General features: G+C 35.0%; 5 protein-coding genes and 3 pseudogenes across 8 annotated transcripts in view; 6 read left to right on the top strand and 2 right to left on the bottom strand.

Moving 5' to 3' along the window:
• Nucleotides 1-3,528, bottom strand: part of LOC143627622 (alpha-1,4 glucan phosphorylase L-2 isozyme, chloroplastic/amyloplastic-like) — an 8,488-nt pseudogene extending 4,960 nt beyond the window's left edge. Inside the window, exons 1-6 of the transcript XR_013152624.1 lie at nt 3,287-3,528; nt 2,232-2,476; nt 2,043-2,144; nt 1,189-1,365; nt 714-988; nt 1-43 (exon numbers count right to left, since the gene is read on the bottom strand). The exon at nt 1-43 is cut by the window's left edge and continues 229 nt beyond it. The product of XR_013152624.1 is annotated as an alpha-1,4 glucan phosphorylase L-2 isozyme, chloroplastic/amyloplastic-like (transcript). The remainder of the gene's footprint in view (nt 44-713; nt 989-1,188; nt 1,366-2,042; nt 2,145-2,231; nt 2,477-3,286) is intronic.
• A 5,503-nt stretch (nt 3,529-9,031) lies between these two features.
• On the top strand, nt 9,032-12,456 carry LOC143627551 (putative SNAP25 homologous protein SNAP30). Its single transcript, XM_077097340.1, has 5 exons — nt 9,032-10,042; nt 10,760-10,850; nt 11,056-11,183; nt 11,283-11,380; nt 12,357-12,456. Exons 1-5 carry the CDS (start codon nt 9,638-9,640, stop codon nt 12,454-12,456), a joined length of 822 nt encoding a protein of 273 aa, XP_076953455.1. The 5' UTR covers nt 9,032-9,637.
• A 3,512-nt stretch (nt 12,457-15,968) lies between these two features.
• LOC143627552 (pentatricopeptide repeat-containing protein At5g66520 pseudogene) lies at nt 15,969-17,586 on the top strand (annotated as a pseudogene).
• A 2,093-nt stretch (nt 17,587-19,679) lies between these two features.
• Nucleotides 19,680-23,539, top strand: LOC143627553 (clp protease adapter protein ClpF, chloroplastic-like). 3 transcript variants are annotated; one of them, XM_077097342.1, is made up of 8 exons: nt 19,680-19,839; nt 20,997-21,377; nt 21,519-21,578; nt 22,058-22,152; nt 22,238-22,410; nt 22,997-23,155; nt 23,264-23,304; nt 23,384-23,539. In XM_077097342.1, exons 2-8 carry the CDS (start codon nt 21,057-21,059, stop codon nt 23,537-23,539), a joined length of 1,005 nt encoding a protein of 334 aa, XP_076953457.1. In that variant the 5' UTR covers nt 19,680-19,839; nt 20,997-21,056. The 3 variants fall into 3 exon arrangements, with proteins under 3 accessions (XP_076953457.1, XP_076953458.1, XP_076953459.1); XM_077097343.1 differs by having other exon boundaries at nt 19,691-19,839; nt 20,981-21,377; XM_077097344.1 differs by having other exon boundaries at nt 19,691-19,839; nt 21,056-21,377.
• Nucleotides 23,540-27,139: 3,600 nt separating this feature from the next.
• On the top strand, nt 27,140-44,205 carry LOC143627485 (receptor-like protein kinase ANXUR2). Its single transcript, XM_077097289.1, has 3 exons — nt 27,140-27,847; nt 43,584-43,688; nt 44,074-44,205. Exons 1-3 carry the CDS (start codon nt 27,140-27,142, stop codon nt 44,203-44,205), a joined length of 945 nt encoding a protein of 314 aa, XP_076953404.1.
• A 4,687-nt stretch (nt 44,206-48,892) lies between these two features.
• On the bottom strand, nt 48,893-49,570 carry LOC143627486 (putative serine/threonine-protein kinase At1g01540 pseudogene; annotated as a pseudogene).
• A 13,097-nt stretch (nt 49,571-62,667) lies between these two features.
• LOC143627554 (receptor-like protein kinase FERONIA) lies at nt 62,668-64,932 on the top strand. The gene is made up of 4 exons (XM_077097345.1): nt 62,668-63,768; nt 63,958-64,141; nt 64,226-64,543; nt 64,707-64,932. Exons 1-4 carry the CDS (start codon nt 63,145-63,147, stop codon nt 64,835-64,837), a joined length of 1,257 nt encoding a protein of 418 aa, XP_076953460.1. The 5' UTR covers nt 62,668-63,144; the 3' UTR covers nt 64,838-64,932.
• A 6,396-nt stretch (nt 64,933-71,328) lies between these two features.
• LOC143627555 (disease resistance protein RPV1-like) overlaps nt 71,329-72,089 on the top strand; it is a 1,103-nt gene continuing 342 nt past the window's right edge. The window contains exons 1-2 of the mRNA XM_077097346.1: nt 71,329-71,525; nt 71,687-72,089. The exon at nt 71,687-72,089 is cut by the window's right edge and continues 37 nt beyond it. Of these exons, the coding sequence (XP_076953461.1) occupies nt 71,403-71,525; nt 71,687-72,089 (526 nt within the window). The 5' untranslated portion in view covers nt 71,329-71,402. The remainder of the gene's footprint in view (nt 71,526-71,686) is intronic.

Raw genomic sequence — 72,089 nt, forward strand, 5'->3', positions numbered from 1 at the left:
TTCCCTCATGTGATTCATCTCCAGGGTATAAAATGTAGCAAATCTGGTCAAAACAGACATCTCAGTGACAGCGTTTTAGATGAGGGAAAATTACTCAAATATCATCCGACTTTGACAAAGTTGCCATTGACTTTTTTATTTACTCAAAGATTGTTTGACAATTCCACTATGTAGCGCCAAATGATACATGTCACACCCTTGTTGATTGGTAATTTTAAAAAGTCTAAGGCTATTTTGTTAATTATCTTAATTAAAATGGCAATTTTGGTGATTTCCCTTTAGATTATAAAATAGAGTTAATAACATAAAACCAATATATTCTCTTATTTTTCATGAAAAAGTCCCATTAACTTGTGAAAATACATGAATAATTCACTAAATTAAATTTTATATATTAATGTTCACAAACTAGCCTAAAACGCAAGTACTTTTGAAACTTGTATTTAAATAATGATACAGAACTCTTAAATCGATCAAAATAAGACGATATAACTTTTTTACAGAAATGTTGAACGTCACTTTATCAAACATTGACCAATTTGTAAGTTAACAAGTCATTATTTAGACACAATTCACAAGTACGTGCATTTAGACAAGTTAATGAGGTTTAATATATCAATAACAACCTGAGTGACTTAAGAAAGTATATTAGTTTTATTATGGTATTAGCCCTGTAAAATTTGAAGTGAACAATCAGTAAAAACAAAACAAACCTTCTCTGCTCTTTTTAAAGCTTCATATGCTTTGGCATGATCACCAGAATTAAAAGCTTTTAAATCAAAAAGTTCTGGTCCAACCATTGTTGACCATAGTCTTAGATTGATAGTTGTTTTGGTCTTGTATCCAGGTATAGGAACATCATAGGCAACCGCCAATATATCTTCTCCACCAACCCATTTCTTACCTCCATCCGCACCCGTAAAACTTCACCATAAAACTTTATAGGGTAAGAAACATCCTTTCTTGGTAATTCCCATGGATTACCCATCTGCAAATATATTGAAATTTTTATCTGTTAAATATAGTTATTTACTAGTCATCATAAGGGTTTAGTTGTTTTTAGCCTACATACACATTATATTGTAATAGCAGGCATTAGCAGCTTTCAGATATATTATTATTATTCCAGTCTCTTTTACATTATCTATTAAATGAAATGAAGATGAATATATATAAAAGTTAAAAAACCTCTAGCCAACTTTCTGCAACTTCTTCTTGACCATCCTTTGTGATGAGTTGTTTAAAAAGGCCATACTTGTAACGAAGACCATAACCCCATGCAGGGTAGTTTAGTGTTGCTAACGAGTCCAAAAAGCAAGAGGCGAGTCGGCCCAAACCGCCATTCCCAAGTGCTGCATCTGGCTCCTGTTAACTAATATGTTATTAAAATACTAGTAAATAAAATCAAGTAATTTCGATGCATTTCAAATTTCCAATTAACCCAAGTTAATTCCAGGAGCTGACAGACTCATATTTGGACAGATAGACATCATGTACTTTGCAAACAGGCTAGAAACGGGCCCAACTTAAAACCGGCATAACTTGGGCTACGTCTGGAGTTTAAGGGCCCATAATATTATATTTAGTTTGTGATTACAAAGACCCTATTGCATTCAACAATTACAATTTAGGTCCCTGTATTTTTAATGACCGTAACACAAGTAATGTTTGGAAACGTCTCAACAGGCTGGATCATGTGGTAAACAGCCATAAACGGTTTGTCCCAACTGTTGGACCCAAATTCCACATCTAGAGCTGGTTTTTTCCAATTTTAATTTATTTCTTTTTTTATGTAAAAATGCGTGAAATACTTTATTTGAGTAACTTATAAGTTTATTTAGTAAGTCACTCGGTAGTCAATTTAATTTTCCAAAACTTGGCTTGACATGCAATATTTAGATTTAACTTATAATAGATGGTTTAATGTAATGATTTGAGCATTCAATAATATTTCAATGTTCTCTGTTATTCGTGCTTAAATTGACTTATTTAATTTCCTATAAAAGATTATGCAAATTGAGCATAAACTCTAATGAGCTTACCTGTCTAGCAACATCTTCCAGATCATGTCCTAGCTTCTTTAAAGCCTCAGCATAAGCCCCTGATAACTCTAAATTACCAATGGCATTTAGCAAAGCTCTACCCTATAACAATCAGCAGAAAATAACATTAACACAACATACTTACCAACTATGAAGTTGAATAATAACACAGTAGAAGAGAACAAAAACCTGAAGAAACTCCATAGACAAGTAATACGCCTGTTTCACATTCATCTTTTCATGATAATTATAAGTGGTGTTCCAATTAGTGATGAGCGTATCACGAACACTTTCAGCAGTTGCGTAAAATGCCTTTGGAAGCTCAAACTTTTCTGGAGAGAATAATGGTGTGAACTCTGCATGGTATTTGATGCTTGATATAACTGACTCAGAATCAGGTACAAGGATGCCATTTTCTAAACTATCTGCTGATTCTGCATGAAAAAAAATTAAAGAAGCCTAAGAGTCTGCATTTGAACCTGAAAACTCTGCGCTTACCACTGCGCCACCCCTTGAAGGTTACGCTAAAACTTATGTCGAGTTTCAACAATCCAAAATTAAATTGGCGCATCGTTTAATGAGTTTTTATTCAAATGCCCAAAATTGCAAGGAGTGAAAGTTACAATGTCATTGGTCACATTATCAGTATAGATTATTGTCAGCCAATATGTCATACTTCGTATTAACAATATCCAATATGCCAAAAAAACAAATAAACCAGTTTTCAACACTGCAAGTGCTACTTGATAGGTTTATCCTGTCGAAGCCGAAAACTGAACCATATTTAGGAAACTAGTTCAAAACTGAACCGAAAATTGAATTTGACTTTGCTTCAGTTTATGTCAAAATAACCTGAATATTTAATAAAAAAAAATTAACCATTATTTGTTATTGGATTTAGTTAAGCTTAATAAGATTGAGCTATAATTGTAATTGGATCAGGCTTTAGTTATATAACCATAATTTTGACATTTGGTTACTGCATTCGAACCAAATTAAGATATGTTAATTATTTAATTATTCTATTTCTATATTTTAATAATTATTCACATATATATTATTCAACCATTTGTATCACATGTTTATATACATTCATAGCTATTATATAAATATACTAAGCAAAACAAAATTATATAAAATGTGAATCTCCTGAGCTCGAGCTCGAGCTCGTTTATTAAATGAGCCTTTATAAAAGCTGTTAACTAACATATAATCAACAAAACAATTACTAATTATATGTATACCTTCTTCAACCTCTGCCAGTTTCTGTATCTGTTGACTCCTGCTAGCAACATTAGCGACTAACAGATTCCTTCTTCTAGACTGCAACTTCCTGCTCAATTTGACCTTCAACAGCAACAGATTCTTCGAACGTTCATTGCCGAAATTGAAATCGGAACCGCTCGATTTCGAAATGTAATTACCGACGGATAATGACGAAGCCGCCATTGATATTATTATTCTCTCTCTAAAACTACTACTGATAATATTATTAATGAAGAGCAATCGTGATCACTGAAGAGTGAAAGATATGAAATGAATGGTTAGTTACATTGTCGTCTTTCTGTTAAATCGCCGTTACTTAACGGTAACGGAGGATATTATTGATATTTTGTTTTTTGCATTTTGGTCCTCAATCATTGTGTTTTTTACTACTTTTTAGTTGAATAATGAAAATATATTTTAAAATTATTAATTACATAAATATATAGGGGTGAAAATGAGGCAAGCTAATCGAGATCGGCTCATGAAAAAGTTCGATTGAGCTGAGTTTAAATGAGCCCAAGCTTGAGCTTAGTAGTAAGCTCATTTAATAAACGAGCTCGAGCCAACTCCGAGCCTAAACGAGCATGTCATTTGTATAATTTTAATAATATATGTATGTATATAATAATTAATGTAGATAGTGTTATGGAAAAATAAGTAAATAATATATATTATGTTGTATATAAAACTATAATTAAAAAAATATCTGAAAATAGTTATAAATATATAAATTAATCAATAAATAGCAAACGAGCCGGACTAGAGCTTGAAAAATTACTCACGAGCCGAGCTCGGGCTTTAGAAATAAATATCAAAACGAGTTGAGCTCGAGCTTTATGTAAATTAAACAAGCCGAGCTCGAGCTTGGCTTAGCTCGTTTGCACCTTAGCTATATGGTTTTCTTGGTCGATATGAAAAAAGTAGCCAAGCTAATGTTTGAGTGAACCAGATCTTTAACGGTTAGATGGTTGAGAACAATGATAAGTTGTATTAGCAGTTATGGTTTATTTTAAAAACTCGAGGTTGTTATTTTAGGCTCGTTTTTAGATTGGTTATGCAAATTTAGTGACTCGTTCTTAGTCAAGGCTGACCTTAAGAGTGTGCATGATGGGCGACCACACATTGACTAATTTTCCCTATAATACGTTATAAAGGTAATAATATAGAAATTCAACATTTTACAAGGGGCCCAATATTATTCTTTTCTCTATTATTCAGGGGCCCCAAAATTATATATATTTTTCTCTATTACGCACAAGGCTTTCGAAATCTATGGACATACCATGTTCGTAATCAACTCTGACTATTATATGAAAGAAACTTTATGAAACCGTAAGCGCGATACTAAAATCTAAATAAGTTCTCTCTAGTGTAGTTGTGAACATAGTTTAACAACATAAATTAAGCCTTATTCTAATCTATGTTATATCACTGATTTTAACACTATGGTGTGTGTGTGCAAATCCCATTATTTGAATGTCTTAGTACTTAAAAGGTGACATGAGCAAATTAAATTATTTAGACCGAAGTATATTGGCCGTCGTGCAATGGGATAAAGGCAAAAGTAGGTTTATTTCCTATCGGGATTGGGAGACCGAAGTTAGGGGTAAAACTCCTTGGAGGTGCGGTTAGCCGAGACGCGGGGTTTATCAGTAGTTTGGCCAGTACCAGAGCTTCAAGAGCTGTGGAACTAATAAGATGTCTTACTCGCCCGCGTGACCCTCAATGTGAGCTTCTCTTGCTTCGCTCATGTATGGGGGTGGCTAAGTTGTTGTTCGGACTCTGAACATGCCAGCCTATGTTTGTTAAGGAAGTTGTCTCTGTTTTTGACAAAGAGCTCCGAGCGGCGATTGAGGATATTGTGGTATGTGGGGTCCGTTTTTTGGAGATTTTCAATGGAGACTGGCCTCTCTCCCCATCCATTTCGGTGGTTTAGGGTTATATTCAGCTGAGGATGTTTCCACCTATGCTTTCGTAGCCTCGAGAACACAATCTTGGAAGTTACAGGACCGCATTTTGCGTGATTGTGGTGTTGATGGGTTAGATTCCGATTTTGGGTGTGCAATGGATTATTTGGATAACTCTATTCCCGATCTTGATCTTGGCGGGTTCGCTAATAAGGACACCGCCCCCCCTAAAGCCCAAAATGCTTTTGGCGAGTGCCCTTTATAGTAAAACCGTCCAAAGTTTGGGAGAAAAGTTTGGCATATTCTCTCGTCAGAGAGCGGTATTAGAATGTCTTCAGGATCCTCATGCTCAAGACTTTTTGACTGTCACCCCCATCGAAGGGTTAGGCCAGCACATGTCAGCAGTGGAGTACCGAGCCATTCTTAAATATTGGTTAATGATCCCCATGTTCCCAGTTGATGAGCCCTGCCCGGTTTGTCGTAAGGCGTGTTCAGACAGTTTTGGTGAACATGCGGTTCATTGCAAAAAACTCCCGGGATTTAAATATAGACATGATTTGGTCAAGGATGTCCTTTTTGACGTGTTAAAACGAACGGGAATCTCGGCAAAAAAAAGAGGCTCCTGTGAATTTCTTGTCGGATTCGCGTGAAGGAAGGTCTACTCTCCGACCAGCGGACATTCTTGTGTTTGGATGGGCCGGGGGGAAGCATGCTTGTGTGGACCTTACTGGGGTGTCCCCTCTTGTCGGGCTTAGGGACACCGGGTTTGTTGCTAGGCAGGCCGTGTTAAAGGCAGAAGCAGGAAAAATTGCTAAGCACGAGAAGGCGTGTGTGGAGAATCAACACGCCTTCATTCCTTTTGCTTTTGATACATTTGGGTATCTTGCTCCCGATGCTGCTACGTTTCTAAAAAGAGTTTAGCGGGTCGTGCACGGTAACTCAACGACGCCAAAGAACGATAATTTTATTTTCATTAGGATCGGTTTTGTCATTCAAAAGGGGGTGACGGCGCAGCTTGTTACCCGCTTACGTGCCTCTTTATTATAATTGGATCCTTTTATTTGAAATGAAAGATTAGTTTTAATCAACAAAGATATATCTTGACATTTATATTACTTTTTTAGAAAGGGTATTGGCCTATTTAGGGAGACCATGGAGGCTACAAGAGTGGGGTAGAACCAAAGAAGATATTTACATATGAAGAAAACCTTGCCATTCGTTAATATTCGCATGTTGGAAACATGTACCCCACCCCCAACTACCCAACCCAACTTCACTTGGTGGAATTCGCACCATGTCCAACTTTCACCAAAAAGAATATACCTGATACCCGCAAACCTGATGGATAATTAGCAAGTACCCGACGTGTATGGAAGATTGTATAAGACACGGTTTTATAATAACGCAGGAGACCAGAAATACCAAACCCATTCCCAGATTGTCATGAGAATTCGAGGGAGGGGCCTGAGCGAGTAGACAAATGAACTCCTATAAATATAAATTCAATAACTCATATACAATTAAATTGGCTCTTAATATATAGACCCAATATATATCTTTGTGTTTTCTAAATTAGTTTAGATTTTAAGACATTTTTGGGTTAAATGAGAAATGGTTTTATTTGTTTATATGGCCTAAACTAAATACTAAATAGGATAACCAGCGGGGCTTGCCCCAATGGCGAGGAACATGATGGATGACCCGGATGTCCCGGGTTCGAATCCTGATTCCGACCGGATTTTACCAGAGCATTAAAACCTGTCGTGCCTTCGGGCGAGGTGAGCCAATTGGGTTTTATCGGGAACGTCAAGCCAAACTCGGATGCCAGCGTGGATCCCGATCATGTCAACATAGTTGGCCTGAGTGGGGTGGTGGGGCGTGACGTGTCCGCGCAGTGAGATAACTTAACTGTGAAAGTCACCGTTCGAAAAAAAAAAATACTAAATAGGATAAGTTAATGAGTTTAAAAACATATTGAATTTCACATGTGTGGAATCTAGTCTCACATGGTGTGTCGTAACATATAATTCATGTATGTTTTGCTAGCTTTTGAATGACTGGTTGTGTGATTCATATTATAGCCTTAGGCCATTGTGTTTGCCGTGTTCAAATGTTTGATTTGGTTGTTTAAACTAGGATGAAATTTTAGTGTGACCCGCTTGTCGCTTTTATTTTTTGAATGTAATTGTTTGGAGGACATGCTTGTCATTTTGTTTTTAATTTGAAAATGTAATTGTTCTAGAGTGTGTTTTGTTGAACTTTTAGCGGGTGAATCAATAAAACGAACACGAGAGTTGATCAACACACGATCGACTCTTTTATTAAAAAAACGACTAACGAGAAAAACTTAATAATTAACTAACACATTGAAGTATTGAACCAATGGTATATATAAACCCACGGTTCCTAATCCTATACAAACTCAAATACAGAATTTGAATCCAAAACAAATAGGATTAATAAATAAAATAAGACTAACTAATCCGATAATAATAAACTAATTATTATATTAATTATTCTTCAATATTCTAGGAGTCTTCAATCAGATTTGGTGTTGGATACGTTTAACATGTTTGAATTTGATAGATCAAATTAATAGAGAAAATGAACTTAAGAAAGGATGGAGTGAAGATCGTTAATTGAAAAGCTTGACATCTAGATATTGGAACATATTTGTTACATCATCTCTATGTATTCGGACATATAGGGAGGTCAGGTTGAAATATAACTTATTAATTAATAGTTATTTTGAAATTGCAAGAGGAAAAAAGTTACCTATATGAGTATGAACGGTAAATGCCTTGACTTGGCTTTATAAGTTCTCATTGAAGGATGTGAACACAACGCTAGTAAAATATAGTGTGGGAGTAAGAACATCTGATTATGTTGAACTTATATGCATATTATTTCCATGTATTTAAATGAATAGCAAGAGTACAATTCCTAATGACACCCGATATTCGAAACTTAGAATGTGTTTATTTTTCACGTATTCAGTTGTTCAAATATTTGTCATTTATGCATGAGTTTATTTTCTATGACTTCGATGCTAAGAAACCTTTATGCTTTTAAGGGAGAAAATCCCTAGATCATAGGGGTTCGAAGGGGCCATCACCTCTCTGACGGGGTCTAGGGCAACCCCTGACGGGCTCAAGGGGCCGACTGCTTATGCGGTCTATCAAGGGGCAACACCCTTGATAGGGTCATCGGTTTTTCATTAAAGGTATTTCATTGGAAAATCACTAGACCGCGGAAAGTTGCATGTAAGAAAATCTTTAAAAAGCTAGTTGGAAGTTAGTAGCAAAGTTGCTACTTGATGAGTTAAAGATTTTAAATTTTTTTACCCCAATTGGCTATAAAAAGTAAAAAAGTTGGAAAGTAATATAATTTTCCATGCAAAATGAAGACCAACGATAGAGGCATAGAGCTTCTAAAAATGGTGGAAGAAAGAAATTAGATGAAGCTTGCATGAATTCTCGCAATGCCTCTCAATTAAATTAAATTGAAACCCCCAAATTTAAAATCTAATCTCCCACACATTTTTCTGATCATTTACTCATTGGAGAGAAGACTCTTTCATTGTTTTCTCTCCCTCGGAAAATAAATCGATTTAACTGGAGGATTATCGTTACTTGATTCTGTTAATTGCTCGGAATTTCAGATTCAGGTGATTTTGATTATTATTTTATTTATTAAATTAGAGTTTTAATTTAATAGAAAGGATTAACTTGAATTTTTTAAAAAAATTCAAACTAAATAAACACGTGAGAGCGAGAAGCGCATAATGCACGCATCACATGATGTGGTGATGGACCACATCGCGTGATGTGATTGATTCCATGATGTGACGTCTTATGTAGTTGACCATTATTTGAATAATTTGGACTGTCGATTTCAATGGGTTTGAGTTTTTCAAAATCTTATTGAACAAATCTAACCATCGCTTGAGCAACGAGTTTTGAGTATATTGGAATAAATTAAACTATTGATTAAACAAAGCTAGCTAGAGATGATAAAAATATCTTATATTCTAGTGTTTAAAAGTTAACATGTTAAAATTTTTATCTATAAATAACTTTTTAGAATCTTTTTAATAACGAACGCCTCACATACTCGGTGAGCTTGCTTCATGCATCAACTTTTATAATCAAAACGCATCGGATCACCATGTGGTTTTTAAATCAAGGTTTAGACATTTTCGTGAATATCTTGTGGGCCCTGTAACTCCAACTAGAGCGAAAGTTATGCCTGTTTTTACTTGAGCCTTTTTCTATCCCACATGCTTTTATCTGATTGGTCCAAATACGAGTCTGCTAACTCTAGTATCAGCTCTGTATCATTATACATTTGCTTTGCAAATTTTCAGGTAACACTCCTGAAGAATCTAGTCTTAGGATATAGTTATATAACTAACTAGCAAACATGTTCGGGTTTAGAAGAGCCGCTACACCCGCTCCTCCAACAGAAGCCGAGACAGAAAAGAAAAAAGCGCCCGGAAGAAGGACTGCTTCCGAACCACCTGTCATGGTAGACTCAAAAGACCATTTTGATGACGACGACGATGACGATGACTTTTTTGGAAAAGCAAAAAATTCACAACTTAAGAAAAAAAGTAAAGCTGAGTTGGATAACATGTCTAACCAGGAATTAGAGAACTATGCGGTGGATCAGGCTGAAGAAACGACAAAAAGTGTAAAAAATTGTTTGAAAATAGCAGAGGATATTAGAGAGGATGCTAATAAGACTCTAGATACTTTGCATGCTCAAGGTGATCAGATTCATAGGACACATGAGAAGACTGCGGAAATGGAAAAAGAGTTGAGCAGGGTGAGTTTTTGTGTTTTTATTATTGTGATGTTTTATAAATTTGTAATGCGGAATCTTAATCTGCCTACAAGCAATGTTTTTAGAATCGGACCGGATAGTTAAGCGGTCATCTTACTGATTCACTAGTTAGACCTGATTTAAGAACTGGATGACGTCATAAATAATATAAAAATTAAACTCTGTGTGTGTATAATATATAATACGAAATAAAATATGAAAATATTCTATGTTTTGGTGTGAACTCGCGATTTTATTAATATATTAAGACTTAAGAAAATAAAGTATGGAGCATTGAGTGATAAATGATTCATGAAATGAGATTTTGAATGAAAAAAAACTTGTATGACTGCTCAACCGGTTCATCGGTCTGGTATGCTTAACCAGCACGATTAAGTATCATGCAAAATCTTCAAGGAGTGACGCAGTGGATAGCACATGATTCCCCTCTAGTAGAGGTCTCATGTTCAAATCCAGCTTCCACTTCCACTGGCTTCTTGTCTTTACGCCTTGAAGGAAACATGTCTTACATGGTCCTACTAATTAGCAGGATATTGGTGGGGCCCGTGAGTTTTCCCTAGCGGATTTTCATAGCTAAAAAAAAATGTGCATATGGATTTTGTTACTTTTGTATAACTTAATCATATCATTAATTAAAAAAAAACATTTTAGGCATGTGAAGTAAGTTTTGGAAAATAATTGAGTAATGTGTTTTAACAGGGTGAAAAGATATTAGGGAGCCTTGGAGGCATGTTCTCTATGACTTGGAAGCCAACAAAGGGCAAGGAAATCACCGGGCCAGAAGCAAGAGGTTTGCATTCCGTTTCTTTTTCCCTTACAAGCGTACCCAGTAAAATCTCACTCATAACAAAGCTATTGGTAGTGAAATAATATGATTTTCTAAGTCGTACTTGACACGCTAATTAAGTAGTTAACAAAATCAAAAAATTTATTTGGAGAAAACATGTTACATGTTACTATTGTTAACGTGTTACGTGACCCGACTATATTACCAGATGGTGGGAAAGGAGGGAAAGATAGTAAGGAGGATAGAAAGAAGTTGGGTTTGGATGAAAAGAAGGGGAAAAAGGCCAATAAAGCAGCAGCTCATGGTGAACCAAAGAATGCCATGGAGAAAGTTGAGGTATGCATTTTTTTAAAACCATGATCTTGTACTTTTTAATATACGCGATGAACTTATAAATTTTTTTAAAACTTTTTTTTGTGGTTTTAATAATATCAGTTGGAGAAGCAAAAGCAAGACGATGCACTCGATGACTTAAGCGATGTTTTGGGTGATCTTAAAGGAATGGCTAACGACATGGGATCTGAACTCGACAGGTTAGTTTTACTTTTAATCGTTAAGGTAGAGATGAACAGTTTGATGATCATTGATCAGTTTACTTTCAAATGGGCTGATTTGGGTTATGTTTCATTTTAAATGTTGTAAATGGGTCAAATCAAAATGTAGGTTAGAGATGTAAATGGGCCAAACCGCTTGTGATCTATTTGAGATCAATTCGCTAAAAGTTCGAAATTACCCAAGCTTAAACGAGCTTGAGCTTGAGCTTAAAAATAAGCTTGTTTAATAAACGATCCTGAGCCCGAGCTTCACTTGTCGAGCTTGAGCTGGCTCGAGAACCTAAACGAGCCTATTATTTTTACAAAATAATTTAAAATGGATATAAATTAGTTAATAAATAATAAATGAGCTGAGCCTGAGCTATTGTAAGTTAAACGAGCCAAGGTCGATTAATCATAAGTTAATCGAGTCAAACTTGAGCTTTGGAAATAAAGCTCGAAACGACTCGAGCTCAAGCTTCTCATAACTTAAACGATCCGAGCTCGAGCCATCGTAAGTTAAAAGAGCCGAGCTCGAGCCATCATAAGTTAAACGATCCGAGTTCGATAAAGCTTGAAATGACTCGAGCTCTGAGATGTTAAACGAGCCAAGCCCGAGCTATATAAATATATCTCGAAACAACTCAAGCTCGAGCTTTCGTTAGTTAAACAGGCCGAACTCGTTCTTAGGCGAGCCCAGGCTTGGCTCGGCTCATTTACACTAATATACTAGTGAAATTGGTTCAACACGTATAACGTTGCCAAAAAAGTATATGATCTGATACATAAAACTAGATTGTTACAGAAATTATATATAACTTCTGCAATCATATCAAACACTTAAATATTATCTGTATAAAGTTATTTCTCTGGAAACAAAAATGTTTTGAGTCAACACAATATTTGACACACTGATTATGTATACCAAAAGTTACTAAACCATATCTAATTGAGTGCATGTTTTGATGAAAACCAGGCAAAACAAAGCTCTTGATAATCTTTCAGAGGACGTTGACGAGCTAAATTCACGAGTCAAAGGCGCTAATAACCGTGCACGCAAATTGGTCGCAAAATAAAAGATGTGCATACAACTTCATCCCATCCCATCTTGTTGTATTTTATACATATATTTTTTTAATTTTTTTTTTGTATATGAATAATTTGCATTATATATATATGCAAAACATTAAAGGCCCAGCCAAAGTTGCATCTTGCAACTTCAGGTTAGGCTTATACATATCTAATTTTTAACATTTACTGATTGATTTTTCTACGTTTAATTTGACAAAACTGGCATTTTGATGAGATGAGATTGCAAAAAAAATAAATAAATGATTATGAAATTTGCAACTTAAGTTAGACAAGAACAAGCCCTAACAAAACTGGAATCGGCAACGAAAGCCATGATGAACAAACTAATGTTACAACACGAACAAAACTGGAAATAATCCGGTTCAAAAAATCAATCGTTATCATCGATTCTAAGGTGAGTACATACATCCCACAACGCAAATGAGGTTTTTCGAATCGCACTATTTTTCTCGATTTACAAAAGTTGAGTGTGACACCAAAAGAGTTCAAAGAAATGTTTCAAGGATTTAGCAATGAAATGAATACTAGCATGGGCGACGATTCGAAGAACAATGAAAATAACGAATTTGTTGTTTTATTATCATAACTTCACACTTACAAATGATCTTATTGTATTATAGATTTATATCTACTTTAATCACAAAGATTGAAATATACTCTAGTATAAAACATGATTTCTTATAACAATTACACGAATACAAAAGACTAAACATCGTATTTTTGTGTAAGATGAAATCAGAAACTTTAGCTTTTCAATTATCATCCAAAAGAATGTTTGAGCTTTTAACAGCGCGATATATAATCATACGTTAAGATCCAACATTAGTATAAAACATAATTCTTCATAACAAACACACGAATACAAAAGACTAAACATCAGATTTTTGTGTGAGATACAGAAACTTTAGCTTTCCAGTTCTCATCCAAAAGAATGTTTGAGCTTTTAACATCGCGGTATACAATCCTACGTCGAGATCCAACATCATCATGAAGGTACCTTAACCCACGAGCAACATGTAGACAGATCTAGAGTCCTTGGATCCAGGTTAAATCTTTTCTTATTAAATGTTTGTCAAGACTTCCGGTGTCACAAAGATTATCATATTTACCATCTTCGTCACAAAATCAAAGAAGAGAGACTATGTTTTCATGGTCTCCTTGCCCATGCCCACGATCCAACCGCTTTAACGCGATGCGAGCGTGTCTTCCGGATACGTTTTCATACACCTTCCCAAATCCACACTTTGCTATGAGATTCTTGTCTTCTTGAAGAGGAATCAGCAAGTGATTGACTTCTTTAATGGATGGCATGATATTGGTTTGAATATGAAGTAGATCTGGAACATGAATATAAGGTTTGAAGGAGATGAGATTGGATCTGCAGAGAAAGAAGATAAGTTTTTTTATTATAAGAGGTGTGACGTAAAAGAGATGAAGATGTTTGGTGCATATCAAGGATTATATAATTGTTGTTTTAGAAAAGATAAACTAATAAAAGACAATAGATAATCTTTGTTTAATAAGCAGACGGGCAAGTGTGCAATTTTATAATTATAGTTGCAGCATCTTTTCGAAAAAAGAAAAAAATATCACTAGCAAGTAACAACTTTCAAGGTAGGTAATTTATATATAAATGTGTGGATTACAAAGTGGCTGAGAGCATCTGTCTTCGTCTGTTAACTTTTTGACAGACAAACGGATGGTTCACGAATATTCTATCGAACGAAAGTTCATGTTCGTATTCGTTCATTAAGAAATTGAATTTGTTCGTGTATGTCCGTTGATATTTTAAACGGACAAACATAAACGAACTTTTTGCCGAACGGTGGACGCCCGGTTCGCTTACAGTATTGTTTATTAGTAAAATTTTTATTGACTTTTAAAAGTGGTATGAGTGCATGGGAGATAAAAGATAATAATAAATGTATGAAAAGTATTATATAATTAGAAAATAATAAGAAAATACGCGGAAAGTTTATGTGCATTTTAATTTTAACATGTGATTGAGGAAATAATACCAATTCTTAAAAAAATGAGAACGTAAGAAACAATACCAACTACAATATCAATATACATAAACAATGATTTGCAATAACAAAGAAAATAACCTAAAAATTACAATAAAAGAATCAAAATCAAGAACGAAATAATAACAGCAAATACCAACAAATACTTATAGCAACAAAATAAAAAATATAATAATAACAACAAAATATAAATTAACAAATGCTTATAACGTCTCATAATCGATAATTAGCAAATACGAACAAAAAAATAACAGCAAACACATATAAAAGTAAACCCAATAATAACAACAAATTAGTTCTTACTGTTTTCATGTTAAGAATAAAATATTTTTAATCCTGTTTCAAGAAAATATATTGATTTTTAGTATATTTATATTCAAGCCACATGGTTATAAATGGACAAAATCAAAGTGCATGCCCATTTAACCTTGTAAGCGTCTAATTTGCCCGGCTAGCTTAGCCTACTAATTTACGTATTTGTGTTGGTTCATGAGAGATAGTGACATGCTAATTTAGACGAGACCCACTGTACTTTTTATGACTTACCGGTGACCAAAAGTGTTAACTAAGCCTCAGCCGACTTGGCTTATGTGGCATAATTCAATTATGTTGTGTATTATTTAACAAATTCGGTCAAACTTGACTCTTTTAATAACTTCCCCAAAATCAAGGTATTTTTATATCTAAAGGTAACTAGGTAACAAAACCCGTTGTGTCGCGGTAGCGTAATAACGCGAATTTGGTTAGTATCGGTTATGTTCATTAGGATAACGATAATAAATCCAAAAAGTAAGCGTTTAAAATACTATTGACACTCGTATAATTTACGATAAATAACATTTTTTAAAATGACGTGTCATCGGTTAGTAAACTAGCATACGACTGCAAATCGACGTGAACTCAGTCGGTATTGGGTTACAACACCTACACTAAACCAAAAAAAATATTTTCACCGATGCTCAAATAAAAACAAATTGACACACTTAACACTAAAATGAAAAAAAAAATCGTGTCTTACGGTGCTAATCGACACGAATTTGGTTGTTATCTGCATACAGCCCAGAACTAAAAATAAATAAATTCAACACTGCAAAAAAAATTACGTTAATTAACATAATTAAGATTGAAAAAACATGTGGTAAATCTACGCGAATTCGACCAAACTATCGACGGTAACAAAAAAAAAAGACAACACCCACGTGTTGCGGCTAGAAGTGCACAAACCGGGTATCGTCAACAAAAGTAAAAAACTAGGTTGGGTAGGAACCGGGTCTAGTCGGGGATTTGACCAGGTTTTCTTGGTAGGGTCGGGTTTTGATCAGGTATTTCTGATTTCGGGTCCGGGTCGGTTCCGGTTTTGAATACGCTCCGAGGAGAAATCCTATACCAGATCGTACCTGCACGTAGAGTAGGGGTAGGAACCGACCTGGAACCGGATATTTTATGCACCCACGGGCTAAGAATGACGCAAATTCGCTCGGTATCAACAATACATACTAATCTTGTTAATGAAGGTCAAGAACACTAATGTCACCAACTAGCAGATGCCTATGGCTACTGGAACAATGCAAGAACATAAACCAACTCAAACAAGCTCACGCTAACTCAATCACCTGCGGCTTAGGAACCAATCACTACACATTAAGCCGATTACTAGCCTTCTGTTCAAACCCTAATCACCACAACACATTACAACACGGCTTACAAATCTTACACCACACCCACCAACCCACCAATCTGCTATACAACACCATGATCAAAGCATGTCTTGTTAAACACCAATTAACAATGTGTATTCACTTATACAAACAAATGGTTTGTAATAACATGTACCCGGATAATTACACGCTTCCGTATGTATTGAAAGCTTGTGGGTATGATGAAAGGTTTGATCTTGGAGTGATGGTTCATGGGCATTGTGTGAAGTTAGGGTTTGGGAGTGATGGGTTTGTGGGTAATACGTTGGTGTTGATGTATTGTTTGTTTGGGGAAATGGGGGATGCACGCCAGGTGTTCGATGAAATGCCGAGGCGGTGTGTCGTGTCGTGGACGGTTTTGGTGTCCGGGTATTGTAGAATTGGGGAGGTGGAGGTGGCGCGGGTGGTGTTTGATGAAGCGCCGGTTAAGGATAGGGGGGTTTGGGGTGCGATGATTTCCGGGTACATGCAGAATAATTGTTTTAAAGAGGGGTTGCATTTGTTTCGGGTTATGCAGTCGACGGATATCCGGCCTGACGAGGCTATGTTTGTAAGTGTACTCGGTGCGTGTGCTCATCTTGGCGCGCTCGAGATTGGGGTTTGGGTTCATAAACAAGTTAATGAATTGAAAATGAAATGTAGTGTGAGGTTAGGTACCGCGTTGATGGATATGTATTGTAAATGTGGGAAATTGGATGTCGCTCGTAAGGTATTTGACGAAATGCCTGAAAGAGATACGGTTTGTTTTAATGTTATGATATCGGGACTCTCGATTCACGGGGAAGGCGTAAGCGCTATTAGATTGTTTTTGCAAATGGAGACGCTTGGTTTTCAGCCGGATGACGTTACTTTCATTGCTGTGTTTACTGCTTGTAGTTATTCGGGTATGGAACATGAAGGTTTAAAACTGTTCTACAAAATGCGTGACGAATACAAAATAAACCCGAAAACCGAACACTACGTTTGCATAATCGATCTTCTTGGAAGAGCGGGTTTGTTTACCGAAGCGAAGGATATTATTCAAAGAATGCCAAAATCTTGTAACCCGAAAGAAGTTGCGGTGGCGTGGAGATCTTTGTTAAGCGCGTGTCAGAGTTATAAACAGACAGAACTTGCGCAAATGGCAGCTGAGAGAATAATGGAGCTGGAAAATGATAGTGGGGTGTATGTATTAATGTCGAATTTGTACTCGAGTAATGATGATTTTGGTAGCCTGCAACGGACTAGAAAGTTGATGAAAACCCGAGGGGTGGAGAAGGTACCCGGGTGCAGTTGTATTGAGATTGGTGGTGGTGTTTATGAGTTTGTGGCTGGTGAGAAAATGAATCATAGGATTGATGAGGTTCATAAGGTGTTGGAGAGTTTAAACAGGCATTTGGATTGATTCTTGCGGGTACGGTAGTCTTCCGCCTGGTGATGGCAACAGGCGGAAGACTTGCGCCTGGTGATGGCACCAGGCGGAAGACTACCCTACCCGCATGAAACTTGCATATTGTTAGATTCTTTAGAAGTTGGATTTAGTTAGAAGATTTCACCACAAATGTACAACCTTTATAAACATTTCATATGTTTTGTTTACAAAGTAGATGAATTTATTGATGCATTGATTTAGTCATTTGTCCCGTTTTAGGCTCGAATTCGTTTAATCCAGGGCTTAGTTCAAGCTTTTAACATCTTCAGTAGATCACAAAAGTGCTAAATCATGTCAAGAACAAAATATGTATATCATTGACCTTAGCCAAGGCTATTCATTTGGTATGAACTTAGCATGTATTTTATTTAACAAATATCCTTGGCTTGTTTTGGTAGATTTGAAATCTGAAAATTGTTGAATAACAACTTCACAACCATGCTAAATTTTGTGTCCTTGATTTTTCAATAATTTGAAAGCATAATATTTTAGTATTACAAAAATAGAACCATTAGTTTTAATAATATTAATAACAACAATAATTCATTTTTACAATAATCTATGATAAAATGTAAATTAGGTTTGCTATACCGGAATATTCAGATTGATTCGAGCGACTATGAATTCTAGGAAATGGCAGATTGTCTTTTTACGCCTTACCAATTCGTCAACCAAGATGAGGTTGCATAAGCTCTTGGTGTCATATTCCCCCTATATTTGTTTTTCGGTGCGTGATCTCCTGGAAGTTCACAAAACAACCCCGTTATGTAAGAAGGAAAGGAAAGCTCTACACAATATTATATTAACAGCTTGTTGGTGTAGCTGGAAGGCGAGAAGCGAGGATATTTTTAAAGACAAAGTCAATTCGGAATGCAAAATTGTTGAATATATTATGTCATTGAATTTCTTTAAATCAAAGATATTGTTATTATGTTTTAACCTTAACTTCTTGCTAGTTTACCATCCTTAAAGAAAGTTGTGGTTAGTAAAAAAAAGGCAATGAAAAAAAAACCAATGAGCTAGTGGTGGAGTGGTAAAGAAGAAACTTGGTGTTCCATATGACCTAGGTACGAAACCTGCCCACATCATTTAGTTTCAAAGACACTTAGGTGATGGTGGGAGAATAGACGAGTGTTGCTACAACAATTATAAGACCAATGATAGTGAATGAACTGGTTAGGCTAGTAGGCTTCAAGGGTTCCGGTTAACCTAAAGCAGGTCGTGGTGTCCCTCTACGTTTGCAAAACGTAGAGAGAGGTTCACTAGTTTGTTGTTATTTGTTATAGTTCACCGGAGATCCAAGACCGTGATGTTTAGAACCGGTTTTTGGATGAAGACCTTGTGAAGTTATGATGTTCTTGAAGTAAGAAAGAAACAAGCAAAGTGCAGGTTTCTCAAGGAAGAAGAGAAGATTAGAGAGTATATGTTAACTCTCTAATATGGTGTTCTCTTGTTTATGGCCGGGTCATCTTTTTATAGAGAGAGAGATGCAAGCCTTTTATCCAGTGTGTAAACTAGCTAACCTCCAGTTTGCTAGAGGGTTGACCTTTTATAGGCGAGAAGCTTTTAACCGTTGGGTAACGATTATAATAATAATACTTTTTCTGAGCATGTCCCTTGTTCAGAGGGAACAGTGATTTGACGTTGTACTGTTGCACGTGGTTACTGTTCACGTACTTGTTTCCCTAAATTTGGGCTGGAAACGAAGCTTTTAACCTTCTAACCCTTTTACCGTTAATATGTGAAAGCCATTTTATTAATTCCTTGGGGTACCCCCGTCATCAACGAGTAAGTTTCTTTCATTAGTTGGATTCTTGAACTGAACAAGTTTTACCTCACTGCATTGTCATGCATTCGGGCGAGTGTTGACGGGCGTTGACCTCAGGTCAAAGTTTTCCCTGAATCGAAAAGACGAATGTATCCCGATACAATGAATATAGCCAGTAACCCATTTGCATGATTCATTGCAAAACAAGAAAAGTTTAAAAAAAAAACAAAGAAATAAAATTAAACTATAAACTTTAAATTTAATATATTATTTTAGAATTTAACCAATGATAAAAATATATTACTATTTTATTTATCGTCACGCCGAAAATGAAATCCCCAAATTCATTGATATTCAACACACATACACCAGTCGAATTCTGAGGCTCAAAACACACCAAATTAGGGTTCCAACAACTTCAAATCGTGCTTTCTGAGTTATTCACATCAATTTCCAGTTTCCTCGTAAGTAATCTCATTCCTCACTTATCAAATTGTCGTAATTCAATATCCATCGGTTATAGTTCCTTTTACATTTATTTTAAACTTGGTACCGATACCGAACCTGTACCGTTAAGATAGATTCAGTATTTTCAGTACCCGTAGATTAGCATTTTGTAACCAGTATCGATACCATACCAAACAGTATTTATTTACGGCATCGGTGCCGATGTGCACAACTAATTATTGATTAAGGAAAATAGTGTTGGTTGAGCTATTGTCGATTGCTGAACTCTAAAGCTGTGAATTCAATAACTTTATGGTAAATTCATGGCCATTAACACAACATTATAGGCTTATAGCACATCTAGATTATTTAGCTTCAATTGTACTGTAGTCGGTTCGGTTTTCGGCTAAAACCGAACCAAAAACCGAAATGTTTGTTTTTGAGGTTTTGAAAACCGTTTGGTTTCGGTTTTTTTGGTTTTTCCTTTTAGGCTTGAAAATTTTGGGCCAGATATAGGGGTGCAAACGAGCCGAGCTGATCGTGAGCTACTCGAGATTGGCTCGTGAGAAAGCTCGATCGAGCCGAGCTTAAACAAGCCCGAGCCCGAGTTACACTTATTGAGCTCGAGCCGGATCGCGAGACTAACGAGCCTGTCATTAACATAGTTTTTATAATATATATATTAATATGTAATATTATGAAAAAATAAATAAATTTTATATATTATCTTATGTATACAATTATAACTAAAAAAATAAAATAATTATAGATATCCAAAAAAAAAATTAAGAAACAGTAAACGAGCCGAACTCGAGCTTGAAAAAGGACTCACGATCTGAGCTCGAGCTCGGGTTCCGTTCTGCTCGTTTGCACCCCTAGCCAGAAATAAAAACTTGGCCAAAAATAGTGATTTTGGGTCTAAGTTTATTTGTTAGTTAATAATTAGTTGATTATTAACATTTTGGCTAACGTATTTGGGTTAAACTATATATTAAACTATTGTAAAATACTTAATATTTGAAATACAAAATAAAAATCTATAAGTTCGGTTTGGTTTTTCGGATTTTACAGAAACATAAAACCAAACTGTCGTTTTTGTCAGGGTTTTTTTTTTTTTTTTTGGTTTCATGCAAACATGTATTACTTACATTATAACAGTTTATTTTGGTACCAGGTTTGTATTCCGTATACATACAACAGTAGCGTTCTAGCTTCTAATCTATCATACAACAGAATGTCAGTAACCACCATTACATCATCCACAAACAGTAGTGTGTGTGGATCTGCAAATGCTTCAAGAAGGCATTTGAGACAGAGGAGAAGCCACGACCACCTATTATTCGGGACTGAAAAAAGATTCATTTCACACCAGTGTGTACAAAACCACTCGTATTCAATATCTGGACAACGAAATACACGGGCTGAAGCCGGTTGGTTCTTTAGAGGAGGAAGTGAAGGTGATCAGCGTTCTGATGCGAGTTCAGAGCGTAGCGAGAGCGCGAATGAAGATATTCTCATATTCTTTTACCAGTTGGATTTGGCAACAAGAGTACAGGTTTTCAGTTTTTACATACCTTTATTCTTCTTATTATTGTTTTTTTTTTTGAAAAAGATTAGGCGTTCGTTAAGCAGATTGATCTGCTTAAAAATGGATACTTTTATCAAGTACTAATACCATATTATCTTTTCTTTGCAGTATGCATTGAATTTGGAGGAGTATGAGATTGCAACACAGTTGAGAAACAAGCTCAATGAGGTTTGATTACTTAATTGAGTTCTTGTTACTGTTTCTTCTTCCTGTAGGTTGGAATTTATTATATATATATCTCCACACATAGTTTAGCGAGTTGCTTAATACTGCACGCTCGGTTTGTGGTTAACACAAACCACGTCTCTTTCTTGTTTATTGATATGATAATCAAAGAAACTCGCAGCTCACAAACAGATACTCGACCTTCAACAAACTTAACATGACTCAAATATCTTTTAAACAAATAAACCCAAAACTAAATATCTCTAAATAACATATCAATATACTAAAATAACCAAGACTTAAAACTCTTAACAAACCTTATCTCAACTTCATGCATATTGACCACCGCGGCCCGTGAACTCAGAATTAACTCCAACAGTTTGACCATGTCTGTTATGAAAAATATGCATTGGTAATGACATAAATCAATCTTATGAATTTGTTTGTATAAGTATAAGCTTAGTTTGAAATGCTTGTATAAGGTTGAAGTTGAAGTTACTAAGCAGCTAGAGACCAAAAGGGGATTAGCTTCAAAAAGTGAAGCTCAAGATAAGGGTATAAGCTTGTTGCGTTTACGGTGAGTTTTCCACACAATATTATATTTTTTAGCTCAGGTTCGGTTTCTCTGATTTAATATTATAAATATATGATATATTCTGCAGAGCAGACCTGCAGAGTGCAATAGAGAATGAAAACTATTCACTGGCAGCTGAGATCCGTGATCAAATTTCTAAACTGGAGGCTGATTCATTGGCTGCGTCAATAAAGGCGCAAGCCTTTGAAAAGGCCCAGTTTGAGTTTCGTTTGGGCCAGAAAGTGAGGCATAAAAAATTTGGTATATGTCTTTCATCTCTTGCTAATTTCTAATTCAAATGTTGCATGTATGTTATGGCATATTGAATATTGTTTCTAGTCTTGTAAAAGAACCGAACGAACATGAATGGATCAACTTTAACTGAACAAACGATCAAAACGAACCTGGTTTTCATGTTCGTTTTTGTTCAGAAGATGTACACATTCATGTTCATTATGTTTGTTCGTTAACAGTATGAACAAACAGTTCACAAACTTAAACGACCGAGCATTGATGAACAAACATAACTGACCTAAAATTAGTTGAAAATAGTGTGAAGAATGTGTTGAGCTTGAAAAGTTATTAAAACTAGACTAAGTTGTAATGAGCCAAAAAGTTCTAAATGAATATATTAATGGACGTAAACTATAGAACTTCGTAAATGTAATAAACAACATAAATGAAAGTAAACGTACAAACATAAATGGTTTTAAATGAATGAACGTTGATGAACATAAACGTACTTCCCGCCGAACCGGTTCACGAACAGTTCACTGGACGTTCAGTTTGTATACAGGTCAACGTGTTGCTCTTTATTTTTCTGAAATTTAGTCTTGTGTGGTCATAGGATATAGAGCAGTTATTTGTGGAATGGATCCAGTGTGCTGTGAAACAAGCACGTGGATGGAAAACGCACATGTTGATCAGTTGACTCGTGGTCCTGATCAACCTTATTATCAGGTTTTGGTTGATGTACTTGAAGACCCGAATCTATTGGTAGCATATGGTAAGTTTTGGTGGGGCCCATGAGTTATTTTGTCAAACTTTTTTATAAAATAATATTATTGTTTGCTAAATAACCCTTGCTTATTGGCATATGTCTCTTGCATCTTAGTTCCAGAGGAAAATTTACAGGCTCCAGAAGAACCAGATAAGGTAAGTGTAGTTTATAGGCAGATACGACGAAATTGCTCCCTCGGGTTTTAACTTTTGCAGTTTGATTATCATGACGCAGGCTAGGTTTGATCATCCATATGCTTCCTTCTTATTCTTTGGTGTGGATTCAGCTGGAGACTTTATTCCAGTAAAGCAGCTGCGTGAGAAGTACAATAGACCTCGACACGAGGTGCCATATGATCCACAAGATGAGAACTCTAGCGATGATGCTTGAACACTTGTAATCCAGGTCATTGCTACAAAACCTTATGGCTTGTATAAATAGAATGTATATATATCTCTACTCCAGTTGAGGATGGTTCCTTATTGTTTTTGAAGATCAACAAGTTGAATGTTGGAACTTTTGAATTTAATCCATCATTTTGGCAAAGTTAACCAAAAAGATGTGAAGTTCTACTTTCAATATGACACAGCAAACTGATTTCAGTTGAACCATAAAACTATATTATTGTGTGTGTAACATGGTTACATAATACATTACATGTGAGTTTTTACATAAATAACTAGCATAATAAATGAAAATTTGAATTTCAACTTTTGGTGTGCCGTCCTTATCATAAAGAAGAAACAAAAAATAAAAATAAAAATAAAAATAAATAAACAAAACAAAACAAAGAAGTGATTTTAGAATTATGAATTATTTGTATTTACATGGCACGTATAGTGACATGATTTGATGGGAAATATATTGAATCCCAACTCTTTAAACCGGACGATATTCTTTTTATGGAAGCACTATTTAAGAATTAAGAGAAAGAAATATAAGTATGTAACATGTAATGGGATTATTTATTCAAAACATTTCTAATACTTTTTGCAAGCAAAATAAGTGATGGTTAGTTGGTTACTACATGCATGGATCATGTCCAAACTTGTAAGTTGTATGGTGATTATGAGGAAACTACTCATCATCTCCTAACTTCCTGTTACTTCGTCACGTTGATTTGACAATTTGTTAGTAATTGATGTAAAATTCCACCCATCTATGTGTACTCAGTTCAAGACTTAAAATTAATGAAACTAGCACCCTTGGTCAAAGCGTTACACGGGGTCATTCCTACGGCGTGTTGGTGTATTTAGAAAACAAGGAATGTAGTTATTTTTTTCTAGATAAATAGGCTAGTTTTCCCAAAAACCGTGAAAGACATAAAATCCTTGGGATACCTATGGATCAAAAACCGTTCTTCTAGGAAAAAGTCTTTTATGAAAAGTTTGGTGTTATTTCTCTTGGAATTCTTGTTGGTCCAATATTTGTTTTTCTATCTAGTGCTTTGTTAGTTGTTGCGTTAATGAAATTTGCCATGAAGAAAATAAAAATAAAATACATGCACGGATTATTTAATCAACTCAAATGATGTTAAAAATTTGAATATGTAACAGAAATGCTAATTAGAAATTGTCATAAGTTTATAATATATCATCTCCTCTCGTTGTTATCTCATAAGGTCACAAAATATTAATAATTAAATCGTCACAATAAGATTACAAAACACGAACTTGATTTCTTGTTTGTATTATTGATTGGGATAATGAACTTATTACAAATAACTCTTATTTATAGCCCACTAATCCTTAACCTATACAAATCCTTATTAACCCAAACTAGGTGAAAAACTAATTTGAAAAACTCTAGGTTTGTAAGTACGACAACTAATTTCCTGTACTTATAGCCTAACACTTACAACCGATTCCACATATTGTCCGTCAAATGCACATTTTCCATTAGAAAAAATTGGTGAACAGAATTCTATTGTCAATACTAAAATCAAGAAAATTTTGAATTGAGGCCATGACTTTTGCTAGATAGCCAAATGAAAAATTCAACTTTCAATATCAGATATTAATCAATCTAAATGTGTTCATTTATAGACTTCTTATGTCTCTAAGAATGTGTTAACATCTCAATTGTCCAATAAAATAGCAAATGTTTACAAAACGATTTATACAAAAATTTATTATATAAATATTAGTGATGCATAAATAAACAACCTACTGATGGGGCATTTAAAAAGTTGTATACGTTATTTTAGTTTGATGTCCCAACATCCCATTAACAGTTTGTTTCCTAGACTGATGATCTTTACACAATTGATTTGATTGAACACACTTTAAACACGTCGAACAACCATGTTTGTTTAGGGCTGTAACACTTCAAACAACATACAAATTAAATACATGTAACCTTGCCAGTTACAAAGTGTACGTATTGACACTCTAGACACTATACTTAGATTGGCAAACAAACAAAAAATAAAAAAAAATGGTTTGATTATTTACACAAATGACCCTTGTACTTTATAATGAAACTATGAAAGTGATTAACACTACAAAGTTAACATAAGATACATTAGTTAACATCAACTTGAACTATCATTACGTGATCATTACATGATTATTACGTGATGATATCTTTTCCTTTTACTCTTTAATTCAATGTTAAGTAGTAGTATATTACAAGTTTTCTTACGTAAAAAAATATATTAAAATGATGCAAAAGTCTAAAATAACACAATCCGTTTTGTTTTACTTAAATGTGGATATGTTATTAAAATCCCTTAAATTATAGATGAAACTTATTTTCATTTGTAAAATAACAATAATTAACCAACCAAACCGCGTTTTGCTTCTAAGTGTAGACATTTCGAATAATTTCTTTTAGGAGAGAAATCCTTGATAGTCTAGAATGCAAAACACGATTACTAAACCAAGTTTTTTTTTACCGGACGGCGAACAACACTCTTAGGGGGTTTGATGAGGTGAGGGCTAATTCTCCCAGCGGTTTTTCACCCAATATGGCACAAGAGTGAGATACGAACCCGCAACGTCAGACAGAAGAAACCCTTAGATAAACGTAAGGTAAAACTTCTAGCCACCTCACCGAAGTGGAGATGGCTTGCAAAGTAAATATAGTTCTTATAAAATGTATTTTTTTTATGGAACAAGACAAATATATAAAAAATTTTCAATTAAGTTATAAGATTGTGTAAAATATTAATTATTATTTCCTTTAAAAAAATTGCTATTCAACAAGTCTCCCGAGTTCTTTTCAAGTTATATAATACAGTAATATTTATTAATACAACATCAAACCATTTAAAATACTAACACAACTTTTATTGAAAAACTTGCCTAGATTCTTTTTAAGCAATTCTTAGTCTACCATTTTAAAGAAATATTAATGAAGAAAGTATTGATAAGAAAATCTGAGATAAATTAATTTAGTTAACATCCCGTTTAATGATATGTTCGTTATTTTACCTTTAAATTTGTTGACGATGAGTATACAGGTTTTCTCACAATGACTTTTATTTATTATAAACGATGATTAAGTAAAAATAACACAATCCGTTTTGTTTTCCTGTTCCTTAAGTGTGGACATGATTAAGGTAGACATTATATTCCTAGAAGTTTCTTTGTGGATATGCTAACAAGATATTATCCATAAGAGTAAAGAATGCGAAAGTACAAAACACGGGCCTCAACCACCATATCAGCTCCCTTATTATATAAAAAGACTTACGGGTTCAATATCTCATGTATCCAAAACCATATCAGCTCCAGCTACTCCGTAGTAATTAAGCTTACTTCCAGATAATTTCATCATGTGCAACTCAATGATCACGCCTTCCATTGAAGATGCGAAGCACTTGCAGATTCCTCTCTATGACATATCATTGGCAACTAATGGATTTTCTTCCTTGCAAAAGGTGGGTTCGTGAAGGTCTATAAAGGCGTGTCTGAACAATATGGTGAAATCGCTGTAAAGCGATTGGATCGTGGACGAGTTAATGGGCAAGGAGACCACGAATTCAAGATGGAGATTGCTTTGCTTCCAAAATATAATCACAAAAATATTGTCTCTCTTCTCAGCTTCTGCGATGAAGATGACGAGAAGATACTTGTTACTAAGTATGAGAGCAACGGGAGTCTGGACACACACTTACACAAGGAATATCTTACCTGGGAACGACGAATTCAAATTTGCCTAGATGCTGCGTATGAGTTAAACCACGTTCACCATAACGATGGGTCTCAACCTGGAATTTTCCACCGCGACGTCAAAAGCGCAAACATCCTTTTGGATGAAAACTGGAATGCTAAGATTTCCGATTTGGGGTTGTCAAAAGTAGGCCCAGCCAATACGGATGATAGCTTTGTTTTCTCCAATGCTTGTGGCACACCTGGATATATTGCTCCAGAGTACTATATGAACAATCATCTCACAAGAAAATCTGACTTCTATTCTTTTGGGGTGGTAATGTGGGAAATTCTGTGTGGAAGACCCGCAGTTGTAACATCGTACAAAGACGACGATCGTCGATCATTAACTATTTTGGCCCAAAAACATTACACAAAGGGAACATTATATGATATCATTCCTTCCCATTTACGTAAACAGATCAAACCAGCTGCGTTAAACGCATACGCAAAGATTGCTTATAATTGTTTGAAGAATGAAGAAGAACGTCCAACAATGCTGGAAGTCGTAAAGGAGTTACGTGGTGCTCTTTCTTATCAACAGGTAAGTTGTTGAAACTAATTTGCATGAGGCGGGTTAATTAAACTTTATTGATTTTGGCAATTAATGCTTAGACATAAGTTTTTCTTTCTTTTACTAATATTTTCTCGTTTGTGTGTGGGATGGGGTTTCTTTTTGTAGGTTTTAAACTTCAATGCTTTTGTTAAAACTAACCATTGGATCAAATGAAAACCAATTTTTTTTTCTTAATTTCTGTTTGAAGGTCAACGTTAAGTGGCTAAACCAATATAAGATCACCGCTGAAAGATCAAACTTAAATTCCCAAAAAACAACAACAATAATAATAATAGTTTAATGAATTATACACCCTCCGTCTCGGTCAAAATGTCTTAGTTTGAAAAATACAAAGTTTAAGGTATATTAAATTTTTGTTTTATTTGCTTACCAAATGACAATAATGCCCTTGAAAATTAGGTCCATCAATATTGTTTATTAATGTTAGTTGTGTAAAATTAAATATATAAGCAATCGAGTCACAGGTATCTAACATATTCATACCTAAGGCTTTTCCAGAAAGTGGTGACGAAACGTATAACTTGTACAAATCTTTCCATTTTCCAACTCGATCCAATCCATTCGTTCGTAGAGCTATTTACTCGATCGCAGACATTTCTGGAACACCTCTAACAGAGGGACAAATAGTCAATTTTGAAAGAACTTATTGTCAACCTCTTTCAGATATGAATCTATCTGATTCAGAAGGGAAGAACTTGTATCAGTATCTCAATTTCAATTCAAACATGGGTTTGATTCACACTCCATGTTCTGAGAAATCTTTAGTTAATTCCTTCCAATAAAATAATTCTGCGATGATGCGCGTAATCGATCTCTTATTAGGTTATTACTTTTTCTAGAGGAATGGGTCAAGGAAGACTAAGAGAAGAGAACCTGAAATGAAAGGTCAGATAGTGAAAGATGAACAAGAAGCCAATCACGAAGGCCAGAGGGGAGGAGAATGCCAAATCGAAAGCAACCCGTAAAGTCGGTTCCCGTGGACTGAGTCTAGTGCTTCATACGTTACATGACAAGGAAGGAAAGGAAGATAAGTACGGGAAATTAGAACCTGATATGGTTGACTACCCAGGGCGTGGCCGCTTCTCCCTTTGCCTACCTCTCTTTGTCCAACTCGTGTATCAACGTATAAGAAGATTCCGTGAGAAGAGAGATGCGGTAGCCGACCCGGCAATATAACATAAGAAAAAAAGTTCCAGCGGTCGGTCTGTAAAGCAAGATGGCAGGGCCGGTAGCGTTCTCTACTTAACTAAGAAGAAGTGGAGTATACGAAGCGAAAGGGGAAGGTGGGAGGGGGTAAGGTAAAGTTGAGATAGGATCGTAAGAAAGGTATAGGCTCTCCTATATCTATCTATAATATATATAAACGAAAACATAAAAATCCTACGTGTCGCGATGTGGTTGCTCCCCCTTTTTATGGAGTCACCAAATTTGCTTGATTTTTAAATGGAGGCTTCTCATGCATTTGACCAGAATTCATGGTTATGGGTCTTACCAAACCCAGATATTCCTTAAACGGGTTATAACATCTCATTAAATTAAAAATTATTCTCACCAAATTATTGATATAAAAATCCTATAAAATAGGATATACTAAAAATTAATATCTTATTTATTTTAAAAAAGATATATATTATTTAAATTAAAAAACCAATTTTATAGTAAAAAAAATAAACGGGTCTTGGGTCTCATCAAACCATAAGTATATTATTAACTATCATAAATATTATTAATAATTAAAAAAAACAATTTTATAGTAAAAAACATAAACGGGTCTTGGGTCTTATCAAAACCATATAGGTTTTAAATCGGTTATAACATCTCATTTATTTGTGAAACAATTTATCATCAAACCATAAGTATATTATTAACTTTCATACAATAAAAAAAATAAATTTAAAAACAAAAAAATATATTTAGACAAACAATATAAAACAACCTTCGTAATACGGGGGACAAAAACTAGTATATTTATATATGACAATTATAATCATTTATATTATAATAGATCAAAATATTAACTTTACCTTATTATATATTAGTTTGGTAATTGTTGATGTGTCATATTACCTATAATTAACTAATAAAGGGTTTCCCCTTGGGTGTATATAAAGAGAGATAAATATTAACATCATAACCTAATCACACACACATGATAATTTTGTGTGCCTCCTTTCTCCCAAACCGGGTTTCCTCTTAAGAACCCTAACACCATCCTTAACTATACATCCTAAAGGGGAACTCGATCAAGATGACAAACATGTCGACTACATCATACACTGTTGCGGTTACTACTCTCTATGCTGTAACAGGTTCATAGGTTTAATATTTATTATGTTTTCTATTACTTACATGAATAACTGATCAACATCTGGTATCAGAGCGATGTTGATTAATCAGTTCTTTATGTTTTTCCTAAATATGGAATTGAATCAAAAGACATGAACTAAAACTTGATAAAACCTAATTTTTCTAGTTTTTTTTTCATATTCTATTACGAAAACAATATATGAAACTGTTTAAAATCGTTAAAATTCATATTTAATAACCCTAATATTTTCGAAATCTGTTAAAATCATGCTTAAAGATTTCGATTCCAGTTTTTTGTATATGTTTAATAATTTAAATTTTCGACGATGTTCTTCGTGTTCATCATAATTTTTGAAAATTATTACATATTTTGGTTCAAATCTAGATTAAAATCTGTTAAAGTTAATTTAGGGATATAATTTTTCAAATATTGAATAAATTAAAAGTTTTGGTATTTTCTTAAAAGATTTGAATCCCGTTAAAATAGGAAATAGATATAATTGTTAATCCTTAAAAGATTTGAACCAAATCTTATTATTATCCTTTTAGATTTCGAAATCAGTTTAGCGATCAACTAGTTTACGGAATTAATTGTATGGGTTTTATTAATGTTTTTTTGTGTTTTCAGTTTAATTAGAATAGTATTAATTTTTGGTTTTTAGAGTTCTCAGATTTTAAACTTTATGGCCTTATACGGGGGTTTTTTTTTGGAATAGTTTTCCAATCTTTTTCCCTCAAGCACACTAATTTTCCAAAAACTCATTACTTTACCCAAAAACCCATAATACTCGAAAACCTATTAACCAAAAACACATATCATCCGAAAACTATAATTTACCCGAAAACGTTATTTCTCGAAATCCTTGATTTTACCCAGAAAGTTTTTGCTATTAACTCATTAAAATGTTTTGTAAATACTTAAATATTATAATATTTTTCAAAACATAAAGGCTTAACTTGAATGAACTTTTGATGTATCACTTCTGCCCAAAAGGTGATGAGTTACATTTAGCATATCATTCAAGTCTAATTAAAAGCTTTTGTTAGTTTTTGCATAACATGGTACAAATGTCTCGATTTTGCCCAAAGGTGATGTGTTACATTTTTATCTAGCAAAATTAGCCCGTGCATAATTAAAATAGTTGTCTCACTTCTGCCCAAAGGTGATGTGTTACAATTGTTTTGCACACATACTTAAATAAATTTTAATTCTGCCCAAAGGTGATTTATTTTTTGTTTAAGTAGAACTTTTAATTATAGTCTATTAGTTTGATGTTAATAATAGACATGTCACGTCTTCAATAATATATAATGATCCTCACATTAATGATCCTTCATTAATCTAATGATCATAAATTTTAATTTGTATTATTTTAATACCCATAATATTACTCACTATAACATTCTTCTATAAATAACGATCTCATCCAAATCATCCACTATAATATTAAAACATAATATAAGTTTTATATTATAAAGAGTTTCAATAACATTTAGCTCTTCTCAATTTTAATTATCCCTTAAGACATGATATGACTATCCTACTGCTCTTTCTAATAACAATCATTCCATTGAAAACTGGAGCATAAAAATTAGAATGAGTCAATCATAATGTCTCTTAAGATAATGATAATCAAGAACTTATATATATAAAGGCTATCACTAGAGTTATTCTAGATTTAGTTTTTCCTAAGACTAATCAAAATAACTCCTAAGATTCATGCACTCCTTAAAAGTTCTAACTATAAGGTTAAATGACATTACTGAATACATCATAATGTACAATACCATAACCCATAAAGTTAAGGGCTCACACATGGAAATAAGTACACTTTTCTAATGCATTACATACTAAAATTTTCTATTATTACAATTTGTTGCCTTAAGTATCAACTATAACACTCATAAGTACAAAAGGAAAATGAGTATGTTGATTAGCAACACATGTAAAAGAAAAGAATATGACAGTGGAACATAAGATGTTATTCAACTCACCACCATTAAAACCTTAAAGAGGATAATTCTAAGGTTCATAGACAAAATACAAGTATTACTTCCAACTTTAAGTTCTCTAAGGAGAAGTCTCGTTGTAAAAATATGTCATTATATTAGGCATAAGTAACAAGGCTATCCATAATTCAAAAGAATATCTGGCTAAAACAGTAGTCGTATATTAATGATATTTAAGTCTACTAATCCTAATATTTCAATTAACACATGATAGGTTGAGTCTAGTTCTATAAGTTTCTTTACTGTATCAACAAATAACTAACATGCATGAGTGTTGGCGACAAAATTTAAATGTTAAGGCTATTATAACCATGAAAAATTGTCTTCTAATTACGTTTTATGATACCTTAAATATTCTGGAGATTAATCAGAATTTAGTATCAATACTTAAGCTACATTATGACAGTTGTGAGGTTTGCATAGCCAACATAAAGTCACTCTTACCTTAAACTCTCATATTATTTGTTATCAATATCTTTATTGAAACATTTATAAAATATAATTAGATGATACCACATACTTTCACAACTTTTGTTATCATGCAAATAAGAATTTAACAAAAGACAAATGAGTCTTACAAAATCCATCAATTAAAACCAAATTTCATGAGAAATCATGACATGATTTATGAGGGTGATTTTTCTTCTAATCTCATTCTTAGTAATTTTAATCATGTGTTAGATGCTCTAAACATTAATTGGCTTAATGAATAACTATGGGTCCACCATAAGTTATATTTTATTGACATTCGTGGAACTTATTTAAAACGGAATATTCAAACATAATTCTTTTATCATTTAAAAGGCTATTTACTTGTATCTAATCTGACTTCTATGGTCCATGGTTTTAAAGAGATCCATTCATATATACCTAATACGATTTCTTCTAAATATGTCCCTAAGTTTATTATGAAATCTGGACGTTAATGAAATCAAATCAAGTCTAACATATATATGAGAAATTACCACATCACGTACATCATTGAAACTCCTTATGTAGTTTTTCTAGAGATATTAAAGATCAGTGGGAGCATTAAGTGTCAATCATAACTTACAATATTTGTAAGAGGTGGGGGAGTGAAAACTTGATATTATCTCAATAACATCTCTTGTACAAGACACTGCTCCATCACAACACTATTTCATCAAAACTTATCTCTTTAGAATTTACTACTACTACTACTCATACAAAAGTTTCATTGTTGCTTAAACGTGGGCAAATTCAGATTTCTTACTAAACTAATCCTCACCAAGAGAAACTGCAAAAACTTATATTATTAACTTGTTTCTTTGTTAGAATCTATTGGTCTTTAAATATTTATCCTAAGTATGCTAATTTCCTAAAGGTTTCTAAGGTCAGTTGGAGCTGTAAAAGTCCTTATAATGACTTGTTAAAAGTACAAGAGGCGGGGGGAAGAGAGTTATTAAATTTTACTCCAAATTTAACTCCAGTTACACCTCTTGTACACCATATTGCACCAACTCTTACACACTTAGAATACTGAAAATGATAGCAACCTAACCAAGAGCTAATTCATAAAACCGAGACTTTTATAATTACCCAATAATCAACTTAGGAGGACATCTAGGTTTTAAAATCTACTGACATCGACAATTATGTAACCTCCCTAACTAAAGTTGTAATGGATGTTGGAAAGTTTAATGATCCTACCCCTTCTAATTAAATCATTAGCATCAATCAATCTTTTGAATGGAATAAGCTATCATTAGCAAATTAAACTAAACTTCATAAGTCAGAATAGCGTTTGAGATTTTGTTGAAACAACTAAGGGTGTTCATAACTAATTTAAATCCTAACACAAACGCTTAACACAAAGAAGTATGATTGATTGTTAAAGGTTATATGCAAAAGGGAATAAATCATCAAAGAATCTTATAACCTATATTACAAAAGTTTTCATTGAGGATCATCATTGTTCAAGTAGCTTATAATAGTTAAAGAGCTATGTTATAAGAACATTAAAACAACTTTCTCTAAAAACTGACTTACATATTTACATGTTCATAAAATAACCTGGGTTTTTGTGACACTCGTCAATTTCAGGTTAACTCCGTTAATCAAAACTCCGTCAATTCAAACTTAAGATCACTTGATCTATAACGCACATCTCATTACATTTAAACTAGGGTTTTAAATGACGCTTGACAATCACTACATATGTAGTCTTTCGGGATTGCACCGAAACGCAAACGAGTTGACGCAAACCATTGGTGAATAAACGAAAAACATCCAAACAATAATTATTTGATAATTATGTGTTAGGCTTATGTGCTATTTGATATTATTGTATAGAACACTAACTCAAGATGCAAACAAGTTACTTTAAGCTAGAAAAGTAATAATTAGAAGTTGAGGGGCCTTTGTGTAACATATTATTATTAATAATATTAAAAACCCTAACTCCTCTCTCCCTCTCTCTAACCCGATCGGCCTCACCCCCTCCCCTTGCGACGGCAGCCATCACCACCACCACCATATCACCTTCGTTTTGGCCTTAGTTTTCATAATCGGAGCATCCCGCACTTGTTTCTAGGCATCTCTCACCTTCCTCTTGGTTGTTTCTGCGTTTTTAAGGTATAAACATGAAACCCTAATTTTGTAAATCATGTATTAAGTGTTCTTATGCTTTGTATGGATTAGATGATGCTTGATTATGCTTTGGTTATTGATTTAGATGATCATATGTGATTTTGAACGGTGAAAGATTGCTAGAGCATTGATTGTTTGTAAACCCTAGAGGGTTTACTACTGATTTTTATGGATAATTATGTTTATTGCATGTTTGGAGATATGTCGTATGCTTAGGATGCATGCTAGACGATTGTGTGTGCTTGCTGATTTTTTGACAGCAGTGATAGTTAAACTTGAACGAGATGTAACTTGTTAAATATAAAACCAAACTGGATTATTTATGAGTCTAAAAGGTAGTGCTCTTAGTCTAGTTTTCAGAAAACCCAACCACGCCTGATTTGGAGGTGTTTTGGTTGCTCAAACGATTTAAATGTGATCAAAGGTCAAAACTGGTACTGGACAGATTGTAAGTTATGTTTAGACAACTGTAACTGAATGTTAATGTGATAATTGGTCGAGATTGTTAACATTACAGTGTACTAGGTTGAGTCTAGTTTCTATAAAGTCCAAGTTTGTAATTTTTGGACGGGTAAAAGTTAACTTTTATTATTTTACAAAACTGAAATGCAAGTCTGAATTGTGAGACCTGCTGTTAGGCTGTTTTGTAATTATCATATCTCATAAACTACTAAGACCAAATGGGTTGGTTCCACTTCTGGAAGTTAACTTGTTGAGTTAAGAACCTAACCCAATTGGTCTTGCATTAATTTGATTTTTCATTTAACGGGAATAACAAATAACATTCTGTTGCGCATGAGTTTAACTGCTGTGAGTTTTCTGTAATGTTTTGGTCTTTGTGAGTAAACTATGTGGAATAAAAATACAATAAAAATAGTTCTGGAAACCTAACTCATGTGTGCTTTTGTGACGATTTTTGGTGAATTAATTGATATGCTATGATCTGTTGAATAGAGTAATCTTTCAAGTAGAATGCTGTCTTGATAAAACTAGCTGTTGAACTATGTGAAAATACATGAAACCTGCATGTTGTTAAATAATTGCTATGTTTTGACCAAATTGCCCTTGTGGGGATAATTGCTAGTAATGTACAATATTAATACTTGACACGTAAGTAGTTGTTCACACATGTAACGTATCACCAATGTGTTTGTTGAGACACACACAATTCACAAACGAAACACGGAACGTATCTCATGCATAGGTATTATGTGCCGAGTCTAGAGACTCAATAATAGTTCCAACACTTAGAAAATCTCATTCTTGTTTTAGAACGCTAGTGAGGATTTTCTGTGACGCGCATCTCTTGGTTGACTTGTTTTTGAATTCTTCGCAAACAGTGAGTTTCACGTTCCCCTTTTAACTCTTTTAAACGCTTTTACTTGGGGGAGAATACATACTCCAAAACGCTTTAGATTTTGTTATTAGTTATATATCACTTGTAAAGGCTAAGTGGCAAACGAAACAACTAAAGTCCTTCATAACATCGAACCGTTTAGTATTGGATAATAGCGAGTCACTGTTGAGTAGTACTACTGGGTTTGACAAACCCCACCAAACGCTAAACTCGACTGGAGGTCGAGTGGGTGTAATCTTGGCTAACACATTACCATGGTCGGGATAGACATGGTGGCAAGGCAATTGATAAACAGTCGGCTTTGGTGTCGAACACTTAGTAATACTTGCTTTATAGGCTAGCTACCTATAGATATATAATTGATTTAACATTATCTGGTAACGCAAACGCAAAACGTAAACGCAAACGCAAACGCTTTATTTATATAAACTTGTGAACTCACCAACCCCGTGTTGACACTTTTAGTATGTTATTCTCAGGTAGCCGAGGCGGGCGTGCGGTATAGGAACATGCATCATTGAACTCTATCGTTTTTGCAAACTTATTTTTAAACTGTTATTAATTGGGTTTTAAGTCGTCCTGCGTGGCGCAACACTTGGTTTATGATTTTACGCTTCCGCACTTATTTACACTTAAAAGTTTTCATGGTTTGAAAACTTTACTTATGGTTTGATTATAACTAATGAATCCGATCCTGTTAGTTCACACCCTCTGACGGTAAAACTCCGTTAGTGGATTTTGAGGGTGTGACAGTTTTCAGCCACCCAAACGTTTTCCTCTCCGTACAACGTTTTCCTTTCCGTACGTTTTCCAACGTACCACACCTGCAAGTCTCTCATCTCCGCCGGTGTCGACTGAAAAGTCTCCGGCACCGGGTAAGTCTCTCTTCTGCCCCTTTCTTGTCTTCATTGCAGGTTCTTCACGAGACACCATCACGTCACCGTTTGAAAAACAAGGCGGAAACGGGGAACCACGGAACTTGGCCGGAAAATCCCGATAAGCGGCGCAGGATTAATCACAATTCATACTCTCCTCAAGATTGCTCGGATATGGATCTGGGTTTTGCTTCACCTGGGTCGCATCTGTGTTTGCTTCAATTTAACCGATTTGAAATTGCGATTTTCCTCCAGAAAAGATCTTCATCGTTTTTCTGCTCGGAAGATCTACAAGCTGCTCCGCAAAGCCACCAACGGTCACCAACTGTCAGATCTGCCCAAGATTATTATTATTATTATTATTATTATATTATATTATATTATTATTATTATTAGTATTACTATTATTACCCCATTATTATTATTACACCATTATTGTTATTATTATTATTATTATTATTATTATTTCGATAAAGTGTTTCATTGCTTGTGTTTGTGTGATTAGTTGCAACAATAGAGCGAAGGAACCATGACTATTACTTGAGACCATGTCTTGAAACGAGGGGTGTAGGAAAAGGTAAAGATAGGGAATATATATTGTGTTTAGCTTCTTGGAATGTAGGAACACTAAATAGTAAGTTGCTAGAATTGGTAGATGTCCTTAGAAGGCGTAGGGTTCAGATAGCATGCCTCCAGGAGACTAAGTGGAAAGGGAATAAAGGGGCTGAGTGTAATGGGTATAAGCTGTGGCATTCGGGGTCTGATGGAGCTAGGAATGGAGTGGGGTTTCTAGTGGCTAAGGAACTACACACTAGGGTGGTGGAGGTGATAAGATATAATGACAGTATTATGGTGTTGAGATTAGTACTAGGAGAGGAAGTAGTGGCAGTAGTCTGCGCCTACGCGCCTCATGTAGGATTAGGGGATCAGGAAAAGAGAGAATTTTGGGATTGTCTAGACGCAGTGGTGGGGGGGCATACCTAGGGGCGAGAGGATTTGTATAGGAGGTGACTTTAATGGACACATTGGTAAGGCTAACGATGGTTTCCAAGCCGTACATAGGGGGTTCGGTTTTGGTGATAGGAACGAGACCGGAACAGACCTACTAGAGTTTGCGGTGGCTAACGATCTAGGTATTATAAATTCTTATTTTAAGATAAAAGATTCTCATTTGATCACTTATAGCAGTGGCGGACGCGACATGCAAATTGACTACCTTTTGATGAGTCAAGAAGACCGACGTTGGTGGAAGGACTGCAAAGTTATACCTGGAGAGACGGTTGTGGCTCAACATCGACTGCTGGTGACAGATATAGGCTTCAGAAATAAGCTGATTGTTCGAGAGAAGAAAGGTACACCTAGAATTCGATGGGGGAATTTGAAGGACGAAAATCTCCTACTGTTTAAGGATAAGCTCACGCTGCAGACGCGGGGTCGACTAAATGGGGACTCAACTCATATATGGGAAGCTATGGCGACAAAGATCATTCAAGTAGCAAAAGAGACTCTCGGGGTCACAACAGGCAAGGCAGGTGGCCATAAGGAGTCTTGGTGGTGGAATGAGGCCGTACAAGAAAATATAAGGGACAAACAAGTATGTTTTAGGGAGCTTATGAGGTGCACGAATGAGAAGGAGTGATTGGATTTGAGGGAGACCTACAAAACGGCCAAGAGAGAGGCGAAGAAGGCAGTGGCAGAAGCAAAGAACGCGACTTATAAACGGATGTATGAAAGTTTAGAAACAAAAGAGGGGGAACATGCTATGTTTAAGATTGCTAAAGCCATGGAGCGTAGAAGGCAAGATCTAGGGCCTGTGAAGTTCATAAAGGATACAGATGGGCAAGTACTAGTCAAAGAGAAGGACATCAAGCTAAGATGGCAAACCTACTTCCATAACCTTTTTAATAATGGAAGAGCTTACCAAGAAGAACATGACAACACAACCTTCCAACTACAACAACCAAATAACTGCTACTGCCGAAGGATCACACGAGAAGAGGTAGACTGCACTTAGGAGGATGGGAAGAGCTAAGGCGGTTGGCCCAGACAACATACCTATCGAGGTGTGGAAGTGTCTGGGAGAGGAAGGAGTCATGTGGTTAACTACTTTGTTCAATAGTATTCTTAAATCTGGTAAGATGCCAGACCAGTGGAGGATCAGCGTTGTAGTTCCTATCTATAGGAACAAAGGAGACGCCCAATGTTGTGGTAACTATCGAGGAATCAAACTACTAAGCCATACTATGAAGCTATGGGAAAGAGTGATTGAGGTTAGACTTAGACGACAAACTCAGGTTACGGTGAACCAATTTGGCTTCATGCCGGGTCGTTCCACCACAGAAGCAATACACCTTATAAGAAGATTGATGGAAAAGCATAGGGAGAAGAAGCGTGACCTGAATATGGTGTTTATCGACCTAGAAAAGGCCTACGACAGTGTGCCACGATAGGTGCTTTGGGAGTGCTTGGAGGGTAGAGGAGTACCAAGGAAATACATAGAGATAATTATGGATATGTATACCAGGAGTGCAACAAGTGTTCGTGCACCAGCGGGGGATACTGAGTTCTTCCCCGTAGAGGTGGGTCTTCACCAGGGGTCAGCGCTGAGTCCGTTTCTTTTTGCAGTAGTCTTGGATGAGTTGTCAAAGTCGATTCAGGGGACGCTTCCGTGATGCATGATGTTCGCAGACGATATTGTGTTACTTGCTGAGACAAAACAAGATCTAAACATGAGGCTTGAGGAATGACGAACAACCTTAGAGACAAAAGGTTTAAGGATTAGTCGATCTAAGACGGAGTACCTACACTGTGATTTGGTGGGGTAAATGACAATGAGGACATACAGATCACCATTGAAGGGCAGGTGGTTCCGCAGGTAACGAAGTTCAAGTATCTAGGATCTTTTGTTCAGATCGATGGGGGAATTAGACAGTGATGTGACCCATCGAGTCCAGGTAGGATGGTGTAGATGGAAAGCAGCCACAGGTATATTGTGCGACAAGAGTTTCCCAGCTAAACTAAAGGGAAATTTTATAGGGTTGCAGTTAGACCTGCAATGCTATATGGAATAGAGTGTTGGGCCATCAAGAAGGCACAAGTGCGGAAGATGGAGGTAGCAGAAATGAGAATGCTACGTTAGATGTGTGGACACACAAGGTTAGACCGAATAAAAAACGTTGTGTTTCGGGAGAGATTAGGGGTAGCGAACATAGCAGACAAGATAAGAGAGTGGAGATTGAGATGGTTAGGACATGTGAAGAGAAGACAGACGACGAGTCCTGTTAGAAGCATAGAAAATATTACTATAGAGGGGAAGATGGGTAGAGGACGACCTAAATTGACTTGTGACGAAAGAATTAGGCATGATTTGATAGACCTAAACCTCTCCGAGGACATGGTTGAGGATAGGAATTCTTGGAGAAGTAGAATTAAAGTTAAGGATTTTTAGGAATAAGCGATTACCCTAGGGCTTCTATTTTCCTTTTTTGTCACACACCATAATGATATTTTCTTTACATATATTATTATTATTATTATTATTATTATTATTAATATTATTATTAATGTTTATATTACTGTTGAACTTTGATTTATCTGTATTGCTTCATACATATGTACCTTAAAGCTGAGGGTCTCTCTGAAAGCCACCTCTTTATCCCTTTGGATAGAGGTACGATGTGCCTACATCCCACCCTCCCCAGACCCTACTTATAGCTTCGCTGTTGGTGGGACTACACTGGGTATGATTGATTGATTGATTGATATAAAATAACCTGAAAGTTCTAAACTGAAGGTCAAAGAACACTTAATATGTAAGTCAATAAAATTCATGTATGGGTTAATGCAGACATCATAATGTGATGAAATCTTTATACAATTATTTTTATCAAAAACCAAGTGGATTAATGTACCTACCTCAAGATGAGTGGGAGCAACTAAAAACAAACTTTTCCTTATATAGATGACATTCTTCTGACAAGTATATGTTACATAAGTCAAAACATTGTTCGTACATACTTTGATATAATAAATCTCAGAGATATCCCTTACGTAATAGATATCATAACATTCTGAGATAGACCCAAAGGGACGTTAGTTTTGTTCTATAAGTTTTACCTTAAATGGGTCCTTACACATGTAACAAACAATATTGCTCTATTTAGATGATAATAGGATCATTGAGATTATTACCTTATGCTTCGTTAAGTAGAAACCTTATGTAGGTTCAAGTCTATACTCGTTCAGATATTACTCAAAATTGCAACACACTAGATATGTCTAGATTAATGTGAGCATCCAAAAGAGTATTAAAACATCTTTAAAAGAAACAAAAGACTATAATTTAAAATAAGAAGTGAGAATTCAAACCGCTAGAATACTCTAAACTTTGCTATATTCAAAGATAACATAATGTAATTTTCGGCATATATTCTCATGTCAGCAGATAAATCTATCTCATTGAGGAGTCATAAAGAACTGATAACAATAATCTAAGTTATAATGACATAATATGTTGATTAATCACAACGCAATTAGCAATAAATGTTGTTGAAAATTTATCAGTGGACTCATAAGTTTATTAACTTCATAATTATTATATATTGAAGACTTACTGTGATAAACTCAGCTACCATGTTTTCTCAAACAGTAACAGTTCGAGAGGTGCTGCATTAAATTTCGATATGAAACTAATTATTCGTTTATGAACGAATTGAGGAATCTAAATTTTCGTATCGAATACATTTATGATATGTTTAAGGATCCTATAACTAAAGATCTACCCGTAAGTATTATGAAAGCGCTTATAATCATGAGGGGTTTATTGATGATCATGTACAACTGCATATCGTACAAAAATCCTACGTCTCGCGATGTGGTCGCTCCCCATTTTTTTGGAGTAACCAGATTTGCTTGATTTTAAATGGAGGCTTCTCATGCATTTGACCTGAATTCATGGGTATGGGTTTTACTAAACCCAGATATTCCTTAAGTGGGTTAAAACATCTTATTAAATTAAATATTATTCTCACCAAATTATATATGTAAAAATCCTATAAAATAGGATATAATAAAAAACAATATCTTATTTATTTTAAAAAAGATATATATATTATTTAAATTAAAAAACAATTTGATAGTAAAAAAATAAACGGGTCTTGGGTCTTATCAAACCATAAGTATATTATTAACTTTTATAAATATTATTTATAATTAAAAAACCAATTTCATAGTAAAAAAAAATAAACGGGTCTTGGGTCACATCAAAACCATATAGCTTTTAAACAGAGTTATAACATCTCATTTATTTGTGAAACAATTTACCATCAACCCATAAGTATATTATTAACTTTCATACAATAAAAAAAATAAATTAAAAAAATAAATAAATATTAGAACAAACAATATATAACAACCCCCGTAATATGGGGGATAAAAACTAGTATATATATATAAAACCACAAGGGCCAAAGTAGCAATCTACTCCTTTAATTTTTACCTTTTCTTTTTCTAGTTAATTAGATAGGTTGTGATTTGCCTATTTTCAGGGCTCTTACAATTATTAAGTTGAAGGCTTGGTTTAGATGGGCTGTGAGTTATTTTATTCTATCATTTAATAACTAAAAACCACCACTTCCTTACCCATCCTTTCTCTTACCCTTTAATATTTTGGTTTGGTTACATTTTTTTAAGCAAGATGGAACAAGTAATCACACCTATATAGTACAAAATTTTTGTCCACTTTTAAGTTATTGCAACACTTAATTTGAGACAAAATGGCAAAACACGTCCTTTATGTTTGAACGTTTTTTCAATAGACGTTCTTTAGCAAAAGACATGGCAGAAAACGTATTTTGTGTTTCAAATTTTGTTCACGTTACATTCTTTCGTACTAACCCAGTTAATTTTTTCGTTAAATGCGGTCATGTGCTTTGCACATGAGGGCAATGCCGTCATTTTACTCTTTTAAGGACTGTTTGTGTAATTAAACTAAAGTTTTGGCCTTTTGAAAAAATACTTTTATTTTTTAATAAAACAAAAAATATACAATAACCCCCCCCCCCCCATTCTCTTTCTCTCTCACACACCCACCCACCCACCTTTTCTATCCACTGCCACCATTTCCTCCCATCATCTTCATCACCACCAAAACCAGTTTCCGCCGGAGAATACGCCATTCATCTTCGCCGGAGATCACGCCGCCGGAGAACACCACGGTTCATGGATTAAAGCGTCTTTGAATTCCTCGCCAGAGAACACGCCGCCGGAAAACACGTTGTTGGTCGCCGATTGATCAAATCGAGGTAAGCTAATCACACCATTCTACTCGTCTTTGAATACTGAACAGAAGCCATAAAGTTTTAATCACAATTCTTTGTTAACGAACACATATTTTTTATTTGAATGGTTTCTAGGGTTTATAAGTTGGGGGCATTTTATTAGTTTTAACCAATTCAGAAGTGGTAGCAGCAAACTAATAGGATGGTCAGGCGGTGGTGTTAGATATCAGTGGTGGTGTTCCATGTGTTGGGATATGGTGTTCCAGGTGGTGGCGGCGGCGGCTACAGTGGTGCGTGGTGGTGCTGTTCGACAACAGGTGACCGGAGATGGTTGTGTAGTTGGTGATGGTGGCGGCGGTTGTTGTGGTTCTGTATGAAGATGGGGTTGGTGATGATGGTGGATTATTGTAGGAGAGAGAAAGAGAGAAGAGAGAGAGAGAGAGATACGGGGAGGGAGTATATGTTTTTTAAATATATATATTTTTTTAGTTTTAATTATTAATATATGTGTGAATTTACTACACTGCCCTCATGTGCAAAGCAAATGATCATATTTAACGAAAAAATTTAACTGGGTTAGTGCGAAAGGATGTAACGTGAACGGAATTTGAAACATAAAATACGTTTTCTACCATGTCTTTTGCTAAAGGACGTCTATTGAAAAAACGTTCAAACATAAAGGACGTCTTTTTTCATTTTGTCCTTAATTTGATGTAGTTTTGATTGTTGAGAGCGATGATATTACTTTTGATGCAGGATCTTAGCACAGAATTTGATACAGACCAGGTAACCCATGGAGCAGCCGAAAACCATCCTGATGAGATTAGAAAACCACCATGTGACAACCTGTTCATTGCGCGATCTGGTTCAGAAAACACTGTTTACTAGACTAAAAGACTAATCTTGAAGACCCATTCAACACTGCACTTTCACTTTCGAATCACAAGCATGTGTTTAGGAGTTCATCGATCGGTTCCTAGTTTCCATTTTATTTTCATGTAGCGTTAGTTCCTTAAATTTAGGTCCTGTTAAGTCTTAATTGTTAAGCCAAGTTTGTTTAAAGAGTTATTACTTATGAGTCAATTATGTAATTAGTTAGAAGTCAAGCTTATTGTCTTATGTAATATTTATGTAAATATGTAAAGTCGAATTGATGCCGGATCATTATGATTAATTGAAATACACACACATGTTTTTAGAATACCCGATCACTTATCCCCGGTAAACTATATATTAGCCTATTCGGTATGTCATAAACTCATTCTAATACCATAATTTTGTTAATTGTTATGTTTATTACTATAACCTTTTGGAGTTTGACCCTCTGTGATTTGGTATGTTTGTACTCTTTGGCTTCAAGGTACTTTTTGGAGGTTTTGTTGAAACTAGAATGTGGACTAATAACCCGTAAAACAAATGAGTAACTTGTAAATGATGAAGCGCGATGGAGAAGCGATGAAAGTTGGAATGAAGACACGATAATTCAGATCTTCACCTGAATCGACCATTGATTCGGCGTCGTTGGGACCCGCCAGGAGCGGCAAGGTCACTGGCTGAGAGAAAATCAGGTTGCCATTTGCGAAGACGCTGGGAAGAAGAGAACTGGGGACTTCAAAATGTACAACAACAAAGGTACAACATATAAATCACATAATACAACTTACCAACGCAAAGATAAAACATATAAAGCACATAGTACAACTTATTAGCACAAACGAACAATATAGAAAGCACATAGTGCAACTTATAATGTCGTTTATGACAGATGGGAAAAAACATGGACATGTGTAGGCTTTCAACTAACACGTGGAGACTTCAAACAACATAGAAAACACACAATACAACTTATTAGCACAAAGGAACAACATAGAAAGCACATTGTACAACATATAATGTCGTTTTTGACAGACAACAAACATGGACATATGCAGGTTTTCAAATAACACGAGGAGACTTCAAAATGTACAACTTATAATACACCAACTTTATTACGGAAGTTGTAAATTAAAGATAAACTAGGGTTTCGACCCCCCGCGTTGCGGGGGTTGTGAAACCATACCTGAAGCTCATACAAAGTACAAAAGTGCAACTATCTTCTAGAACGATTAGGCTGCAAGCAACAGTAAACCACTTACCTAAAGCAACATTCTATAATTCTGTTAAAAACTCATAATCAACTTTTAAGGAAATGCAAATAATCACAAACAAAGCAAACTGTACAATCCTTTAAAAACTCATAATAGGTATTCAGAGTGTAGGGGTATGGTACTAAACTCGGTTTTACGACCCTAAATTTATTATGTTTGGCTTATTTTATTATATGGACTAATACAATGTTATTGGGCTGAGGGGGTTTTGTGGAGGTAACCCTAACTGGGCTAGGCCCATTAGGGTACCATGATGGTGGCCATGAGACTCTCTATATAAGGAGGTCTCCACCTCCTTATTAAGGGGTCATGCTCAATAAGAGCCACCACCACTTTTTTGTGTCTGTAAACAAGAGATCCTCAGGATTTCTTAGCAGTCACCTCCACACCCCCGAAAAACCATTGCAGGTCTCAAGCAGCCGAAGAAGAAGATCAAGATGTGGTTCGTTCATCTCGAAAAACCGTGGAAACATCGTCATGGATCAGGTCAGATTCATTTCATGCTTCGACACAGAGCAAATGAAAATTAGTGCCACAAATAAAGCAAACAGTATCAAACAGTTGAATTAAACATCTAGAAATATAAGAAACCTAATCTCTAATTTTAATCCATTCCAGATGGTGTGCACCAAGAAAACAATATCTAAAACCCTTATTCCTACGCCTTAAATTTCACCAATATACAATCTAAAAATCTAATTTAGCACACATAAAACAAAAAAAATATTACAACCATAGCAGGAAAAGGAAAACCAATCTAAACAAAAGAAATGAGCCGGAAGGGTATCAATTTGTATAACAAAGTTTGGCCCGTTTAAGGTAACGAATGAGAATATAGTGTTTCTCTATTCAAACGCATACCGCATCAGAAACTTTACAGACTAAGATGCAACCCTTTTTCTCTTATATAGTGTTGACCAACGAAGTCATGTTTTGAAAAGTGGATAACATATGTGGGCCACTTCTAGAAAATGATTCAATGAAAGAATGACTTGAACCCATCTAATCATAAAATACTTGGTTCGCTAAAAACTTGGTTTGCTACGAACTGAGATGTGCTGGGTTGTGGTGACACCTGAAAAAGAAAACACAAAATTAACTTTCCATAACGAACTAAAATAAACTTGGTTAGAAATAATAAGAATGCAAGATGGTTGAAAACATGGATTAAAGATTACATAAACGTTTCCTAGTATGTGACTAAGTAAAAGAATCTAGGATTAGGTTCAGGTTGGTATCACAGCTGCAACATACATTACTATACCAAACACCATTGATCTAAAGAGACAAAATCAAACACATAAACCATTATACTTATGAAAGTCCAATCAAAGTCAAGTCAATCCTTCTAATGATTCAAGTGACAACCATAAACTATGATGGCGTAATTTAAAAATAAACGTGAAGCCAACTCGAGGCTCATCACGGCTGCAACATAGATTGCGACGCCAAAAACCGATACCGGTTTGAGAAGCGGAATCACAATTGTTCAGCTCCGCACCATGGCTGCAACATAAGTTGCCATGCCTATGACCGAATTATCATCACAACTATAAATGAAAGCCATTAGATTTATAATGAGGCGGTCTTCCCTTCTATCGACAACCAAGCCATTTCAGTTGCCAATCCAAGACAACACAGGCTCAGATAAACATCATTGTCGGGCCAAAGTCAACTCCATCAAACTATTCAAGAAATTATATTATAGTTGAATGATAATGAAATACATTCAAAGTCACAGCAGAGCAAGAGAAATTGAAGATGAATCGGCAAAAAGTCATAGCAGAGCAACACTGTAAAAAGTCATACCAACAAAAGTCATATATCTAATCATAGTTTTGGCTTATGATAATCTTAATAGTAATATGATGGTGAACATCTCAGTAAGTATATAGGGCATCTAATGAGGCTAATAATGAAGGAAGATCATATATTAAAACTTCAAGAAAAAAAAGTCATCCATCAAATGTTGTCATACCTTCTTCTCTCTCTGTGGCAGCCATATCCAAATCGGTAACCCGCATTTTAACTATCGTTGAGGTGAAAGAGAAGAGAAAGAGGATTTTAATTTTCTCTTTCTCTTGGATTTTAATTTCTTTTGTGAATTGGCTGGAGAATTGATGAAGTGGATGGTTAAGAACTCACAGGTGGAATGGTTAGTGGCATATAAGGTCCTATTAGAAGCGCACACAATTTAAAAATGTTTCACAAAAAGCAACAACCCCATTTGTACAACAATAAGAACATGATGTACACGACCAACCCATCCTGACCCGACCAATTAATTAAAAATCTATCATAATAGCGGAGGGGGCGTGATTTCCAAATCACATGACATAAGTTCATAGGTCCACCACAAGTCGAGAGGCGTGTTGCTTTCATCCTTGAAAACAAGATACTTCTCCACACCCTCACCACAAAATCCAAGTAAAGATACAATGTTTCCCTTATTACGTTCTGCAGCTTTAGCGATCTCTCTCATGAATTCAAGTTTTCCAAGCGGGCGATCCAACCGCCATACGGAAATGCAGCCGTGTTTTTCTGATGTGACTTGACTGAGAAAATTTTTGTTCCATCCAACTGAGTCAAAACTTTCAACTGCTGAACGTATGTCTTGGAGAGGAATCCGCTGCAAGTGCTTCACTTCTTCGCTGGTAAGTGACATGGGGCTAGTCTGGAAAAATTAAAAAAAACAAAGAGCAATGTTCAATAAAGTAAAAACGATATTAATTTATATTCCCTCCGTCCCGGTCAAAGTGTCTTAGTTTGAAAAGCAGAAAGTTTAAGGTAGATTAAATTATTGTTTTCTTTGTTTACCAAATAACAATAACGCACTTGGAAATTGGGTCCATAAATATTATTTATTAATGTTAGTTATGTGTGTTTAAGGGTAAACTTGAAAATTTGTTAATAAATTTTGAAAGTGAACATTAGTTATGTGACAAATAAAAAAGGAAATGCGGACACTTTTAATAAGACGGATGTAGTATTATTAATATTATTCTTGTACGTTATCATTACTATTATCTATTAAGTTTAAACCCTATTTTATTTGGATTTTGATCAACATCAATGATAAGCAACCGAAGGAAACATCGTCTCATTATTGTTTTGTTTTTAGGGATTTAAGTTTGATTAATAACTAAAGTGACTAATAACATGTTTTAATTGCCAAAACTAATAAAATTAATAAACCCTCATGCAAACTACAACAACATACCCTTTGAAGATCAAGAGCCTTTTGTAATTGTTCCATGACTTGCTTCATTGTTGGACGCTCTTCTGCGTTCTTCAAACATTGATAGGCAGTTTCTACAAACGCGAGTAAAGAAGCTAGCTTTATATGTTTTTGTAAATGGGAAGGAATGATACTATATAATGTTCCCTTTTTCAAATGTTTATGGACCACAACGGTTAAGAATCTACGATCATCCGTGTACGATGAAACAAGTGCGTGCCTTCCACACAGAACTTCCCACAATACGACCAAAAGAGTAGACGTCAGATTTTTGTGTGAGATAACCGTTCATATAGTACTCTGGAGCAATATATCCATGTGTGCCACAAACATTGGAGATAGCGAAGCTAGACTCCATATTGGCATGTTCTACTCTTGACAACCCAAAATCGGAAACCTTACCGTTCCATTTCTCATCCAAAAGGATGTTTGAGCTTTTTACATCGCGGTGGAAAAGTCCACGTTGAGACCCATCGGTATCATGAACGTGGCTTAACCCACACGCAACATCTAGGCAAATCTGAACTCGCTGGATCCAGGTTAGATCTTCGTTGTGTAAGTGTGTATCCAGACTTCCGTTGCTCTCGTACTTATAGGCAAGTATCTTCTCGCCGTCTTCATCACAGAATCCGAGAAGAGAGACGATATTTTTGTGTTTATGTTTTGAAAGCAAAGCAATATTCTCCATCTTGAATTCGTGCTCTCCTTGCCCTTGTCCTTGATCCAACCGCTTTACAGCGATTTCGCCATGCTCTTCTGATACGCCTTTATAGACCTTCCCGAATCCACCTTTTGCAATACAATTCTGGTCGGAAAATCCATCAGTTGCCAATTTTATGTCATGATTAGAAATCTGCAACTGCTTCATTTCTTCAATGAAAGAAATGTTTTTTGATTTAAATATGATGCAAATATGGAACAGAAAGTTAAGCTTAGTATATGGTTTTGGATACATGAAATATATATGGAACACTTCTTTTTATATGGTTAATTGACACCAAAGAGATAAGCGTGTTTGTATATGTGAAAACGCGTTTAGGTTTTCTTAATTATGGTTATTTAATTATAAAACCACTTTCTTGTTTTGTATTGTTTTTTTCTTTGTTTTTTCATTATGATAAGGACGTCTCGCCAATTTATTAATACTTTCTTCATATATTAAGTTATTAACTTTTCTTTGGTCGTGGTCAATTAACTTATTAATAATTTCATTTCAAATGTTAAATTTATTTGATGACATATTGAATCTTGTTGCTCTTTTAATTAATTATACTATTCATATGCCCGCACGATGTAGCGGGAAACAATACTTAAAAGGTTGTTAGCGAGCCAAGCCTAGCTCGAGTCGAACATCATACCGAGCCGACTCAGCTCAACTCGAAATTAAAGATAAAATCTTAAACTCATGTTCGCCTTGATTATTTTGATATTTATATGTTTTGAGTACGTTTAATCATATTTTTGTAAAACATGTCAAAAGAAAATAATATTTATATAAACATGAGGGGTCAAAGTTGTAAGTAATCATTAAAATAATAAAATTTGAGTAAAGTTAAGGTACTGTACTTGTAATTAATTTTTCGTTATAAAATTAACTTGTACATTCATGCATATATTCATGCATTAATGACTTGTACAATTTAAACCGTTAGTCTGTTTTAAAAAAAAATTATATTGGCACGTCAATAAAAATAAGCTTGTTAAATGGGTATGTTCAGATTTAGTTTTAATCATATTGTTGTAAAAGATATAACAAGAAAACCAAAAAGACTAAAGTTAATGTACCAAACTTGTAATTATAGTTGTTGAAATCAAATAAACTGTGTGTAGATTGTGTTTAAAATACCACTTTGTCCTTTGTTACACTTGTATATGCATTAGAAATTGTAAATACCTTAAAACAAACGTTTTGATTTGTCCTTTAGTTATGTATTATATATAGTATAGTTAAAGTTTAGGCTTGTGGTCATAGGATATATAGCGGTTATTCGTTGAATGGATCTAGTGTGTTGTGAAATACTGAAACAACTTCGTGGAAGGAAAATGTAACACCCCAGCCCGGTTAGGGCCGACGTGTCACTCGATACGATAAATAAAAATCCAAATTTAAAATTTTAAAATCATTAAATACCAAAAAGGTTCAATATGATTGACAACGAAAATAAATAAAGTTGTTTCACTTAAAATAAATTATTAAGTTCCTTGTTTTCCAAATTCTAGCCTGTTACTTTTACTCTCTTATCACACATTCCCCTGATTCCCTTGAGTACCTGTAACATATTAAAGGAAACCCAAACAAAAGAAACACGGATGAGCCAAAAATTGCCCAGTAACGAAAGAAACAATAGCGGTAACAACAAAAGATTAAATATGATACGATGAACAATCAAGGAAGAAACAGGTTCAGTTTGCGGGCCGATAACGGTAACAATACGCTGAACTATCAGTTATGAATCAGCACAATAACAATATATCTCCGGAAATACTCATGTGAGCCAATAACAATAACAGTATGTACATTAGCTGTAGACTAATGCACCAATAATTAAGTGAGATAGGAATGTGGGCACACACACCTAACCATCTCACTCTAGTAACAATTTACCTAGGATCGATCCATACGTCTCTCAGTAATCAGTAAATGCTCTCATAACACAATAAATTAGAGACGTTGTGGACTAATCGCTCCGCCACAGGTAGAGCACGTCAAAAGGTGCCTCGATTGACGCACTACGTCCCCATAGGTGGATAAATGCTCGGGTATTGAGGTCAAATAAAATGCGATAACAATGGTCAACATCAATATAATATGTCTCAATAACAATATGTCAATGTACAATGGTCTATTAGGAACATGTGACAATGAGTGCAATAAAATATATTATATCGCATGCATGACAATTTAACAATAACAATTTGCAATAAATAAAGAACGAAACTATTTAATAACGGTGACACGATAAATCAACTCGATAATTACAACACGATTAATGACTCAAGAATCTATATACTATGAGAGCGAAGACACGGTATGGCGCTATAAGTGCAAGACCACAAAGTCCTGAGAATGATGAAAGCAATAATTACGCTACAAGTAATAGACCACAGAATCCGTACATTATCCGATGAGCGAAAACACAGAAAGTATAAGTATTCCTTAACTCGCACGCAAACCTACAATATTGTAGTTTTCGGATTATGAAAGTTATCATTCTATTTTATCATGTCATATTTTGTTTTATTCAGTGTTTTAAAAACTGGTTAATACCGGCCGGTTGAACCGGATTTCGCACAGCAGGTCGATATTTTGAGCCCGGTATGTTTGGCCGGTTTGCTAGAACATCGTACCGGCGGTTTTTTTTCTAAAATACCGGTTTTTACCGGCAAACCGGTTTTAAACACGAGAAATTTTTGATATTTGCGACCCATATGTTTCCAAAATTACGTTTAACCCAATAATTAACATTCAAACGTGTAAACTTTATGACTATTTTTTTAAACTTGAGTCCTTTTGTATTATTTTTTTTCAATATTGATTACCTTTTTGATTATTTTTTGTTATAAAATCATTACTTTTGGGTTATTTTTGGAGTTTAAGTTGAATTTATAGGAAATTATAAGGTAACTATTCAAAACCTCCCGGTATAACCCGGTTCAACCGGTTGTATCATTTTTTAACCTAATTCGGTACAGTAAAATACCAGTTTTTAAAACATTGTTTTTATTTATTTGATTACGTTTATTGATAAACAATTAAGATAACAGACTAGCTACCAAAATTTTATTTGATATAACCATTTACATATTTCCCTTACCCTTAAATGTATTAGTTCAGACGTTTAACAAATAGAAGATAAGACACTATATGAAACTAGCTTAACTTTTGTCATTCAAGCAAACCATCTTATATTATATTCTGATTGATTTAGTATCCATAATTAAATATGTTGATTTTGATATTATTTTTGACTTACGCATAAACCGTATTCATCTTGGTTCCCATCATCGAAATAAATTACTAGTGGCCTCCCAAGAAGTACAAATGGCCACAAGAGTAATGATTTTACATATTCAAATTTCTTGGCTAACAATCGAATTAAAATGGCATATAATGTTACCTTCAACCGAGATGAACGACTTGTTTCGGACTTCCAACGAGCGGCGATAGTACTTTCCGGTGGTTGGAAACCTTAAATTTAGTGATAGCATTCGGTAGTTTGTTGAGATAAGCCAAACGAATTTATCGCCGGAGAGTTACGAGTTGTAAACTTTGTTCAAAATTCAAATTTCATATTTTATTCTAAATACTCATCCGTTGTTGTTGTTATTATTATTATTATTGTTATTATTATTATTATTATTATTATACCATTTACAGTTAAATAACATTTATATTTAAATCATGGTTATTTGTTTATTAACGTTTCATCGGTTTATCAATCTTCTAACAATCGACATTTATTATTTTATTGTTTCGAATTTCAGTATATTACAGAAACGCACATGTTGACCAGTTAACTCGTGGACCTGATCGATGAAAATGACCAAAATAGACATGTTTGATCAAATTATCAATACACGCAAGTTCTTACTTGGGCCCATCATGTAAGGGGGACATGCAACTACTAGCTAGTTTAAATGAACGCCGTCAGACTAAGGTGACATAAACCGCTAACAAAATTACACGTAAGAGGTTCATTCGTTTAAATGTTATATTTTGAGCTTAATGAGACATAGATATTAAACCACAAGGGCCAAAGTAGCACTCTACTCTAATTTTTACCTTTTTTTTTCTAGTTAATTAGATGGGTTATGATTTGCCTATTTTTTGGGCTCTTAAAATTATTAAGTTGAAGACTTGGTTTAGATGGGATGTGAGTTATTTTAATCTTTCTTTTTCATTAATAATAATTTGGGCTTGCTTTGTTGTTTAAACCTGGTTACACGGGCTGTAAAGTTTATAAAATTTTGAGCTTTTTAAATGGATCCATATAGAACCCATAGTACCGGATCCGTAAAACCCGCTGGATACCCAAACACATGAGTTTAAATTGGTCCCGTTCTTATTTTGGCCAAAATCCGATCCTGCTCCGGGCTGGTGAGAGCCGTTGCATCACGGCCCTAAACTGAGTGATGCATATGGTCTAACCGGCTAGAGTGGTATATGAGTTCTACAAGGTTTACCTAAATCAATTCGTTGGACCATTAAACTAAACAGGTGAGTCGCCCTTATCATAAAGAAGAAACTAAGAAAAGACAAAACAAGTGACACGTTTTGATGGGAAACATTTAATCTCAACTCTTATTTATTCATCTTATTCTTATTGAGCTCCTTCAGACCGCATATATTCTCTCTTTTAAGTTTTGACTTTAAACTTAAAAGTGGGCCACTGAGGCTTTGGCCCACGGGTAAAAGACAAATTGTTTCTTTGGAGGGTCACAGGTTAGATCCTGGTGAATAGAGTAATAGGATAGGTTGTTAAAAAGTAGCAGAACTCTAAACACGAGAGATATTAACACTAAACAAGAGGAGCGTTTAACGACATGTCCCTTTCGTTATGATAAACGAGGGAGAAATATTATTATTATTATTATTATGTAACATGTAATATGATCATTTATTCTTAACTTGTTATATGATTACTAACTTAACAATTCTGTTAATTACACAATGCTAACTTTAAGTGATTGTTAGTACATATGTTGATGATGTTAAAAGTGTGAACATGTAATAGAAATGCTGGTTACAAATTTTCATCTATCATCTCATTGTTATTCGCATAAAGTTACAAAATATCATTAAATTGGAAGCAACATGTGGTGGCCGGTGTCGAGAAGTTTTCCAAAGGGTTTAATGGAGTAAGTTGTTTTTACTAGGATTTGAAAGGGGCTATAGTTACCAATTGTTGTTAAGTGTCTCGGCTTTAGGAGACCATGTAACGATGACTAGGGTTTTAAGCGTTGTTATGATCGGCTAGGTTAGGTTAGGTTAGGTTTTGGTGGCTTAGTGGCTAAAGTTTAGTATGAGCTGTATATACAGTCTGGTATAATTACATATCCATTCGACCACTACTCGTTTATTAACTAAAAACCTTCACTTCCTTACCCATCCTTTCTCTTACCCCTTAATATTTTGGTTTGGTTACATTTTCATTTCTTTTAGGCAAGAGGGAACACGTAACCACACCGGTGCCCTATATAGTACAAAATTTAGTCGTTCAAAAAATATTGTAATCGATCACATGCTTTCTGATGGATAAGTATACTTTCGGCATGATGGAATTTGCACGCTTTCCGACTGTTTACTGACGGACTTTCGTCGGTAACCACCACCGGATAGTTGAACGGGAATGAAACCCATATAAAGTTGGCAACATTAAACCAATATTCTTCAAACACTGACATATTACCATCCACGGTAACCCTCTTTGATTGTTGTGTGAAATTCTCAATCGGATAAAAACTCATATTCTTCAAAAACTTAGTATGATAGTTCATTCTGGAAATTTTAATTCAAATATAATTGCACCCATTTGAAGATGCCGAAATTCACATATGAAATTCCAAAATTAAATTTGTAATGAAGCAACATTTGTCAAACTTAAAAAACTTCCAAGTTCCAAGTTGATATGCCCTTCGAACCCCAGCCAGCCGGGAGCTTTTCCCCTTGGACCCTACCACCGGGGGCGCTATGCCGGACCTCGCCAAGGGGGCGACGCCTCTTGGATAGGGGTGTTCAAGAAATCCGAAATCCGAACCTAAACCGAAACCCAAATAAACCGATCCGAATTCTTATTCGGATATTCGGATCGGATCAATCCGAATAACTAATTCGGATTCGGATATAGAATTTTTAAAAATCGTCGGATATCCGTTTAATCCGAATAAAAAACATGCTTTTAGTGGTATTTTCCGGTTTGGTATATTTATTAGACTATTATTTGAAGTTTGAACTTTAAATTTGTGTTAAGAGTAATTCGTATTTTCCGATGTGTATGTTTATTGTGATTCTAAATTATTAAATGTTAGAAATAAAAAAATTAAGAAACATTTTTAGGTTTATTTCGGATAAATTTGGACTATTCGGATATCATCCGAATCCAATCCGAATAAGTTGGTTGTGGCTCAATGGTAGAGCACTCACTTTATAAGTGAGAGGTAAAGGGTTCAAACCTCACTATCACTAACTTATATGGGAGATATGAGGGATGACCCTGGCTTGCCAGGGTTCGAGTCCTGATCTCACCCGGTTTTACCGGCTCCTCGCTGTCGTGCCATTTGGCGGACGTAGGGGTCGGGTTTTATCCGGTGAATCCCTCAATAGGTGGACTGCTAGGGGCTCCGTCCGTCCGGACTAGTGGCCGGCTCGGGCTATCTTTAGCCAATGGGGGTCGCGTACGAAGTACCCGGCGTTACTTAGTTGGTCGTTCAAAAAAGAAAAAGAATTAAGATAGATTAGGATCAGATAGGAATATTCCTAATTCGGATCGGATATAGGGTCCAAAAATTTTCAAAACCGAATAAACTGAATAATCCGTTATCCTATCCGATAAACACCCCTACTCTTAGATTCTCAAAACCTCAAAAAAAAAAAAAATAAGAACCAATGTTGTTCTAATACCAAAAATCATAATAAACCTAAAAAGAACATATTCTTTACAACTTCTGACATGTTTGATTAATATTATTATATATATTGGTCAACAAATATACACAAAATATTATAAAAATCAAACTAATTAGATGAGATATCTAACACAAAATATACACGGTATTTTGATAAGGTTTAAAATACACAGCTATTACTTGAAAATAAAAATACAAAAACAAAAAACAAGAAAAAGGGAATTTTATATTTATTTTTCTACCTGTTTCTCATATGGAGCAAAAACATGAAAATTTCCTAAGATGGTGACATTCAAATATTTTATCTCAAATATTTTTATATTTATTCCTTTTGTTGAGCTCTTAAAGTGACATGTATCTCTTTGACAAATTAACAAAAGAAAAACACGCGACGTGGGTTCTTTTAGGTGGAAGCACTAATTAATAAATTATGGGGAGCAATATTCAACGAACGTTAAATTTCTTTGGAAAAGAGTGGGAAATATTATGTTACATACCTACATATTAAAATAACCATTTAGTTTTAACATTTGTGTTAATTTTATCATCATCAAAAGGGAAAAGGTATAATGATGTTAGTTTATACATGAATCATAATTATAATTTCAAAAGGGGTAAATAATGTTAGATTATACATGAATCATAATTAACAAGAGTAAATAATGTTAGATTATACATGAATTATATATATTTAATTATAAGACCATGTATATTGCTGATAAACATATGTACATAATCAACACATCGGTTTTCTTTATATTGTCCGATTGGTTTGTTTTTTTATTTTATAGGGGCTCGGGGGTGACTTAAAATTTTGAAATGAAAATGGGTAAATCTGCAACATGTGTAAAAGTTATCATAAAAATGAAAGCAAATCTACACTACTACGAAATTTAAGAGAGGGTGGGGGGGGGGGGGGGTTCAACATGCGAAGGTGAAGGGTAAATTTACATTCAGTTTTCTCTTACATTTTATATCATTAACTGATTTAAACATCCGTGTTGCAAGTTCGAATTTATAGGAGGAAGTGAAAATTTGGGATGGAAGCCACATATATTTCAAGTTCGAAACCGGTCTCATTTTATCATTTAGTTTACTTAAGTAGCCAGACTTTATTCATTGGTCGTTAAAAATAACAATTTCAACATGCGTTGCTTCCATAAAAAAATGTGAAGTTAGGATGCTTCTGCCGTTATTAATGTGACATAAATATCACATTATTTTGATGAGAAAAGGTGGATTATACACTGACTATTTTTTTAAAAGAAGAAAAAGAACAAAAAAATGATTCTTATAACTATTCTCTGCTTTTTTTATTCTCTTAGGCTATGTGTAGTGGAGGGGCTACAAATTGGGACTTTTGAGCCGTGTGACGTCCAGTCAGCAAATGACGAGTTTTTGTTTTTAGAGTGTAGTGGTGTTGTAGCCCAACATATATATACCACACAGTCACACACAAAATATAATAATAAAAAGAAAAGGCAAGAAGGCGATAAAAAGTTGCCCCCCTATCGCCCTTAAAATCGCGGGGGGGGGGGGGGGGGTTCGCCTGCCATCGCCTGAATTCAGCCAAAGATGACGCCCACTACGGTGGCCTTACGGAGCAAAAACATGAAAATTTCCTAAGATGGTGACGTTTAAATATTTAATCTCAGCTCATGGACCATTAAAATCTTAAAGCACGGAATGTGAAGCACTAATTAACTAGTTAATTATTCAAGGGGCATTCAACAACCAACCTTTTTTCTTTGTAAAGAGATGGAAATATCAATTATGTTCCATGCCAATATAACCATTTAATATTAACAACCTATTTTCAGCGTTGACAACCAAATTTAAACGCTATCTTCATGTCACAATAACAATGACAATCGCTAGCTTGTCTCACCTTACATTATAACTTAGTAGTTTGAAAGTTAATTAAGGGGGGATGTTAGAACTATTTCTCTACTTTTTTCTCATATGGAACGAGCAAAAGCATGTAAATTTCTTAAGATGGTGACATTATACTTAATCTCAACTTATATCTATATTTATTATTCCATTGTGGACCCACTTAAAACGACATGTATCTATCCCTTATGACCAATTAAAAGAAAAAAACACACAACCTAAATTCTTTTTAGGTGGATCTTGGAGGCACTAATTAGTTATTTAAGGTGAACATTCAACGACCACCCCATTTTCCTAGAAAAAAAGATTTATATGTTTCATGAACATTAATATATTTAAACGCGATCTTAACTTGATTTGGTCTTCACCGGCTGGCTTTTGATTAGGCTTCATGCATCATGGTGTGACAACCATATTTGCTCACTAGTTTGTCACATACATTTGATATGGCTGTCAGTCACAAGCATCAAATATTTAATTATCTTTATTCTTTATCAACATTTTTTAATGGAATTGGTACTAGGTATTGAACATGCACACGAACACGAATATTATTATTAAGAAACTTCACAAAATTCAATTACAATCTATAACCCCAAAGCATGGGTATTTATAATCTAACATATCATGTTTAGACTACAATTAGAATTGCTAAATAATATGACATATAATTATACTAACAATTAAATCTAAGCACATTTAATTGTCTATAATTATCCACTTCTTAAATTTTGTTACTTAACCGAAATTCCCAACATTTTTTAGTCATCAATTTAAGACTTTTGGGATAATAACTTTACTTAAACCCCCAAGGCCCGCTTGTAACTAGTATTTTACTTTCAATCTTTCACTAAAATAATCAACAGCAACCAAAACTCGTTTTTCTTCTTACCAAATATCTTCTATATATACATCCTTAATTGTCCGAGATTTTGTAAACTCAATTTATTAGAATCTTGTCTTTGTCTAAAATATCTATATTACCCTTTTCTTTTTTCTTTTCAAGATTTTCATTATGTTTAAATTAAAGATCATGCCTTTCATTGAAGATGTGAATCACTTGCAGATTCCTCTCCAAGATATATCGTTGGCAACTGATGGATTTGCCAACAAGAATATCATTGGATATGGCGGGTTTGGGACGGTATATAAAGGCATATCTGAAAAACATGGGCCCATCGCCATAAAGCGGTTAGATCGTCGGTATGGTCAAGGAGACCATGAGTTTAAGACCGAGATTGCCTTGCTTCCAAAATATGAACATGAAAATATTGTTTCTCTTTCGGATTCTGCAAAGAAGATGGCGAGAAGATACTTGTTTATCGGTATGAAAGCAACGGGAGCCTCGATAAACATATAAGCAAAGAATATCTTAAATGGATCCACCGGCTTCAGATATGCCTAGACGCTGCTCGCGGGTTAATGCACGTTCATGATAATGTAGGGTTCCAACTTGAAATTTTTCACCGCGATGTGAAAAGCTCCAACATCCTTTTAGATGAGAATTGGATAGCTAAAATTTCTGACTTTGGGTTGGCAAGAGTACGTCTTGCCGATGCGGAGACTAGCTTTCTTATCTCTAATCCTTGTGGCACACCGGAATATATTGATCCAAACTATCGAAATAAAGGTTATCTCACACAAAAATCAGACGTCTACTCTTTTGGGGTTGTATTGTTTGAAGTTCTGTGTGGAAGGCTCACATGCACATTAGGGCACAATGATGACCATGGAAATTTAGCTGATTTGGTCGAAAAACATTACATAAGGCAAACGCTAGACACCATCATTCCTTCTTATTTACGTAAACAAATGAACCCATATTCGTTACAATCGTTTTCAAACATTGCATATCAATGTTTGAAGAGCGAAAAAGAACGTCCAACAATGAAGGAGGTCGTGGATCACTTACAAGAAGCTATTGATCATCAACTAGTAAGTTTTTTAAGTTTGCATAATGTTATTTTGGCTCTACATCCTTTGTTAATCATATGTCGTTTGAGCCGTTTTCTTTTATGTTATTATATGCTCTTTTATGTGGGGTTTAACAAAATTGAGTCTTTATTATTCTCTCCTTCTCTTTTACCAGGGGGGATGATATGGGTGTTGGTTTTAATGAGCTTTTTAATTGGGTTTTAACAAACCTGTGTTTTTGTTGTTTGTTAGGAGTTTGAGATGTTGGAGGAAGAAGGAGATTCAGCCACCGAAGACGAAAGAAAGGGAGAGGATTTGGAAGACCCGCCGTCACCTCCCCAGCAGGAAAAATTTGTTTTAAGCATAACCTTTGGTTGCTATTGCAAAGGTCACATTAAACAAGTCCGGAAATGTATTGAACTCCTTGAAGGTTCAGTTCGTATTCTTATATATTTATATACTTATTGTTACCCGCAAGAAGCGATGGAATTCTAATTTTGGATTTTGTGGGTATGATTGTAGAGGTGGAAAGTGTAGACCCAGGTCCAGAGAGTATACAAGTGGTGTTCAAAGGTCCTTTTCTTGCAGCGGAGCTCGTGAAATACGTGTACAAGAACACCCGAAAAAGAATAACCATCGTGAATGGAGATCCAACCTAGGACAAAGGAAGAAAAGAAAGCCACAGTTGAATATTGTTACTATAAACTAGCAAATTAAAACGTATACCATGTTCGTTTCATTATTTTTTATGCTTGTATTTGTACATTAATAGTCTCATATTACATCATTATGTTTATGTAATTATATTAGTTTGATATTAATTATTATTATGTGTGCTACAATTAAAATATGCTAAAATGGTTAATTGATTTGTTTATGTGGATTTCAACATAAAAGTAATTTGGGTTAAATATCAGAGTTCATTCTTTTTTTAACAACACAACTTTATTTGTGTTTAGGTCATCGTACTCTTCAAAAACCAAAGAGTCTCGTTGCTCCACTCTGACTAGACTGTGGTGTCTTAACCGGGCTCACGTCGTCTTTAAAGTTTGGCTTAGGCGTTCGCACAGGAAACCATACCATCGGCTGTCACTTGACAGTCGTTCTATCACCACAATAGCAAAACTCTCTGTTGTAACACACGATGAGACGAAAAACCTGGGTGGGCTTGTATTCGAACTGACAACGTTGCACAAGAGACGGATACAAGATGTGATCCCATTTTGAAAAATTGCCAACCTAAAATCCTGACGTGTGCATTAGCCTTCACTTTCATTCCATATCTATTTGCATGTCTATTTTCAAACCTTAACTGTTGCAATACATAATGGATGCTTCATAAGAGGAAATCGCAAGTGCGCTGAAAATATGTTGATACTTTGTACTAGGACTTAAACATATCCACATATATCATCACTTCAGATTGCACCTTTGATTTTCAGAAGAAAAAAAAAGAGCATCTGCCACACGCATCTCTCGGGAAGCCGGAAGAAAATTATATCAAATGGATGAACACAAAAATCCACATATGGATTTGACCAGTGGTGGACCTACACCAAGTAGGGGTCGGTCGACCCTGTGAAAATTTTTTAAAGATATATATAAGTTAAAATCTCGTCGAACCCTTATGAAATTTTGACACTGATTATTTCCAGAAGCATGTGAAAATTTTTCCTCAGCCACTAGATATGAGAACTTAATAAATAGCTAGTTTAATAGCCTCTGCATAGGCTAATTACAGTTTATTTATGTGTACATGCGCGAGAACCGTTTATGGGGATGACGACTTGAATTAAATATATTGGGCTTATATCACCACCTCTTTTATTAAAAAGCTGGATCTATTGGTTCGGGCTAGTTAATGTATGAAATTTGTTTGTCCATCCTTTAAATATATTGGATATCCATATAAAGCATTCTTCCGATAATTCAAATCGAAATAAATGGATGTCCAATTCGGGATCAACAAAATGAAAATTAGTGTCTTTTGTATGGGCACATTATTCCGTCTCCACATATGAAAGGTCAAGCACACAAAATAGGTATCACCAAACTAATCTATAATAAGGTATAATTGGTATTTTGATCTATTTATATAAATTATTATAATGATCAAATATAAATAAATATAATTTGTTACATTTATTCTTACAACCGATTGACTGACACTTGAGTGAGTCCACAATATGAGTGTTACAAACACATTACACATTCTAAGCTCGAAATTGCGAGAACAGTAGCATACTGAACGTTGGAATTATGGATATCCGAAGTTTTAGAAACAGATAATTTGGGTTTATAGGAGATTTGAAATCAGTAGAAGTGCCTTTGTTTAGCTAATTCGTGAAATAATGGAGAAATTTTGATAGTTTTAAAAAATTAAATCTGCAAAGTTATGAAAAACATTACTTTTTGGAAGCTTGCAAATATTAAAACTTTATAAAACTTTAAAAAGATTGAAAACAGAAACATAACTACCGACCGTGTCCCACAAACACCAGAACACACTTCCTAGGAAAGGTCCAAGGGAATTCCACGTCATCTCTTATGTAATGTTTGTATTCCAAGTTATAACACCGAAAGTACCACACGCGTTTTCGGAATATACGTTCCAGACTCTTACCTTAATTCGGAAGGTACGTACACATCTTCATATAATATAAAAGCCAACTTGTTACAAACAAAATTATCCACAAACACAATTACACATAGTTAAATATAAGTCATGCCTTCCATTGAAGATGCGAATCACTTGCAGATTCCTCTCCAAGACATATTATCGGCAACTGATGGATTTGATTCTGAGAATTTTATTGGAGAAGGCGGATATGGGACGGTATACAAAGGCGTAACTGAAAAGCATGGCCACATCGCCATAAAGTGGTTGGTTCGTAAACAAGAGTTCGGGCAAGGAGACCACGAATTTAAGACCGAGATTGCTATGCTTTCAAAATATAAACATGAAAATATTGTCTCTCTTCTCGGATTTGTGACGAAGAGGATGAGAAGATGCTTGTTTATAGATATGAAAGCAACGGGAGTCTCGACAGACATTTAAACAACCAAGATCTTACCTGGATACAACGACTTCACATATGCCTGGATGCTGCCCGAGGGTTAAAATGCCTTCATGATAATGTTGGGTGTCAACCTGGAATTGTCCACCGCGATGTGAAAAGCTCCAACATCCTTTTGAATGAGAGTTGGAAAGCTAAAATTTCTGATTTCGGGTTGTCAAGAGAAGGCCCTACCAATCCAGAGACTAGCTATATTATTTCCAACGCTTGTGGCACACTTGGATATATTGATCCAGACTACCGAAATAACGGTTATCTCACACAAAAATCTGACGTCTACTCTTTTGGGGTCGTATTGTTTGAAGTGTTGTGTGGAAGGCTCGCATATGCTACATGGTACAATGATGACCGTCGATTTTTAAGTGTCTTGGTCGAAAAACATCACAATAGGGGAACGTTAGACAACATAATTCCTTCCTATTTACGCAAGCAGATGAATACAAATTCGTTACATTCGTTTTCAAACATTGCGTATCAATGTTTGAAGAACCGAGAAGAACGTCCAACAATGAAGGAGGTTGTGGATCGATTACAAGAAGCTCTTGATCATCAACAAGTAAGTTCAGTTTGCATAATGTTAGTTTTACATATTCCATTGAAGTTTGGCCATATAGTTTTTGATTAATCATTGGTCGTTTGATTGGGATTTTTTTGAGCTTCTTTGATGTGACTATAAATAGTTCTTTTTTGCGATTTTTTTTAAATGAGTCTTTATTTATTTATTTAGTTTTATTGTTGTAATTAGGAGGTAATAAAGAAGCCGGAGGATGAAAAGAAAGGGGAGGAAGAAGCAAAACGAATAGCCGGCGATGACGAGGATTTAAATTACCTGCCACTGTCTCCTCCGGGGCAAGATATTATTTTGAGCACACACATGCATTGTGAAGACTGTGCTAAGAAAGTCAGGAAATACCTTGAAGGCTTGGAGGGTTTGCACAATTCTTTGTTTAGTTTCTTCGTGCTTGATTGACACTTTTGGTTTAATTAATAATTAACTTTGTTTTGAAATATAGGCGTTGAAAGTGTTTTGACGAACTGTGAGACTCAACGGGTCATAGTGAAGGGAGAAAAAGCAGATCCAATGAAAGTTTTAAAAAGACTCCAGAAGAAAATCCGCAAGAAAGTTGAGCTTGTACCGCTGGAATATATATTGCCCACGGAGAAGGAAGATGAGGTCGTACCAGTGGCATATATATTGCCGGCCACCGAAGACGAGAGAAAAAAGGAGGATTTAAATGATCCGACGCAGGAAGATTTAGTTAGCTTGTCCATGGATTGCTTTTGCGAAGGTTGTGTTCAGAAAGTTCGGAAATATACTCCACGCTTTGAGGGTTCGTACTCTTATTTATTTGTTTATTTACTTGATATTAATTTTTGTTTTTATCAATAAAATTGTTTTGAAAATCGGCCTTAAAGATGTTCTTGAAGCACTCATATTAGTAACAATAAGAAGCAATGATGTTCTAATATTGGATTTTTGTGGTATAATTGTAGGGGTGAAAAGTTTAGTCATGGATCAAGACAATTCTCTAGTTATGGTCAAAGGCACTTTTTCGGCAACGGAGTTGGTAGAATATGTATATAAGAAAACCCGCAAAAGAATGGTGATAGTAAAGCAGGGCTAATCCTGATTAATAGAAGTAGAAGCTTTAATATGTAATTAATTATGTAATCTTATGAATCATTGTGTCGATTAGAATAGGGTTGGCAATGGTACATACGAGCCGTATATATGTGTGAATATATAGGATCATCATGTAACAATTGAACTCAATGAATTAGGCTTCAATTCATTTAAAAATGCGGTTTTTTTTTTTTTTTTGTAATTCTTATTCCTATACCGATGTGTTCCTACAATGGTATCAAAGCAAAAAAGAAAAAGAAAGAAGAAGAAAGAAAGAGAAAATTAAAACATAATATAAAGTAATATTACAATTATTTCTTTACTTATTTCTTATATGGGGAAAGAGCATGGAAACATCCTAAGATTGTGACATTCATCCCTTCAAGTGGAAGCACTAATTAAAGGGAGCATTCAACGACCGCCCTTGCTTTGACAAAAGATACAAAATACAAATTATGATTATATTTTGTTAACTTTTGTCGTTATCAAGAGATGCAACATTATTATAGGTATTAGATGGATCATATTCATAAAATCAAAATATTAACATTTTATACACAGAGGTTAAGTAGAAATGGTCATATTTTCATATTTTTCGTCAATGTTATTCACACAACGTCACAAGAAATCATTAAAAAATTGATAAATTTTCACATAAGGTTGAAAAAAGAAAAACAAATATCATGTTCACTTCAACAATAATATGAAGACATACTTAAGTCTTGAATATATAGAAGAATTGAAGTATTAATTGGAGATGTTTCAAGATCTCTACATCAGTTAGAGGTAGATACGTTTGGTTTACTAAAAAGACATCTCTAAATGGTAATTCATGAAGCTTCTTAATTGGTAAGTTTTAGAAACGTGCTGACCAATTTAAAGATTACCTCTTAATCGGTTAGACCTCTTAGTGACTTAACACACGATTGCTAAACATCTTAACATTTATTTTAGTTTATAACCGTAGTGATGAACTTAACATATTAAACATGCTCAATTCTTTTAAAACTTAGAAGTGAAATGGTATGGCACAACTCACGAACTCATCTTTTAAGATTCCTTGTGGTTAAGCACAATCTGAGTGTATATATACGTGATCTTCAAGCATATATCACGTCGATCACATTCTTCCACCAAAATATTCACTTCTCATGCATTACTGCTCGTTTGCCACGACACCCCACGAAAATGATTTAGTTTGGCTTTTGGCTAGAGGGATACTCATATTTCCCATGTTTTCATTGCCCCGTGGAAACACCATCTATCGTGAAACTCCCGTTCACACCATCGAACATTCATCGTTAACAACCAAATTCGAACTTGATCTTTATATTTTATTTGATATTTTGATTGGCCGTTCAAAAAAAAGTTTGACGCACATGAGCACCTTCACCTAAATTGTTAGTCATGAGTTACGAGCACCAATATAAATTTTTTATTCCATTATCATTTAGTAGCCATCATTTATGGCTTTTGGGATACTCATTTGACTTGCATCCCAAGGCTTAAACAGTTAAAGAAAACATTACTTTTTCCAAAATTCATAAATTTTAAAACTTGAATACTCATAACTGAACTATCACACTACTCACTACCGACTCCCCAGTATCAATATCATGCTTGTGGTTGTGGCAACATAGGTACCTTTCAGACACTTAATTCCTAGGAAATATCCAAAATAAGTGCATATTCTATGTAATGTTTGTGTTCCTTAACTCTCACGTTATCCAAAAGTAGAAAACGCGTTTACAAAATATACCTTCCAGACTCTTCTTCAAAAGGTACCCATCTTCATATAAAAGCCAACTAGTGGTCTTCAATCATTGTCACAATAAGTGGTTTCAGATCTTACTCACTTTCATTTCAAACAAAATATCCACAAATTACACACTTGCACATTGTTGAATCAAAGATCATGCCTTCCATTGAAGATGCAATGCACTTGCAGATTCCTCTTATGGAGGTATCATTGGCAACTAACTGGTTCGACGACAAGAATCTCATTGAAAAGGGTGGATTTGGGAGTGTGTACAAAGGCGTATCTAAAACGCATGGTCACATCGCCATAAAGCGATGGGATCATATGTTGCAAGGAGATCACGAATTCAAGACGGAGATTGCTTTGCTTTCAAAGCATAAACATGAAAATATCGTCTCACTTATCGGATTTTGTGATGAGAAAGACGAGAAGATACTTGTTTATAAGTATGAAAGCAACGCGAGTCTTGATAAACATATAAACAACAAAGATCTGAGTTGGAACCAACGACTTCGGATTTGCCTAGATGTTGCCCGTGGGCTAAATTACCTTCATTATGGTGTTGGATGTTGTGAGCAAATCCTCCACCGAGATGTCAAAAGCGCGAACATTCTTGTAGATGAGAACTGGAAAGCCAAAATTTCAGATTTTGGTCTGGCAAAAGTAAGCCCTACAAACATGAAGTCTAGTTATGTTATCTCCGATGTTTGTGGCACGCGTGGATATATTGCTCCAGAATACTATATTAATGGTTACCTCACACCAAAATGTGACGTCTACTCTTTTGGGATCGTGCTAGGGGAAGTTCTGTGTGGAAGGCTCGCGCATGTTGAATACAATGATGAGCCTCTAGTTCTATCTATTTTGGTCGGAAGACATTACTTTAGTAACACATTATGCAGTATCATTCCCTCCTATATACATAATCAGATAAACACAGCTTCATTACTAATATTTTCAGACATTGCAAATCAATGTTTGAAGAACGTCGAAGAACGTCCAACAATGCGGCAGGTCGAAGAGCAATTACAAAAGGCTCTTGATAATCAACTAGTAAGCTGCTACAACCTTAATTCATTTGTACCCAAAGTGAATTTTATTAATAAAAAAGTTTTTTTTTTTACAAATTCTTGTTTTCTTGGCGGTAAAGAAGCAAGAGGAGGGAAAGAAAGCGGAGGAAGAAGCAAAACCGTCTGCTGGGGAAGAGATGAAGAAAAAGGAATCGAAGGTGTTTGTTATATGCATTGTGAAAACTGTGCTAGAAAAGTTCAGAAATGCCTTAAAGGATTTGAGGGTATGTTCTCTCTATTTTTTAATTGTATTTTCTTTTTTTTTTTTACAATTTCTTCATTGATTTATTTCGTTTTAATTAATTATCTTACAACTAGTATTTTGTTGGTTTTAGAGTTATATTAAAAATGGATGCAGCTTAGATTTTGTTTCTGTTCAAAGTTACGTGAATAACTGTTGTTCCTGTTCTAGATGGCAGCTTTTAACATTAAGGAAGCATTAATCTGGAAAGAAAAAATTGAGTCAGTTAATTATCAGGTATATCTTACAAATTAATATTATTTGCAGCACACAATTTTCCCATCTTGTGTCAAATGTTTGTAACTTTTTACCTATATTCTCGTGAAAGCTAATGTCTTCTCAAATCTCAACAATTTTCAGCATCAAGAGTCACTAGTTTCCAGTGGGAGTACATTCCTTTCTTTCGAATACAAGTCTAGGATGGATAATGGAAGTAATGCTTCTTCATCAGATCAAGAAAGCAAGTAAGTAACATTTTTATATAGTTTGCACCTTATAACTTAGGCTATTTTAAATATGTTATGTATCATTTCTGGTTTATTATCTTCACACTATTAGGATATGTAGGCTTAAACCCGGTCTGTGGCCGTTTTAGGAGAGGCACGGCCCTAGCCCTCGCGGGCCAGTTGGGCTTAACTTGTTGGTTACGTTACCAAGGGTATAACCCTATTTAGGTTGTCTGTTCATATCTCATTATGTACTTGTAAACTTTTATCACTCAATAATATGAAACCCTAGATGCCTTTGGTGGATGTAGGTCAGTCTAGACTAAACCGCGCTAAATTCTCGTGTTCTTTATTCGCTTTGGTATTCATTGTTTGTGTTCAGTTTGTGTGTGTTATTCCTAAGAACTGGTATCAAAGCTTTGGCTCTTAATCTGGGATCACATTAGAACCTTTCATCATGAGTCTTGTTCGCCGCCGCAAGGGTTATGGTTATCGATGCCACCGAATCTCTGTCGCTGCTGGAGTTTCCACCGCCGTCATCGAGAGGATTGATTATCGATTAGTGTTTGCGTACCAATAATCATTGATCGTGTTTTTTTATATGTTCGAAAGCTCGAAAGCCGCATCAGTCATGCCGCCTTCATGGTCTGTAGATGTTGAAGCTCCACAGACCGTGCGTCTGCATCAGAAGTTAGAATCTCAGATCAGTTGATCAGTTTGATCAAGATAAGTCTGGGGTTGATTGGGTGCAAGGTATATTCAGTTTCCGTTTAAGCAAGAACAAGCCACAAATAGAATCGGATCCTACATTGTTGAAGAACAGTTGTCAAATCAGAAGAAACCCCAAAGAAACCTAGAACCAGTTCCAATTGCGTTTGTCATATTTTATTGTTTCCATTTAAAGTTTCTGTTCTTGAGTTACAAGTTCGTTTTTCCGCTGCTTTGAAATAGGTTGGTTGTTCAGTTTTGGCTCCCGTTATTGCTGTGTCTGTTTTGATCTGTTGCTTGTTTAGTCATTGTTATGGTAGAAGACGGAAAAATCATGATACAGAAGTTTGATTGATGGAAGATGCAGCTGAGGTTTTGTTTTTTCATAAAGCTTTAGATGTATTGGCAAGGGTGAAAATTAGAGAATTACAATTAATCAGATGTTCACGGAAATCTAGCAATGATGAGAGTTTCAGGGATTCAAGAACAAATCAAGTAATTCTGAGAAAGTTTGGTTCTATAGATCCAACTGTGATTAGGAGACTCGAGTGTAATCATGGGATCAGAACGTTGAGATGTGGTCTTTTGGGAAGTCTTGCTTCTGGTTCATTGAAATTTATTGACCGAAGAAAGTTGCTTTTGTAAGAGGAGCATCCTAAGCTAAAGTGAAGATTTAGAATGAACGAGCATGGACAAGTTTAGGAAAACTAGTCGAAAGATATCACGGCAATGGTAACACAAGTGGGAGATTGTAAGGATATGCAGGCTTAAACCCGGTTTTGGGGAGACGCAGGATAGGGGTTAGCCGGCCCTGGTGTTCGAGGTTTTTATTCTTTCGACAAAATAGGCATTTATATTTAGCATTTAATTAATAACGATACGAAAAAACAACCAGTTAATTAGGAAACACCAAATAAGCAAAGACGGCTAAGGAAACTAGTTTTCAGCCGATATAACGTTAAAAAGTGCAACGAATCCAAAAAAAAAAACAATCTAATAATTCCAACCTGCTTAATAACATTAAAAAGTTAAAAAATACAATGGCTGATTGGTTAATTTTGATTATTCTAATTTTAAGAAGTATAAAAATCAGTGCATATTTGTTCAATTTCTTGGGGTCAAAATTGCCTAATTTTAATGAATTTATAATAAAATTTAAAATTTGAGTTATCAGCAATTAATTAATTTTTGTGTCACCAATTTTATTTTGACTGCACTAGCTAGTATAGCTCACATTTTAAATTCTAGGTTAAGAGATTGGTAACCTCAAAATAGAGTTCTTTATTTTAATTATCATACGTTTTAAAACAATTTTTAAAACTAGTGTAAACTAATGATATATATTTGGTTCTGGATTACATCTTTTTGGGGCTAATTCCCTCCTGTGTGAATATGTGCACATGCTTATCTTCCTTGACAATCCAATGTGCAGACATGAGGCAAAAGGTATCCAGCTAATTGTCAATAAAAGCTCCAACATACTGAATCCCAATAAAGACCTTTTAGGATCAAAAACTCACTTGGGAGATATGAGATATGGAGGCGGTGGTATGATTACTACCCCTTCATCTTTCCATGAAAACTTGAGGATTCCTTTCCACGAAATATCATTGGCAACCGATAACTTTTCTGTAAATAACTTCATCGCGAAGGGTGGGTTTGGGAATGTGTACCGAGGCCAATCTGAAAAGCTTGGCATGGTTGCTGTAAAGAAATTAGATCGTAGGGCAGAAGCGGGGCAAGGAGACCACCAATTCATGATGGAGATTGAAGTGCTTTCAACTCATAAACATGAAAACATTGTCTCTCTTGTTGGCTTTTGTGACCAAGATGGGGAGAGGATACTTGTTTTAAAGTATGAATTCAACGGAAGTCTCGAAAAGCATTTACGTAATGAGGATCTAACCTGGACCCAACGCCTTCGGATTTGTTTGGATGTCGCCAATGCGTTGAAGTACTTGAATGAAGATGTTGAAAGTCAACATAGAATAATTCACCGTGACGTAAAGAGCTCCAACATCCTGTTGGATGAAAACTGGAGGGCCAAGATTTCAGATTTTGGTTTGTCCAGAATTGCTCTAGCGAGGGTGCCGTGCAGCGTTATTTATACTGAGGCTTGTGGCACGCACGGGTATGTTGATCCAGAGTACGATGAACATAAAACTCTCGCACAAAAATCCGATGTTTACTCTTTTGGTGTTGTACTGTTTGAAGTAATGTGTAGTAGGTTAGCAAGTGTAAAGAATTACGACGATAGGTTTTATTTTTCAGCCAAATTGGCCCAAAACCATTACGAAAAGGAAACACTGAATGAAATTATTGTTTCAAGTCTAAGAAGTCAAATGAGTTCAGATTGCTTGTGTACATATTCAACCATTGCCTATCAATGCTTGAAGAAACGAAATGAACGACCAACGATGGACGTGGTTGTGGATCAACTCGAGAAAGCATTAGAATATCAACAAGTAAGTTGCTGCAAGTGTATAGCTCTTTTATCCGTCACCTATTCTTTAGATTATTAATGCATATACTTTCCATCAAATTTTATACCTGTTATTTTAAAAAAAAACGAACCAATTTGTATGATGATTCTTAGAATCCTTCACTAATTGTTGTTTTCCAATAGGGATCAAGAGGATCTTGGCATGATGTATACATTTGTTTTAGACACCGAGACCCTGAATGCCACGTTGTTGATGATATTTGTGCTGCTCTTCACCAAGGAGATGTTTCCATTTACAAGGATGACGTGACACTAACCCATAATGAGTCAGTACTTTTAAAGGCCATTAAGCGTTCACGCTTATTTGTCATTATTTTCACCAAAAAGTTTGCGGTTAATTCTTGGTACTTGGATGAAGTTGCCAAGATTATTGAGTGCATGAAAGAAAAAAGAAAGTTAGTTTTGCCTATATTCCTCAATGTGAGTCGTTCTGATGTGCAGACACAAAAAGGGTATTTCGGGGAAGTGATGTGCGAATATGATAGACACCCAAGGATTGAAATTTGGCGGAATGCTCTTGTTGAAG

The sequence above is a fragment of the Bidens hawaiensis genome, unplaced genomic scaffold (assembly GCF_021521415.1).
Source record: "Bidens hawaiensis isolate Kalapana, Puna unplaced genomic scaffold, B.hawaiensis_p1.1 tig00004685_1, whole genome shotgun sequence".
Taxonomy (NCBI): Eukaryota; Viridiplantae; Streptophyta; class Magnoliopsida; order Asterales; family Asteraceae; genus Bidens; species Bidens hawaiensis.

What these genes read in the sequence shown, in the direction of transcription:
- LOC143627551 (XM_077097340.1), top strand. Translation starts at nt 9,638, where the DNA reads ATGTTCGGGTTTAGAAGAGCCGCTACACCCGCTCCTCCAACAGAAGCC. An exon ending in TGGAAAAAGAGTTGAGCAGG is followed by an intron (nt 10,043 to 10,759) that starts GTGAGTTTTTGT and finishes GTGTTTTAACAG; the next exon opens with GGTGAAAAGATATTAGGGAG. An exon ending in ATGGGATCTGAACTCGACAG is followed by an intron (nt 11,381 to 12,356) that starts GTTAGTTTTACT and finishes GATGAAAACCAG; the next exon opens with GCAAAACAAAGCTCTTGATA.
- LOC143627553 (XM_077097342.1), top strand. Translation starts at nt 21,057, where the DNA reads ATGTCAGTAACCACCATTACATCATCCACAAACAGTAGTGTGTGTGGA. An exon ending in ATAAGCTTGTTGCGTTTACG is followed by an intron (nt 22,153 to 22,237) that starts GTGAGTTTTCCA and finishes TATATTCTGCAG; the next exon opens with AGCAGACCTGCAGAGTGCAA. An exon ending in AGTGAGGCATAAAAAATTTG is followed by an intron (nt 22,411 to 22,996) that starts GTATATGTCTTT and finishes GTGTGGTCATAG; the next exon opens with GATATAGAGCAGTTATTTGT.
- LOC143627485 (XM_077097289.1), top strand. Translation starts at nt 27,140, where the DNA reads ATGGAGATTGCTTTGCTTCCAAAATATAATCACAAAAATATTGTCTCT. An exon ending in GTGCTCTTTCTTATCAACAG is followed by an intron (nt 27,848 to 43,583) that starts GTAAGTTGTTGA and finishes ATGGTGTTCCAG; the next exon opens with GTGGTGGCGGCGGCGGCTAC. An exon ending in GCGGCGGTTGTTGTGGTTCT is followed by an intron (nt 43,689 to 44,073) that starts GTATGAAGATGG and finishes CTTTTGATGCAG; the next exon opens with GATCTTAGCACAGAATTTGA.
- LOC143627554 (XM_077097345.1), top strand. Translation starts at nt 63,145, where the DNA reads ATGCTTGTTTATAGATATGAAAGCAACGGGAGTCTCGACAGACATTTA. An exon ending in AAGCTCTTGATCATCAACAA is followed by an intron (nt 63,769 to 63,957) that starts GTAAGTTCAGTT and finishes TGTTGTAATTAG; the next exon opens with GAGGTAATAAAGAAGCCGGA. An exon ending in ATACCTTGAAGGCTTGGAGG is followed by an intron (nt 64,142 to 64,225) that starts GTTTGCACAATT and finishes TTTGAAATATAG; the next exon opens with GCGTTGAAAGTGTTTTGACG.